This window comes from Silurus aristotelis (assembly GCF_946808225.1).
Source record: "Silurus aristotelis genome assembly, chromosome: 29".
Taxonomy (NCBI): Eukaryota; Metazoa; Chordata; class Actinopteri; order Siluriformes; family Siluridae; genus Silurus; species Silurus aristotelis.
In genome coordinates, this window is record NC_139602.1 from 9558542 (window position 1) to 9627757 (window position 69216).

General features: G+C 39.1%; 2 protein-coding genes and 3 long non-coding RNA genes across 8 annotated transcripts; 3 read left to right on the forward strand and 2 right to left on the reverse strand.

Annotated features, from left to right (window-relative positions):
* The first annotated feature begins 316 nt into the window (after positions 1-316).
* LOC310722689 (EF-hand and coiled-coil domain-containing protein 1) lies at positions 317-14625 on the forward strand. 3 transcript variants are annotated; one of them, XM_083535304.1, is made up of 8 exons: positions 317-334; positions 4439-5048; positions 5597-6149; positions 11238-11362; positions 11596-11731; positions 11941-12088; positions 13950-14019; positions 14297-14625. In XM_083535304.1, the coding sequence occupies exons 2-8, from the start codon at positions 4505-4507 to the stop codon at positions 14488-14490; spliced, it is 1770 nt and encodes a 589-aa protein (XP_083391430.1). In that variant the 5' UTR covers positions 317-334; positions 4439-4504; the 3' UTR covers positions 14491-14625. The 3 variants fall into 3 exon arrangements, with proteins under 3 accessions (XP_083391430.1, XP_083391431.1, XP_083391429.1); XM_083535305.1 differs by lacking the exon at positions 317-334 and having other exon boundaries at positions 3704-5048; positions 14277-14625; XM_083535303.1 differs by lacking the exon at positions 317-334 and having other exon boundaries at positions 4238-5048.
* Positions 6000-9467, reverse strand: LOC310722760. The gene is made up of 3 exons (XR_014532479.1): positions 9408-9467; positions 7000-7106; positions 6000-6135 (listed from the first exon to the last, which is right to left on the reverse strand). It is a non-coding gene; the product is annotated as an uncharacterized lncRNA (long non-coding RNA).
* Positions 14626-15002: 377 nt separating the features above from the next.
* Positions 15003-19591, forward strand: LOC310722769. Its single transcript, XR_014532488.1, has 4 exons — positions 15003-15543; positions 16406-17165; positions 17525-17795; positions 17917-19591. It is a non-coding gene; the product is annotated as an uncharacterized lncRNA (long non-coding RNA).
* On the reverse strand, positions 18052-49887 carry slc41a1 (solute carrier family 41 member 1). 2 transcript variants are annotated; one of them, XM_083535322.1, is made up of 12 exons: positions 49432-49842; positions 48368-48501; positions 47446-48049; positions 40913-41020; positions 30391-30462; positions 29947-30091; positions 29004-29150; positions 27380-27527; positions 27214-27293; positions 26271-26405; positions 25739-25887; positions 18052-21162 (listed from the first exon to the last, which is right to left on the reverse strand). In XM_083535322.1, the coding sequence occupies exons 3-12, from the start codon at positions 47893-47895 to the stop codon at positions 20977-20979; spliced, it is 1620 nt and encodes a 539-aa protein (XP_083391448.1). In that variant the 5' UTR covers positions 47896-48049; positions 48368-48501; positions 49432-49842; the 3' UTR covers positions 18052-20976. The 2 variants fall into 2 exon arrangements, with proteins under 2 accessions (XP_083391448.1, XP_083391447.1); XM_083535321.1 differs by having other exon boundaries at positions 47446-48501; positions 49432-49887.
* LOC310722761 lies at positions 30961-39907 on the forward strand. The gene is made up of 3 exons (XR_014532480.1): positions 30961-33393; positions 36560-37089; positions 37329-39907. It is a non-coding gene; the product is annotated as an uncharacterized lncRNA (long non-coding RNA).
* Positions 49888-69216: the final 19329 nt, after the last annotated feature.

Consider the following 69216-nt stretch of genomic DNA (forward strand, 5'->3'; position numbering starts at 1 on the left):
CTGTTTACTTCTGTGACACGCTGCCATAAAGTCTAATAACCACAGCACAAAACATGTATGCATTGAAGGGCTTAGCTTCTTATTGACCACAGTGTTAGAGATAAGTTCAGATAAGAAAGTGGTCAAATAATCATTAGATGTTGTACAACACCAAATAAATCAATGCACACGAAATGTAGAGAATGAAAAACTCTGGCATGTTTCAGACCTTGACCTTGTTTTCGCGCTGCTGAAAAAAAGACCAGAGATTAGCGATGAACAGGATACATCGCTTTGGACTAGCTCCATGTCTGGGAGTGTATGAGATTGTAATGATTGTAGGTAACCTGTAAAGGTATGTGCTGTTTGTGTATGAGATGTGTGTGTGTGTGTGTGTGTGTGTGTGTGTGTGTGTGTGTGTGTGTGTGTGTGTTTACAGGTGGAATACTTTATCTTCATGTGGACTGCTTTTATGCTTAGCTTTTTCTGTTGATATGATAAAAGTGGCTCACGCAATGTGCATACTGTAACAATAACAATCCCTCCATCCTAGCTAGTAGCTATCAGCTAACTAGCCTAGCATGCTCTCTAGATGAATTATTATCAATAATACAGATGAATTGAGGATGTCGCTTAATGAGAAGGTTGTTTTTCTTCGCTTTTCTTATGAGTCTTGACACGTTTTTTACCACACGTTTCTCCTTTGTGCCACTTTTTTTTCCTTTCCAGCCAAATTGCAATCTGAGAGAATTGATTGAGAGAAAACAACAAATGTTTTATACTAAAATGGTGGACCCTTTTTTCCATTCTTGAAGCTGTTCTGTGTAAAAAATCTGAATTTAATAAGTAATTAATTAAGTAAATACATAAACAGCTCGTTTGTGTGTGTTTTGTTATGCAAAGCGTGATTCAAAAACTTGATTGAAAATCTGGAATGCTTTTTAAACATCCCATTCCCCGTTTGCTGTTTTAAGAGCCTCCACTCTTCTGGGAAGATGTTCTGCTAGATTTTTGGAGTGTGTTTTTGGAGCTTCATGGAGATGCCAGGTATTGATGCAGGTGAGGTGAGGAGGCCTGACGTAAAAAATTTATATCAAAGGTGATCAATAGGGTTGATGTCAGGGCTTTATAGCAGGAGATCTTCCACTCCAACCCATGTAAAGCAAATCTTCATGTAGCTGGTTTTTTAATTGTCTGTCCCTAATTTGGTGTGAAAAGTCGAGTGTCAAAATACTTTTGTTCTTATAGCGTATAATTAATTGACTTAATAACTAGGACGTGATATTGGCCTGAATATTCAATAAAGTATTTTAGTTGCTGTATCTTATGTTCGGATTCTAGCGAACCCGTGTTGATTTATTCATTGATAGAGGCTCAAAGCACTTTTGTAAATCGCTCTGGATGAGGGCGTCTGCTAAATATCGTAAATGTAAATGTAAAGTGGTGTATATTGTGTATTCAGTATTACTGCTACATTTTATATGCGGTTTCATGTGTGTGTGTGTGTGTGTGTGTGTGTGTGTGTGTGTGTGTGTGTGTGTGTGTGTGTGTGTAAAATATATACTAAGACATATGGCACAGACAAAGGCTCATGTTGCAAACCAGGGTCAATACTGTAGGCTGTGTCCCCCATTGTGGACAAAAAAACCCTAGTGTTTGCCCTCTTCTTGTTCAATCATGACCCCCGATTCCACTTCCTTTTATTATAGAGTGCTGTTTCTCCACAGGCCCATTCAGTTTCAAATAAGATCCATTCAGCCAAAATAAACAGGCTTTGAAGAAGCAGCTGCTGGCTGTGGACACACAGATGAGGTCATGTGTCCCATCGTCTCAGTGTTGTAATAAAAATTCATTTATCTTACAACTCATTATTTAGCACTGTGAGAGGCTCAAAAAGTCATATGTTTTATTTAGGGGGTCATTAGAAGATTCGTAGTAGAATTTAGAATCGTAGTAGAATGATGATTAAATTAGGAAGCTTGAGACACAGTCTGTACCTCCGGTGTTAATAAATAAAAAATAAATAAATAAATAATAATAATAATAATAATAATAATAAAAAAAAAAAAAAAAAAAAATATATATATATATATATATATATATATATATATATATATATATATATATATATATATATATATATAAAATGTATCAGCTTATTATGCAACAAAGAAACAAAAAAACCTATAGATTGGATGAAAGGATGAAAGCATCAAGCAACTCAAATAATCACTCTTTACAACCGTGGTGAACAGAAATTTAATCTCAGGAATTAGTAAACCACTTCTTCTTTTCCTTCTTTCGGCTTCTCCCTTTAGGGGCGCCACACTGGATTATCCGTCTCCATACCCCTCTACATCTGCCTCTTTCAAATACCTGCATGTCTTCCTTCACCACATCCATAAACCTCCTCCTCAGTTTTCCTCTTTTCCTTCTTCCTGGTGGCTCCATCCTCAGCATTCTCCTACTGATGTACCCCATGTTCCACCTCTGCACATGTCCAAACCATCTTAATCTCACCTCCCTCACCTTGTCTCCAAAACATCCTACATTCACTGTCCCTCTAATGAACTCATTTCTAAACCTGTCCACGAAAATCTCAACATCTTCCGCTTTGCTACCTCCAGCTCCATGAGGATATCTTAACGTGGGTTGAAATTATGTGGAAGATCTTAGGTGGCCTGCTATAGAGCTATAGAACCCTACATCACCTGACTTTGCGGTTGAATGAGAACAAATCTCCTTAAGCACGTTTTAATATCTAGTGGAACATCTTCCCAGAAGAGTGAAGGTTATATGCACACTTCAGGATATACTGTTACAGGAAAACCCCTCGCATTCATCACACCACTCGGTGATTCTTTATTAACTTCATACATCAGCACAGAAGAACTGGTCTGGAGAACATATGTTCATCTTAACCCTTTCATAAAATCTACAAAAAGACTTGGATTTCTAGTCTGAGCTTGTCGTTTCGAAACGATCCAGACTCAATGTGATAAAGACGGCCCTGATAACAAAAACTGGAGGAGATCTGGCGTGATCTCGCCATGCAGATATATCACACGATTCAGACGAAAAACAACAAAAGCGTGACCGGCGGCAGAAGTGACTCACTTTCCTACAGCCAGAAACGAAACCTCGAAGTTATAGCTATCGCTTTCCTTTGTGTCCAGGTGTGATGTTTTAACAACGGCACCCTTTCGGTTTGAGTCATGGAGAAAATAAAAGAGGACCTTCGAGGTGGAAGTGTTTTAGATGACCTGTTTTTTACACAAAAATGAGACACGCCCGGTTTCTAAAACATCTCCTTTTGAAAATATATTGGTTTGTTTTTCTCTCACCGGAAAGCGGCGAGGTTTTATCGTGAGGCAGGTGTGTAATGATGTTTGGCTTCTGGAGCTGTAGGACTGATCTCTGTTTGCGTTGTACCTTCTGCAAACAGTGTTGCGGAACCGCAGATGTTTGATCTCCACACACAGGAATGAAGCCTTGCAGCAAAAGGAAGCCATACCTCAGTACCTGTGGAAGAATGAGCACAAGATCTAAAGGGAGACTAAAGGGACTCAAACGTTTGTCCATATAGTGTAGAAGGTCAGAAGGCTCTAGCAGCTCTGGTTCACAGATATATATGAATGTTTTTATGAGTCACGTTCCAGGTTAGCAATCAGATTTTAGATATTCTATGTGAAAAAGAATGATGTCCTCAGGAGCCACTATGGAATTTTTCGGGACCTACAGCTACAGCTAGACCACGGTGATGTTCCTTTCTCAGAAGAACCAATGCTGATCCTGTGTACCACCAACAACACATACAATGTGAGCAATTAACATGTGAACATCAGAACTGGATCATGGAGCAAAAAAAGGGGATTTTTATGGGGATTGGCATTTTCTTTCACATCTGGACAGCCAGATGTGCACGTGTGTGTGTTTATTGCTTACCTGGGGATAAAATACCCCTGGATGCACTTTGAAAATTAGGAAAGATGTCCCACTAGATGTTTGGGTGTATTTGGGGAGATTTGTTCTCACTAGGTTTAGATGTTATGACTAATTGGTGTACAGGGGTGTATAGAATGAAATCTACAGAATTTACAATGCACAAAAATGTCCTTGCTCAGTGTTCTTCAAAACACCGTATCTGGCAACCCCGTGGTCTGGTCTGACAGATTGCTGTGCCTGCAGGCGTCAGTGTTTTAATCCTTCAAAACACTTTATCTGGCAACCCCCTGGTCTGGTCTGACAGATTGCTGTGCCTGCAGGCGTCAGTGTTTTGATCGAGGTTCTAACCTGAGCACTCAGGGTTTGGGCGAGGCTGAGAGCTTCCAAGTCCAGAACGTCATCTCATCTGTCAGTTCTGCGGGTGAAGGAGAAAATCTGGAATTCTTAGTATATTCATATCTGATGCCCCAGCCCCCCCCCCCCCCCCCCCCCCTTATCCATTCCGTCCACCTAGACCTGGAGCGCCACTGGTTTCTCGGTAAACTTTGCGCGTGTCTTTCATAAGGCGCACGCAGCGCAAATGTACCGTGTGTGTGCGCCACCGCGGCCGTTTCGCGCCGCGCGCAAAACCGAGTGGCTCTGCGGCGCCCTGGCGCACCACTTCGGCCGCGATACGGGAGCCGAGAACGAGATCGTGGTGCTGGCCACGGGCATCGACCAGTACCTCCAAGAGATCTTCCACCACCTCGCCTACGCCAGCAGCGGCGACCTGGTGTCCGGACAGGACTTCAGGCTCCTCTGCGCGGTTCTCGGTGTGAGCGCGGGGGAGGATGGAGCGGAGCGGGACCTGTGCGCCTCGCTCCCACCAAGTCTCGGTTTTAGGGAGTTCCACTCGCGCCTTTGCGGCTTCTTCGCCGCCCGAGCCTGCGATGCGCCGTCCTCTGTGCGCCTTCTGATCAGCGAGGAAACGGAGCACGTGGAGCGCGATATCAGGGTGAAGTGGCCGCGGGTGCGGCGCAGAAAGTGCGTCAGCTTCGACCTGACCCGAGACCGGAGTGCAGACAGAACAGCGCGCGGCAGGATGGACACCGGGAACGTGTGCGCACCAGATCCATGTGAACCAGGTGAGGATCCAGGGCGCACGGATTTTTTATTTATTGTCGGATTATTTTTTATTATATTGGTCGTTGGTCGTGTTGCATGCTTATATCCACAAAAATATTCCTAAAATAAAAACAAATGCATATGCAGGGGGTTCAAAACATCACACAGTGCACCTTTTTTTTTTGAGGGAAACATGTGAAGCTCCACAAATATGTTCAGTTTAGGATTTTGATCCTGGAGATATCAGCATGCAAGTTAAAGGTGCAGTTTTTCATTTTCTGTTTAATTGCCCTGGGCTTTTTCTTGTCATAGAAATGAAATTTATGAGTGAAGATATTGGTGTTGTAGGTTATTAAAATCCTTGTTAGAGCAACATCAATCAAATGCTAGAAGAAACTCAATTCTCAAATAGGCAACTTTTGCAAATCATTTGCAAAAAGGAAGTTTTTATTGATACAAAAGAGAAGAAATAAACTACAAAGCATTTTCCTAAAACACAATAAATGTGGACACTGAATAAAAAATAAAATTATTTTTGATGCATGAACATTTACTCCATTGACTGCAGGACGAAAAGGTCAGCAGAGATCGTGGCAGGAGCAGGTGGAGATGGAGAACGCCGGTCTAAGAGAGCTTGTGGAAGACCTGCGCTCAGCTCTTCAAAGCAGCGATGCTCGGTGCATGTGCCTCGAGGTGGCTTTGAGAAAGGAACGTCTGCACGCACCTGACAAAAGCTCTCCACAAACCACCGAAAGGCAAATCAGCTTGGCTGGCTGCGAGCCCAAACTGGGACAAAGTAACCAAAACAGGCGCACAAAGGACCTTATCAGAGAGCTGGAGCTGATCCGTGCTTCACGTGACGGCCAGCTGGAGGAGGCCATGAGGTTCAACCGAAGGCTGGAGGAGGAGCTTATAACGGCGTATGTAGAGGTCAGCAGGCTGGAGGAATTGGTCTCAAAGCTGAGAAGAGAGAGCGCTGAGATCAAGAGGAGAGCCGAGGAGGCTAGAGCAGCTCTCGCTGCAGGCCTTGCAAGGGTCAAAGACATCCAGGACTGGGCGCAGAAGGTCAAGCCACTGCAGGAGAAAGTCCAAAACCTGGAGACGGAACTGGAAAGATTTAGGTAACGATAATCTCAAACTGTGCTTTTCTGGTATTGCCTTTATCCAGAGCTTTTAATTGTTTCATGTATACAGCTTGCGCAGTTGAGGGTTAACCTGTTAGCCTTCGCCACAGCTTTTGGGAATCTGAAAATGTCCTACCTAACTTTAAATGTTAACAGTTCCTGATAAGAATGTGCTACATACACAATTTAAATACCTTTAAAAAGAAGACACTTTGAGCTTCACTGTTTAAAGTTGATATTGCACAAAAAGATAAGAAGTTATAGAAAGTTATATATGATGAAGTACCGTGAATTTTTTTTTTCCTAAATTGAAATTTTTTACTTCTTCATATATAAATACATGAAATCAGTCTTGGAGCAATCCAGAAAAGTACTGGTTTAAAAGCCACATGTCTCATGAGTTTATATTTAAAATTGAATGTCCTTTTTGTTTAATCTATTGCTAAACATTAACACCTGAGAACAATGGGATATCGGTTGTGCTGGCGCAACCCTGACGACTAACGATCTGACGATCCAGCTTGGTGGTGCTGGGATTTGAAATCACTACCTTCTGATTAAAAGTTCAACACTGAGCGACCACTTCCACTTATATTTATTACCAACAATATGGACAAAGTATTGGGACATCTAACCTTTCCAGCCATGTGTTTTTTCACCAAACTGTTACCACGAAGATGGAGGCATGCGGTTATTTAGAATGTCTTCAGATGCAGCATTACATTTTCCCTTCACTTGAACTAGGGAGATCTAAACTTTTTTTTTCAGCATGACAGTTGGAAGTAGAAGGTTATTATTATAGCAAATAGACACTAAATGTGGAATGTTATATACAAAAAGCACATACCAGTCTTATGTTCAGGTGTCCACACATTTTTGTCCATATAATGTACATTAGAACAGATATAAATGTAAATTTTTACCAGCTTCGGCTCCTGTCTGTCTGGATAATTTCTAAAAACTTACACAAAAATTACAGTTATACATCTGAGTGTTACAAAGTACTGGCACTGGAGACTTTTTCTACAAGGTCCTGAAAGGTTTTGGTAATGTTAGTAAGTGTGTCCATGTAGTAGGTTAACCAAGTAGAACAAAACCATAACATTGAGTCAAGAGATCACATTTAGTCCATATTAGTCCAATGTCCATATCATGGAGATTTTCTGAATGTGAAGTTCAACAGACATTATTATCAGTATTTTATCAGCATATTTTAACGGTGAGGTGCCAATACTTTTGACTGATCCCTAAAATCATCAATAGGTAGATACGTGGCAGGACAAACAACCCAAATCTCTCTCCATTTTATGTCATTGTGTTTAGTTCAGCTTGACTAGTGTACCAAGGAACCATTGGGATTGATGGCTGTCAATCAAACATGCTCATTAGAGTATTAGGCCACGCCCACACTTAATTGCTTCGATCAGTGAGTTCTCGAATTGTTCTCAATGTTTACTATTATGCACTTGGTGACATTTTGTTTTTTTAATTTACATAGTATTATTAATTGTAGCAAATCAGCATGTCCACCCAATCACCCACCTCTCATTCTATTAAACCCCAAACATGTAGTAATGTGGAAATTCTGACAATCCTTTATTTCTGAAAATCTGAAGATCATCAAATTTCCCCCTGTTTTTGCCATAATCCTTAATAAAGAATCTCAGTTTTCCTTTATGGGCACAGGAGATCTCTCTCACATCTCACACATGTTCAGAAGATTTCCCTCTGACTGGTATAAATTTAAGCCCTGAGGATAAGGAGGATCAGAGATGAGTCATGCAGAGGGCATGGTCTGGAAGCAAAAATGAGTAAGATCTTGGGCGCTCGTTTTTCCTAAGAAACGTCCCGAGCTTCATCACAATCACAACACTGGTCATGACTAAAGTGGTCAGTCACTGTAGGCGTGTCATTATAGCATTTTAGTATATCCTTTGTCAGGTTTTCTCTCGAGACTGGCAGTGAATCGTCTGCTCACACATCCCATCAAAGCTTCACAAGCTGTGTGGTTTAGTCTCCTCCTTTTTCACTCACTCGTTCCGTTTGAAACACCAAAAACAGCCGGAGGGGACGATGGCAGTGACTTCAATTCAGGATGATATATTGTATCATCTTACATGCATACGGAGGGTAAGATATCCAGGACAGCAGTGTGACACTTGGTACAAAGAAGTGTTTCGGGGAAACGCCACCAACGATACAGGGGGCTGAATTTAATTACGGAATAAAACAAGCGAGGGTGGGATGTTCCAGGAAAATACTCGGTTGCTGTTACAACCCTGAAGGTATTCATTTACAATCACGCCACATCCTGAAGTGTTTTATTCCGCCTATAAAACCAGAAATAACACTAACTGGGCCGTGTTTACGTGTAGTTACCTTTAATGTTCAGGGAAAGTCAAGTTAAAAATAAAAGCTAGTTATCAAATAGCATTTTTTTCTCTTTTAATAACAAAACAAAATAAAAAAAGTAATGACATACGTAACCATACACAGTACAACGTGCAGTTAAATGCCATTTTATGACCGTTTTTACTGCATAAAATAGTCACATTCATCCCAATAGTGTTGAGATCAGAACTCTATAGCAGGCCACTCAAGACCTTCCCAAAGGTGTCCAATAGGGTTTGGAGATCTATAGCAGATCTTCCACTCCAACCCATGTAAAGCATATCTTCTTGGAGCTGGTTTTGGGCACTTTCATGCTGGAACATGTTTGGGTTTTCAAGTTCAAGTGAAGGGAAAATTCTATGCTACCAATTACAAAGACATCCATTACAGTTGAATGCCTCCAACTGGGAAGAACCACATATGGCTGGAAAAGTCAGATGTCCCAATACTTTTGTCCATATTGTGTGTGTTTATGTGGTAGTGTGTGAGTCCAGGCTCCTTGTGTTTCCCTAGTCCAGGGACTAAATTGCCTGTAGGAAGAGGTTTTCTGGTCAATTTATCTGTATTGCCCTTTAGGAAGCAGACTGTGACAATGAAAATAGTCCATTGTTCGGATGGCTGAGGTCCTTCATTATCTTCCTGGCTTTGTTCCAGCACCACTAGATGGAATTCAAGCCAGGAAGCTCAGTGCAGATGGTACTGTATGCTCAGCAGATTGCACCATTCTCAGACCAGCTCACTTGTCCTGCTTGTTGCTCTTCTCAAACCAGGATGCAGCATTTTCCATCAGGATGCTCTAAATGGTGCAGGTGTAAATGTTACTGAGCAACTTAAATGGCAAAGTATCTAAGGCATCTTTCTCACCTGGGTGTTGATGTGACAGGTCCATATCAGGCTCTGACACTGGAGACTCCTTCTGTAGATATAGATATGACAACATATTAAAAATGATGAATTTGAAATACAAGTAACTGTCCGATTGAGCTCGACAAGTACAGTATGCGCTACAGCTTGAGGTGAGGTTGAAAGGAATTCCAGGAAACATATTTGATGTCTTTTTTTAAACTTCTCCTTTATCACTAGAACTGGTCCACCCATATGCCCATGGCTGTGATTAATTGAAATCATCAGAGTAACTCAGGGATGGTGTAATGCTCATTCCTTTCCTAAACAGACAAGTTTCAGCCTGCAGGTTCACATCCTGTGTACACTGACAACACACAGCGCCGTATCTACACTTCCACACATGCATGCTATTCACTATACTGTCTCATTCTCTCAACTCTGGAGCAAATACCACCCTATGATGGTCTTTATTTTGCACGAAAAAATAGCTTTTAGCGTATGAACATCTTTCTTTAACGCCTTACTATACTATCCAAACCTAGCCATAATGGTTGCACAAGTCAGTGCACTCTTAGTGCCGGTCCTAAGCCCGGATAAATGTGGAGGGTTGTGTTATGAAGGACATCCAGCGTAAAACATGTGCCAAATCAAATATGCGAATCACAAATGAGAATTTCATACTGGATCGGTCGAGGCCCGGGTTACCAACGACCGCCACGGGTATCGTTAGCCGACAGGGTACCGGTGGAAATTGGGCCACTGTTGGCCGAAGGAGGAGAAGGAGAGGAGGAAGACGTCTACAGAGACAGCAGGGAAAAGAGAAGTGTAGGAGAGTGGAGGTTCGGGTTGGTACTTTAAGACATGCAGGCAGTTGGTGTGACAGAGGAAGATGTAGAGGACAGGGGGTTGTGGAGACGGATGATCCGCTGTGGCAACCTCTAATGGGAGAATCCGAAAGAAGAAAGAAAAAAGAAAGAAAAGTCTATCCAGCTTTCTGACCTCCTCATTTAGACTCTCTGCTCAAACAAAAAAAGCTGTGGAGCATGCCGGTGGAGATTCATTCAGCCACATTCTCATTCATCTCAAAGGATATGTTTATATAATATGGTTATATGTTTGGAGCTCTAGAGCAGGAGATCTTCTACTTAAACTCACGTATAGCACACCGTCACGAGTTTTGCTTTGTGCACAGGGGAATATTATGCTCAAACGGATTTGGGTCTCCTGGATCAAGTGAAGGGAAAATGTCATGCTACTACATTCAAAGACGTCATGTGCAATTGTGCGTGTCCAGCTTTCAGGTAACAGTTTGGGGAAGAACCACATATGGCTGGAGAAGTCAAATGTCCCACAACTTATAACAATGGACATCGTCTTCAAACAGTCAAAAAATATTTTTAAAAAAGTCAAAAATAGCGCATTAGTATAAGTTTGTTCATTATAATTGTAGGTTTGTCCATAATAAGTGAGCCAATGGCGACCGTGACAAGGAAACCTCCCTGAGATAGCATAAGGAAGAAACCTTGAGAGGAACCAGACTCAAAAGGGAACCTCATCCTCATCTGGGTGGCACCCATTCATTACATTTCCATCATTATTGAGGTGTATTGTTCAGCGATGGGCGCTTAAATGCAGAACTGCACATGCAAACTGCGCCACTGTTGATATTTATTACAGTCTAAATCCATCCTCATAGTTCTTGAGATGTTCATTGATCTTTAGGCTGTTCATTTGGAACCATCCCCAGGTGCACAGAGTCTCCAACCGAAGAGAAGAACGAGACAGGAACACTGGTTACTGGTTCCCCCAGGAGCGTGTTAAACTCACACACATTTGATTTGTTTGCAGATCGAAGTGCACCTGCATGGCTCAACATCAGAAAGGACCTGGTCCTCCAGTCGAGTCCTTAGAACCTACAGCACGTGTGATTCCCACTGGCCGAGACTCTCAAGATGAGACCCTCATCAGAGGAGGTATCGATTTCACTTCATTTTCTTCTTTGTTACTTTTTACCTGGCACCCATGATTTATTAATTTATTCAGTAGTTTATTAACAGCAGGTCTTTGTATAATTAAATCAGATTAAAATTACATTTTATTTTCATCTACTTTTTTTTTCCACACTAACTTTAGTACTGTTTTATAAAACATTTAGCTATTGATTGTAATGTAAATCAATGAAAATGACGACTTGTGGTGATGGCAGAGGAAGCCCTGCAGAGGGCGGTAGAGGGCCGAGCATCTTCAGACGAGGAGGAGGAGGTGAGGGTGAAGGACGAAGGCCAATGCTGTCTGCTGGAGGTCAAGAGACTTCTGAACAAACTTCACAACTGTGCAAAAGGGTGAGGAGAGTCGTAAACACACTTATTTAAACCTGACCTTGCGGTTTAGTTTAGAAAATGACTACAGTTTATTCTCACTGAGTAGCAAGAGCATGACGATGCAACGCTGAAGACTAGAGACGTGGGAATACTGGTGTTGTGTGATTTCTACATCACAATATCCATCGTTTGGATCGAATTGTACGTGCTGAACACGTGTCTTTTTCTAGATGCCAGAAGATGGCTTTGTGTCATCTGCTCCTGTCACAGAACTCTCCAGGACTTTATAACAATCAGATCGGCTTCACTGGACCTTCAGAGGCGAAGGCGAGAGGACTGAGAAACCACATGCTACTGGATGGAAATAAAACAGATAGAGTAAGAATACAGATGGGAAAAACAGTGTGACCTTTACAGGTGTTTCAATTGTGCAAGGGTTCAATAACAGCGCCCTATCGCCATCTACTGGTTAAAACATTTCACTGCATCGCACCGTTTTTTTTAATGGCGAAAATCTTAATGATGATTAGAAGAAAAAATATGCGTTTGATTGACATGTAAAAAACTTATACTATAAACTTCAACTCTCCATATAAATTACATTCATGTATATTTAAAAAATACATATGTATAGATAATAAAATGCATGTTTCTTTTTAAAATGTGGACCCACACTACAGTCCCCCAGACAATACAATTCCTTAAACACTTCAGTACATTAAACACTTCAGTATTCCAAACAGGGCATTATTCTTAATGCGTCCGTATCCCAAACACTACAGTATATCGTACACTTCAGTATCCCAAACACTACAGTATATCGTACACTTCAGTATCCCAAACACTACAGTATATCGTACACTTCAGTATCCCAAACACTACAGTATATCGTACACTTCAGTATCCCAAACACTACAGTATATCGTACACTTCAGTATCCCAAACACTACAGTGTATCGTACACTTTAGTATCCCAAACACTACAGTGTATCGTACACTTCAGTATCACAAACACTACAGTATATCGTACACTTCAGTATCCCAAACACTAAAATATATTGTACACTTCAGTATCCCAAACACTACAATATATCGTACACTTCAGTATCCCAAACACTACAATATATCGTACACTTCAGTATCCCAAACACGACAATATATCGTACACCAGTATCCCAAACACTACAGTATATCGTACACTTCAGTATCCCAAACACTACAGTGTATCGTACACTTCAGTATCCCAAACACTACAGTATATCGTACACTTCAGTATCCCAAACACTACAGTGTATCGTACACTTTAGTATCCCAAACACTACAGTGTATCGTACACTTCAGTATCACAAACACTACAGTATATCGTACACTTCAGTATCCCAAACACTAAAATATATTGTACACTTCAGTATCCCAAACACTACAATATATCGTACACTTCAGTATCCCAAACACTACAATATATCGTACACTTCAGTATCCCAAACACGACAATATATCGTACACCAGTATCCCAAACACTACAGTATATCGTACACTTCAGTATCCCAAACACTACAATATATCGTACACTTCAGTTTCCCAAACACTACAGTGTATCGTACACTTCAGTATCCCAAACACTACAGTATATCGTAGACTTCAGTATCCCAAACACTACAATATATCGTACACTTCAGTATCCCAAACACGACAATATATCGTACACCAGTATCCCAAACACTACAGTGTATCGTACACTTTAGTATCCCAAACACTACAGTATATTGAACACTTCAGTATCCCAAACACGACAGTATATCGTACACTTCAGTATCCCAAACACTACAGTATATCGTACACTTCAGTATCCCAAACACTACAGTATATCGTACACTTAAGTATCCCAAACACTACAGTATATCGTACACTTCAGTATCCCAAACACGACAGTATATCGTACACTTCAGTATCCCAAACACTACAGTATATCGTACACTTAAGTATCCCAAACACTACAGTATATCGTACACTTCAGTATCCCAAACACGACAGTATATCGTACACTTCAGTATCCCAAACACTACAGTATATCGTACACTTCAGTATCCCAAACACTACAGTATATCGTACACTTCAGTATCCCAAACACTACAGTATATCGTACACTTCAGTTTTCCTTTCAAATCAGTTTTAGGTAAATTTTTGTCAGTAACAAAAAACCCTGACACGGCATAATCTTTTTTGTATATTTTGACAGAGAATCTCACGGAAGACGCTGAGTAAAATCCTGTTGAAAACACTCGATCTGTGCAACGTGACAGGTCAAGGTAGCGAACACAGCGTTTTTTGAAAATCATTTTATTTTTAATTATCAAAACGTTAATTTAATATGATAATTTATTTTTCTAGATTTATATCGAATTCACAGAATTCAACTTTGTGTTTGACATTTTGGTTCGTGGTTTTTGGGGTTAATGAAGAGAAAAAGTCAATTAATTTTATTTATTGGAAAATTCAATTTTCACCAGTTTGCTTGTATTTACATTGAAGTGCATAAATAAACCAACGTCTCTTTTGGCTACAGAATCCATTCCCATCTTCCAGGTCATGGATGCTCTTTGTCAGCAGCTCATCTCCAGCGATCTGGTGTGTGTAGACGGAGATGTCACAACATGGCGAGGTGTAAACCCACATCACCAAAACACCACAAATCCTATCCTCATCTTCTACTGAAAGACTCGTCTAGTTCATCCAGGTTGCCAAGACTTATTCACAAGCTCAAATCCTTGCATCTTTGAGAACATTTGTGAGTTTGTTTGGACAAAAGCAGCAGCCATATGAGTAAATCGAAGTCTATTTGTATAATTTGTATCTTCTCAGTGTATAAAAATAATATGTAAAATTAAAAACAATTGTTTCACTTCCAAATGAAATCGTTTTGGTTGCCTTTAAATTATTTTCCCCTCAGGATCGAATGAGTTTTTTTCCAGGATTCAGTTATTGATCCGGATCCTATTATGGTATCGTTTTACCTACAAATGACCGCTGATCCCTCAGGAAACAGAAAAAGCAAAACCGGCGTGAATGTTTTCCCATCAGGATCGGATTATTTAACAAAAGTTTGTTATTCGTTTGCACTTGCAGGAATGTTAAGGGAGTATTTTGTAATTAAAAGCAATAATTTTTCAATTAATTGCACAAAAGATCGCAGGTCCGGTGTCCATGGTGGTTTGTTCGAGAAAAAAAGACCAGTAAGTGGATTAACTTGTGAACCATGAATTGTGATGGTGTTGAGGAAAAACTCCCTGAGATTACATAGGGAAGAAACTTTGAGAGGAACCAGACTCTAAAGAAAACCCTTCCTCATCTGGTGGACTCATCTAGACTGCATTGTTCCCTCATGTGTTTTCTGAAATATACTCCAGGACAAAACAATCACCATTAGACACTAGTGATGTGCATCCCTATAACTCAGGTCGATACGATTAGCATTTTGATGCGTAGCCAAAGATACGATCCATTAAATGTGCATATGGAGAAGCTACCAATGTGATGCGAGACGATTCACTCCCTATTACGATGCAGTCGGAACCGATTTAGATTCGATTCAACACAATGTGATTCAATGCTGTACGATGCAACGAACCAGACGTCTTTTCCTGTTCTTAAGGAAGATGCAGTTCTACCTCTGCCATGTTAATCCATGATCTATGTGACTCTCAGGACACGCCTCTTTCTCCGTAGTGTTGTGATACAGTACGTCAAAGCACCACTGCTGCTACGTGAATGAGAAAACGCGCTTGAGAAACAGTTTAGCGAGGAGAAATCAATCCACATATAAAACATTGGTCGCTTTGGAAGTAATCGAAGTGTAACTAATAATTACATACAAATCGTTTTTACGATATTTGTATCGCGTCACGATACAAATGCCAACTAGTATCCGATGCACACGTTTAAATCGATGAGTCACATTGTTAATTTTACAATCCCTGTTGGGTTCCTATAGGATGTGACTGGATTCCATTAGAAAACCATTAAACGTATCGAGAATGTGTCACCTTTAAGTTTTTCCATTATGTTACACCAAATGACCAAATTACTTGATTAACCGAATACCACTGGAATCTAATTCATTAGTCAAGTCAAGTTTATTTCTATAGCGCTTTTCACAACAGACATTGTCTCAAAGCAGCTTTACAGAAATCAACAGTGAAGGTGAAGGTGTGTGTTTATCCCTGATGAGCAGCCATGGCGATTGTGGCAAGGAAAAACTCCCTTAGATGTTATGAGAAAGAAACATTGAGAGGAACCAGACTCAAAAGTGGAACCCATCCTCATTTGGGTGACATCAAAAGTTTGATCATAAATCTTTCAACAATACAGAACACTGGAGAGTGAGAACTAACATGAGCACTGGAGTGTAAGATTATAAGTAATGTTCTTTCTACAGTCTTCTACAGTCTTTATTGGTATAAAACTAGGAGCTACTGAGCTCAACATTTGTGATCATCACAGATCCAGCACCAGCTTCTCCATGCCAGAGCCTTTAAACACTCCAGGAGGTCCAATGTCAAAACTCCACACATGTAGTGCACTATTCAGTCTAAATAAACATTAAACCAGACACCATTAGGGCTGATAGAACTTCCATGAAACTACCATGACCACTAGGAACCACTACAAATCCCTGAAGCTTTTAAGCTTTTTCAGCATGACGTCGCTCCCATGTATAACTTCTTCCATTATATTTATAATCAGAGGTATTTTGTATTATAATGAGTGACTTATGTATGCTTCAGTCTGCAACTGTAGATGTCACATGTTCTCCTGAGGTTAATCCACACGCCTGGTATGCAGGTTATTCCAAGTCACAGAATGGAAAGTGTGTGTTTCAGAATGCAATCCTGGAAATCTACATATGCAAAATGCACATTTGTTCCTTATTGACAAAAGTTTAAAAGCACATAAGATTGCTTCTTTTTGAACTTCCTATTCCACAGTAAGTCCCTATTAGCTGTTATAATAACCTCCAGTCCTCTGAGAAGATGTTGTGGAGATTTGTGGAGATTCGTTCCACCACCATGGCTTAACCAAAGTCTGATGCGTAAAGCATATCTTAACATCATGCTGGAACAGGTTTGGGTCTCTAAAATCCTATGATTTCATATGAATTAGACAATCATCTCCCTTTTAAAAAGTGCCAGTAGTTCTGGAGTGGAGTGTATGTTCTGCCCTTGTTTTGCGCACCGATGAAGGATGTTTCGACACATCTGTGTGAGAACAATGACGGTCTGTCATCCCTCCCCTTCAAACCCCTCACTCGAGCCTGCCTCTGTCTCTCTCTCATAAGAACGTTTTGTTCATGACCCTACAGGACACTCGGGACAAAACATTTATAAACAAATAGTTTTTTTTAGTGTAGAAATTATTCCCATCGACTCCCATTTAAAGATTCTTTGAGCTTCAGACAGTGATTCATCCTCTGGCCAGGGTCACCTTGGATCCCATGGACACCAGGGTTGATGTGGGAAAAAGCACTGGATTGGATGCCAGTGTGTCGTAGAGCATCACACACACACACACATTTCAAAATTATTACGTCCTAAATAAAACTTAAACCGAACGTGTGCTTAAAGATTTGAAATCCTCAGCCATCTTTATGAGGCTCAAATAAATAAGCGTTATTGTTTTCAAGGCATAGTGTCGGAAAATCACATCAAACAGTATTCATTGGTTTGACTTGCCATTTTCATTTAAACTTGAATTGAAACTCATAAAAACATTAAAATTGAATATATGGGCACACATTTGGAGAAATCTGACCGTGAGATCATGTGCTTTTTGAACATCCCATTCTGCATTTAGTGCCCATTTGCTGTTATAATGACCTCCACTCTTCTGGGAAGATGTTCCACTAGATGTTGTTAAGATTTGTGAGATTTCACTCAGCCACAAATCAGGTACTCATGTAAGAAGGTCCTCAGCATTCACATTTTTTCCAAAAGTGTTCAATAGATTAGGAGCTCTATAGCAGGAGATCTTCAACTCCAACCCATGTAAACCATATGCTCATGAAGCTGGCTTTGTGCACAGGGGAACTGTCTAAAACAGGTTTGGGTCTCGCAGTTCAATGAAAGGCAAGATTTCATGCCACAGTATCCAAAAAACAAACTGTATTGAAAGGTGTCCGAATACTTTTGTCCATATTGTTTTAGCAGGAGTTTGAGAAGCCCTGCACCAGATCATGTGTTTATCTAACTACTACTTCTACAAATGAACTGCTTAGTAATGGGGGCTCATGTGTAAAAATCATCAAACAAGCTTCCGAGTCACCACAAAGGAAAGACAGACACATAGACGGAATAATATATTCCTTTATTTCCAGCAATTTACAAGTACCGCTGTTGAGTCCCATCTGGAGCAGCAGAGTGCAGGGTAGGAGAAAGCAAGAAGACAGACTGGATTACTCACGTGTAACGTCTCAGAGACACAATAGAACACGTCTGCTTTCTCAGTCTCTCCGGCAGCACAAAGTAGCCGTTACACAGTTTGCAGGTATAAACTGAACATACGACTGAGCTCATAAAGATTTGACGTTGGCGTGATTCTTTATTTTTTTTCTTCTTCTACCTACGACCGTACACGGATCTTCTGCTGGCGGAGAAACAGCTCAAATCTTAAACAAAAAAACTTTGCAATTTTACTATTTACGATGCATTAAAATCATACAAAAAAAGAGGACAAACAAAAGGGAACAAAGAAAACCAGCTAGTTGGTGTTGAGCCGTGCTGCAGTTAAGGCCTACGACGTTCAGTGTGCTACTGAACCAGCTTGAGTGTGAGGTTTCAGAAGTATTAGGCACCGACATCTGAATTGTTAAAAAAAAGAAATTACAGTAAATTACATCTCTTCTTGCCCAAAATTGCAAAAAAAAAAAAAACATTGAATAAAATAAACACCTTATTTATAGAATAAATATATTATATACACATTTTTTGCTTTGTATGCATCTCTAAAAAATAAATAAACAGAGCAATCCCATACCCTGAAAGAGTATTCACAACCGGAAGGGCTGTAATGGGAACGGCGGTAGCGTGAGCCGCGTGGTGAGACGACTTCAGGACGGCTGGACGCAGCGTCGACTTTTACAGCGTGTCGTTTTTTTTTTGCGTACGTTTCGTGCGAGACGTTCGGGAGTCTTGTGAATTGCGCGGGATCCCTGGATTACGGTACGCGTTGCACAGCGAACCGTTCTGATGTCGCGCGACGGCTTTACAGTATGAAGGGAATCCGTGCCGATTTATACGCACAGTGATATATATATATATATATATTTATTTATATATATATATATATTGTAATTTAATTTCTTCTAATGTTCTGTGCTCAGCACAATCCATTCTGCTGGCCCCGTTGTAGCATAAAGCAAAACATAAAGCAAAGACAGACCCTCACTAACATTAAACTCTGAGTGGGATTTACAAATGAGTGTGTTTTTACACAGAGGTACCAACAACGCAGCATCTCAGGCACTCGGATACAAATTGTGAAGGTCCTATTACATAAAACAGCCGAGCAACGGCAACATCTGTTATGTTTAAATGAATGATTTTTAAACATAAACGCTGTTTAAATAGTGCCATTAATAGGGTTAAAAAAAAGTCAAGATAAAAGCGAGACAAGTTCTAGAAAGAAAAGCATCAACTTTTACTTCAGCTAGTTGGCGTCATTGGTGCACCGTGAAAAGGGATTAGGCCATTTTTTCAAAAGAGGTATCTCATCTCTCACGCCAGCCAATCGCGAGCGTCTGCCGTGACCAAGTCAATGTATAATTGATATTAAGTCCAGGAAGAAAAAAAAAAATCGCTAAAAACAATTTTAGCTAAAATTCAAAAATTTTGACATTTTTTTGTATTTTTAAAGGAAATCATACACCTGATTAACAGCACATTTTATGCCATGCTTTAAACGACTGAAAACAACAGCCCCGCCTTCAAAACCCAAACGAAAGTTTTGCAAATCGGCACAAAGATTTTTAGGAAAAAAAAACCAAAACCTGACATTTTCTTGATTGATTTCTTTTTCTGGCTAAGAAAAAAGTTCCTGCTTTTAATGTATAGCGTGCATATAGTGTGTATGGCGTAAGTGTTGGCACCTCTGTGTACATGGATTAACTTGCGATTAAAAAAATAATTAAAGGGCTCCCTTTTCTAAAGCCTAGTACCGAAGATATATGCTCTTATAAGACAAACTATTAGCAAGTTCAAGTTTTCATAGGGTGGTATTCACCTAAAAAATAATAACAAACAAAAAAAAAAAAACCCCGTTCATCTTCATTCAGGCCTTGTAGTCATGAATGCAATGACTTTAAGTCAAATGTGTGCGTGAACCGTTTTGGCTCATCTCTGAGAAAAAGCCAGCGTGTATTTATAGCCCTCTCAAGCTTCGTAGCACGCTAATTAAGAAGGCAGTTTAGAAAAATGTTACATGCTCGCAAAGAATTGGATACAAGCATATTGATGCGTGACTGAAAGTGAAGTGGATACCTGTGGAGTGCCGCATTTATTTCTCTAATTGTACAGTAGAGGGCGATGGCGCGGGCGCGTACGTCTGGGCGTCTCGGCACACCCGAGCTCCGTCTGATATTAGATGAACCTGCCACGCTTGTAGCGTGTGTAGGTGTGTTAATCAAGACTTCTCGCTTTGTCGCACTGCACAATTTTAGGTCTTAAAAGATGAGATGAAAAAAAAATTTTGTTTCAGTAGAATGGAAAAAATTAAAAGACTCGGAACCCGAAGGCTGATTTGCTCGTTGCACGGAGATTTCCAACTTTTCAAAGATTAATGAGGAACTTAAGAGGTAATCGACACGCACTCAAGGTCACTTCGCTGTGGTCTGGAAACTTCCAATAATTGCTTCATTAATATCACTTACACATCGAGCACTTGGTGTCTGAGCATCCTAATTCTCCGTGAAACTTCAAGTTTAAGTCGACCTTTTCCCTTCTCCGAACCCCACCGTGTTACTGCCGACACCTCTGAGCATAATAAAGTGGCTGAACATCCCCATTGAAAAATAATGAGGATTCCTGTTCTCCCATGAGAAGATAAGCCATAATGTATTCATCATAACATACCACTACTACAGCAATAGTATTACGAGTTATTATAAAATTCATAGTGGCTATTGTAGCCATAATATCGCAAGTCGCATATTGTTTTTTTTTTGTTTTTGTGATAAAAAAGACTCGTGAGGTTTCCGTAGACGTTCGGCAGAGCGTTCAGTCACCCACGTCTGTGTCCCTATCGCCGACCATCCACAAGATATGGAAGCACAGAGCCAGGAAGCCCGTACCCAGCAAATCTCCAAGGGCTGTCAGGTAGGGAATGGAAAAGTTATCTGGATCCATCCCTCTCTTCCACATCCACTGCACCATCCAGTCAGCCAGATACAGCAGGAGCATCACCTGCAGGGAACACCAAATGGGGGGGGGGGTTGTACGCTTTAGTTTTAGTACGCGTCTGTACTAATTCCTCATTGGTTTCATAGCAGCAAATCAGGAGAGAATGTAGTGAAAGTTTCTCTGAAATGACATTTATGAAATTATCCAGTTTTGGCACATTTAAAGCTGGAACTTTGAGTTCTACTGACAGCTTCAGGACAGAACAGTTTTTTTCTGGAGAGGATACAGTCAATGGGAATATCAAAAATGTTAATGGTGTTACATTTCATGTGGATAAAATGTACAACGTGGCCTTTTTGTTATAAGGAATAAATACTGTAGAAATATATATCAGTTTTATATTATAATTCCGGGTATAAAAGTAGTTGTAATACAATAATATGGTATTTTAGTGTAGTAGAAATAGGAAGAATTGTTGTGCAGTAAAAAAGTTTAGTATTGTAGTATAGCATTGTATTATAGTGTACAACACGTTGTACATATATTTACATATTAATCTGCACTTACAATTTGAACAATTGCTACTATTTGCATTTCTTGTAGATGTGAAGCTGCACTGTACTAAGCAATGACAATACAGATCTATCTATCTATCTATCTATCTATCTATCTATCTATCTATCTATCTATCTATCTATCTATCTATCTATCATGGTATAATAGTATTGTATTTAATAGTGTTGTATAGGAGTACAATTATGCTGTAGTATATACTTGTGTAGTAGAATTGTGTAGTATTGTATTGTTGTATTACAATGTAGTATAGTACTGTTGTATTATAGTGTAGTAGAATTGTCTAGTATTGTATTGTGGTATTACAGTCTAGTATACTACTGTTGTAGTCTTGTGTACTAAAAAAGTGTAATATTCTAGTATTGTTTTATTATAGTGTAGTAGTTTAGTGTAGTATATTACTGTAGTATAGTATTGTATTATAGTGTAGTATAGTAGTATTGTATTGTTGTGTGTAGTGTAGTTGTTTGGTGTAGTATATTACTGTATTATAGTATTGTATTATAGTGTAGTATAGTAGTATTGTATTGTTGTGTTTAGTGTAGTTGTTTGGTGTAGTATATTACTGTATTATAGTATTGTATTATAGTGTAGTATAGTAGTATTGTATTGTTGTGTTTAGTGTAGTTGTTTGGTGTAGTATATTACTGTATTATAGTATTGTATTATAGTGTAGTATAGTAGTATTGTATTGTTGTATTATAGTGTAGTAGTTTGGTGTAGTATATTACTGTATTATAGTATTGTATTATAGTGTAGTATAGTAGTATTGTATTGTTGTGTTTAGTGTAGTTGTTTGGTGTAGTATATTACTGTATTATAGTATTGTATAATAGTGTAGTATAGTAGTATTGTATTGTTGTATTATAGTGTAGTAGTTTGGTGTAGTATATTACTGTATTATAGTATTGTATTATAGTGTAGTATAGTAGTATTGTATTGTTGTGTTTAGTGTAGTTGTTTGGTGTAGTATATTACTGTATTATAGTATTGTATTATAGTGTAGTATAGTAGTATTGTATTGTTGTGTTTAGTGTAGTTGTTTGGTGTAGTATATTACTGTATTATAGTATTGTATTATAGTGTAGTATAGTAGTATTGTATTGTTGTATTATAGTGTAGTAGTTTGGTGTAGTATATTACTGTATTATAGTATTGTATTATAGTGTAGTATAGTAGTATTTTATTGTATTATAGTGTAGTTGTTTGGTGTAGTATATTACTGTAGTATAGTATTGTATTATAGTGTAGTATAGTAGTATTTTATTGTATTATAGTGTAGTTGTTTGGTGTAGTATATTACTGTAGTATAGTATTGTATTATAGTGTAGTATAGTAGTATTTTATTGTATTATAGTGTAGTTGTTTGGTGTAGTATATTACTGTATTATAGTATTGTATTATAGTGTAGTATAGTAGTATTTTATTGTATTATAGTGTAGTAGTTTGGTGTAGTATATTACTGTAGTATAGTATTGTATTATAGTGTAGTATAGTAGTATTGTATTGTTGTATTATAGTGTAGTAGTTTGGTGTAGTATATTACTGTAGTATAGTATTGTATTATAGTGTAGTATAGTAGTATTGTATTGTATTATAGTGTAGTTGTTTGGTGTAGTATATTACTGTAGTATAGTATTGTATTATAGTGTAGTATAGTAGTATTGTATTGTATTATAGTGTAGTAGTTTGGTGTAGTATATTACTGTATTATAGTATTGTATTATAGTGTAGTATAGTAGTATTGTATTGTATTATAGTGCAGTATAGTAGTATTGTATTGTTGTGTTTAGTGTAGTAGTTTGGTGTAGTATATTACTGTAGTATAGTATTGTATTATAGTGTAGTATAGTAGTATTGTATTGTTGTATTATAGTGTAGTAGTTTGGTGTAGTATATTACTGTATTATAGTATTGTATTATAGTGTAGTATAGTAGTATTGTATTGTATTATAGTGTAGTAGTTTGGTGTAGTATATTACTGCAGAATAGTATTGTATTATAGTGTAGTATAGTAGTATTGTATTGTTGTATTATAGTGTAGTAGTTTGGTGTAGTATATTACTGTAGTATAGTATTGTATTATAGTGTAGTATAGTAGTATTGTATTGTATTATAGTGTAGTTGTTTGGTGTAGTATATTACTGTAGTATAGTATTGTATTATAGTGTAGTATAGTAGTATTGTATTGTTGTATTATAGTGTAGTAGTTTGGTGTAGTATATTACTGTAGTATAGTATTGTATTATAGTGTAGTATAGTAGTATTGTATTGTTGTATTATAGTGTAGTAGTTTGGTGTAGTATATTACTGTAGTATAGTATTGTATTATAGTGTAGTATAGTAGTATTGTATTGTTGTATTATAGTGTAGTAGTTTGGTGTAGTATATTACTGTAGTATAGTATTGTATTATAGTGTAGTATAGTAGTATTGTATTGTTGTATTATAGTGTAGTAGTTTGGTGTAGTATATTACTGTAGTATAGTATTGTATTATAGTGTAGTATAGTAGTATTGTATTGTATTATAGTGTAGTAGTTTGGTGTAGTATATTACTGCAGTATAGTATTGTATTATAGTGTAGTATAGTAGTATTGTATTGTTGTATTATAGTGTAGTAGTTTGGTGTAGTATATTACTGTAGTATAGTATTGTATTATAGTGTAGTATAGTAGTATTGTATTGTATTATAGTGTAGTTGTTTGGTGTAGTATATTACTGTAGTATAGTATTGTATTATAGTGTAGTATAGTAGTATTGTATTGTTGTATTATAGTGTAGTAGTTTGGTGTAGTATATTACTGTAGTATAGTATTGTATTATAGTGTAGTATAGTAGTATTGTATTGTTGTATTATAGTGTAGTAGTTTGGTGTAGTATATTACTGTAGTATAGTATTGTATTATAGTGTAGTATAGTAGTATTGTATTGTTGTATTATAGTGTAGTAGTTTGGTGTAGTATATTACTGTAGTATAGTATTGTATTATAGTGTAGTATAGTAGTATTGTATTGTATTATAGTGTAGTAGTTTGGTGTAGTATATTACTGTAGTATAGTATTGTATTATAGTGTAGTATAGTAGTATTGTATTGTTGTATTATAGTGTAGTAGTTTGGTGTAGTATATTACTGTAGTATAGTATTGTATTATAGTGTAGTATAGTAGTATTGTATTGTTGTATTATAGTGTAGTAGTTTGGTGTAGTATATTACTGTAGTATAGTATTGTATTATAGTGTAGTATAGTAGTATTGTATTGTATTATAGTGTAGTTGTTTGGTGTAGTATATTACTGTAGTATAGTATTGTATTATAGTGTAGTATAGTAGTATTGTATTGTTGTATTATAGTGTAGTAGTTTGGTGTAGTATATTACTGTAGTATAGTATTGTATTATAGTGTAGTATAGTAGTATTGTATTGTATTATAGTGTAGTTGTTTGGTGTAGTATATTACTGTAGTATAGTATTGTATTATAGTGTAGTATAGTAGTATTGTATTGTATTATAGTGTAGTTGTTTGGTGTAGTATATTACTGTAGTATAGTATTGTATTATAGTGTAGTATAGTAGTATTGTATTGTTGTATTATAGTGTAGTAGTTTGGTGTAGTATATTACTGTAGTATAGTATTGTATTATAGTGTAGTATAGTAGTATTGTATTGTATTATAGTGTAGTTGTTTGGTGTAGTATATTACTGTAGTATAGTATTGTATTATAGTGTAGTATAGTAGTATTGTATTGTATTATAGTGTAGTTGTTTGGTGTAGTATATTACTGTAGTATAGTATTGTATTATAGTGTAGTATAGTAGTATTGTATTGTTGTATTATAGTGTAGTAGTTTGGTGTAGTATATTACTGTAGTATAGTATTGCTGTATTATAGTTTAATAGGAAAGTGTTTTGTAGTATAATATTGTAGTATTATAGTTTAGTTGTACAGTATTGTAGTATAATGTGTAGTACTATAATATTCTTGTGTAGTAGTATTGTGTAATATTGTAGTAGTTTGGTGTAGTATAGTAGAATAGTATTGAATTTTAGTGTAATTTAGTAGATTACCTGGAGTAAGGCAGCGGTCAGGTAGACAGCGATGAAGACATAGGTGAGGGTGGTGTGTCCAGCCCGCATTAAGTTAATGGTGTACAGGAAAACAAGGTGACCAGGAGCCACCAGGAGGAAGAGCACTCGAGCAGAGCGAGAATTCACACCTGTGAAGCAACGGAGGAGGAAACCCTGTCCATCATGTGTGGTTGAATTTCAGGTCATTTTTAAAGAGCCAGTAATGAACCTAAATAGTTATGCATCTAATGTAAGGCTCTGATTAACTTAGATTGGATTAGATGAGATTTTTTTTTTTTTGACAGATCAAGTTTCCCAGATCTGTGTTTACATTATTTAAATTCAGTTTTCTTTTTCCAGTTAAAGCAAATACTTTGAAACTAATACACCAATATAAAAACACTATTCCACTGTTACTTCTCCAAACACCTCAATTCATTGACATTTCTAGACATTCCAATCCATTCTAAGCTTCCTACACAGATTTACAGTGTACTCAAACTGGTTGGAGTGGACAATCATGTTTTGTTACCTGAGCCTAAGAACGTGGTGCAGGGTGTGGGGCATTTCTGTGGGGGTTGATTTGCGTCAGCGATGGGGAGGCCGTTCATGTGCAGGTATGTAGAGATGCGACTTGCCTGCACTGCCACCAGATTACCTGCCACACCTACAACAGGGCATCATAAACAACATTAAAGCTAATTTATGAACTCATGTTCAGGACTGAATCGCTCGAACTTTATTGCAACAGAGAAACAAAACACAAAAAGTCAAATCAATTACTGTGGTAAACATCAACACTATGAAAAGATTTTTACAGAGCAAAATATAGCAAATTTATTGAGCATTAAAATAGCCATCAACTCAAAAACATTTCCTGAATCGCTACAAAAATAAATGTTACAATATATAAAAAATGTAATGTAATATGTAAACTTATCACAAAAAGCTAAACAATCGTAAACATATTTTTTGCATGACGTGTCTATATTTCCAGCATTCTGGTTAATGGCAGTATATTCAGATTTTTATCAGGTATTATTCACATTGTCTCGTTTATGTTTAATTTGTGACTAATATTCGTTCCCATGGCAATGAAGAAAGTTCTAACTGCTAGTCCTGGTCCTACTAAGTGTCAGGCTGGTCAGTTTGAACATGTGATGCCTCTAATAAATTGCCATGAAAAGGGTAAAAAAGGTGAGCTTTTGGGTTAAAGCGTGTAGTAAAATAGTGTAATATTCTAGTATTGTTCTATTATAGTGTAGTAGAATTATAGTATAGTAGGATAGTGTAGTTCTGTAGTATTATTTTCTTTACATCAATTAGCACCAATCAAATTGTATTTGGAAATACAGTACAAATGTTGAACTTGTATTAGGGGGTCTGGGGGTCTAGATCTTTTCTAAAAGGGTTCATTCAAAGAAAGGTCATGTGTTAGAGTTGGAGGTGTTTCTGTATACTCAATCAATGCTCACCGTTGATAACTGGAGTGAACACTGCCATTCCAGCGTAGTTGGGATTGGACACGGTTTTGTCCAGGATTAGGCCTCCGACACTGAAAAATGATTTCAGCGAATATTAAGAATCATCAGTATGTTTGGAATGAAGGAGGTCAGGTGTGTGAATATCTTATTATTGCACCTGCTGATGGCCATGGCGATAATCACAGGCTCCCACCCGGAGTACAGCACCTCTCGAGTGGAGGGAATTTTCCGGGCGATCAGGATCCAGATAGGCGTCAGGGCAATGAAAAACACGCAGACTAGCGGATTGGCGTAATCGTTATAATCTGTTAGAAAGAAAACAGAGAAGTTTAATTCGGGTTTTTTGGACGGAGCATGAAAAAAAAAGTAGCGTCTTACAAGAGATAATGTGTACACAAACATGACACAACACTAACCCCGAATCAGACACCTGGCGAGACTGAACACAAACAGCGCTCTGGTGGAAATTCTTTCGGGCGTAATTTAGCACCCACACTCTGCGATGTAGACACTGGGTAAGTGTCGGTTCACCTTTTATGAGATGTTTACATCTGGACACTTTTGGCACTGGATCAAAATTTGGGCAATTTTTTTAAGAAAACATGCAATTAGTCTCAACATAGTGTTTCCATGCTTCAGGACTGCATTTTAAAACCAAAAGTGTGGCCACGGACACTGCTGCAAGACAGACAATTGGATTTCAGCAGCTGTATTTCTGTTTCTATTTTGATAGATGTTCTCCCAGTTCAGGTTTAACCTTTTCCTGAATATTCTCCATTAGAAGATGATATGACAACGATCCCTCACATATCTGAAGGCATTTTTACGATACACAATATGTATAAAAAATATTAATCTTTTGCTAACAAACAGCCAGTAAAACAGTAGTGCTACATGAAAAAAAAACTGCTAAAGGTTGTGATCAACGATATTTCTGAAATTAAGCAGAAACATCTAAAAGGAGAACATTCTGAAAACTGAAAATCTTGTGCAGCGTGTAAACTTTTAATGATCTGCTTCCAGTTAGAAGATGTAATTATTACTTGATTCCTTCACTGCAAAATTCAGCCAACGTCCTAAAGTGAAGTGATTTAACGATTAGGATAAATGTGTCCAGATGGAGGTTCATGGAAGGAACTCTTTCCAAAGATGATCTGTAGGTTTTCTCTAGAAACCCTTTTGAATTCCAAGCCTTGGATGGTCAGTACTTTATCTCTTCATGACAGAAAAATATACCATAACTTGTGAATACAGGGTTAGCTTTCTTAAATGACAAGTAGAGCATGATACACAGAGCATGGTGAATAAACTTAAAATTGAACAGGTTGCCAGGTGAAGTAAATACAGATCACATTTACAGCATTTGACAAATGTCCAGAGTAACTAACAATTGTCTCCTTTATACAAGTGAGTAGTTGAGGGGTTAAGGGCCTTGCTCAAGGGCCCATCAGCAGGCTCTTGGTGGTACGAAGATTTAAAGTTGTGACCTTCCGTACCACAGTCCAAAGTCTTATAATTGAGCTACAACTCCAAGTGAATACATAGAACCTCACTGTAAAGTTAATTTGCTTTTCCAGTTAAAAGCTGGAAAAACTATCCCTAATCTGGGCGGTTATTTATTCATTTCTTTTTAGGAATCTTTAACTTGCAAGGAGACACAAATTGAAACTTTCTACCCACCTGTGCAAAAAAGTTCCTTTCACACCATGAGCACGTGCTGCCACTAGATGCCACCTATAAACTGCAGAAGCATTAGATTACCCAGATTATCGTTCACTCACCCAGCTCCTGGTAGAGTCCTGTGCTGATGCCAGACAGTAGAGCCAGAGTAATCAAGTCTCCAAGGCTCGCAGCGATGGGCGTGGCCACGTTGTCCGGGTTAATGCCAACCTTCCTGGAGCCGATGATTACACCGATCATGATAAGGCCTGTTTTGGAGGAAACATTGGCTGTGATGATGTTCTTGCAAACACAGGAAAGGCTCTTATCTGTACACAATGAGAGGCAGGAGCTGTTTGGGGCTTTTGGTGTCTCCTGATGCACTCTAGTGAAGAGACGTTTCTTAGGCATCTTATCTTCAGAATGAAATTCCTCTGAAGCTCCAAACAATTGTTACTACCAAATATGACTAGGTAGCTAACACACCTGAGATTTTCTGCGAATGAGATTTTGCAGTTTTGTTTTTGGACAAATATTTTCCTTGGTCAAGGCTGCGACTGAACCTACGGGTGTTAATAGGGAGGTTTCAAATCTACTATATGTGTAGAAATAGGATTATCTACAGTAATCCACATGTAGCTGATCCACAATGAACTGTATTCATACTGTATTAAATGAACAGCTTCTCACTGTAACAATCGATATGATAAAATCCAGTTACAATAAGCACAATATGTATCATGTGTACATGTATTAATATTCGTTATACGCAATTCTTCCAACACCAAACGTTGCCTGGTTGCTAAGCGACATTAGAGACAATATAATATGCTAGTATGGTATTTGCTGGCTTAATGCACAAAGTGCGCTTATACAGAATTTAGTAACATGGCTCAGCCAATCAGATCTTAGAATCATTTTTAATAATGACTTGTGTAACATTGTAACATTGTCTCAAAAGTGTCTCTTCGGATCATTTCACTGCTGTCATATTAAACATCTGGTGCCAATCAAAAGTTTCACTATTGGTATCGGATTGAACAGAAAGACATCAGTGTCCTTTACCTAGCAGCAGGGAAGCGATGAAGGCTGTAGCTACGCTGCTTGCACAGAGCAGAACAGCATGACCTATCTTGAATTGGCCCTCTGGGATCCAGCCAAAAATGACTGCCGCGATGGAGGCTAGGAACCCGACCACGGTGGCCTGAACCTGTGAACATCATGAACAACGGTGTCATGCTTACTTACTTACTTATCAAGATTTCTCACAAACGCCTAACAAAAATTTTTTTTTTTATTTTTATTTGTCACATTATTATCACATATTATCACAAATGTAACATTGGTAGGAAAGAACATCTGCATTAAAAACGTGGATCGTTTCCAGAATAAAAAAAAAAAAAAGTTTAAACAAACGATAATCTCAAATCCACTCTGTAGCTGCAGACGTCTGTACTGTACATCGAGACGATTCGTAAACAGGATTTCTATTTTTAAAGGGTCTGGTACCTGAATTAGTGCGAGGTTTCCTATGATCATTTTCCACATCTCCTTGGCTGTGTCCATCTGTCCAATATTAGCCTAGAGGGAGAGAACATGGGAAGCGTATTTACAGCTGCTCCTGTTATTGCGCGACCACAGAAAGCTTTCGTCTGGAGAAGCCGAGGTGTTTAGGAAGCTTGCTGGTACTAATGTCGAAAGTTTCAACAATTTCCTTTTAACAGTTAGCATCAGCCAATGAAACAGAAAATTTGTTTAAAAAGTGAGATATTGACTACTCAATAAAATGCAACAAATGTAAACAATCGGCTCAAATGATTCTTGGGACCGATCCTATAGTGTTTGTGTGTGTTCATGTGGTCTGACATTTCTTCAGTTCCCCAGTCACACCTATAGATATCAACATTCATTTATTGACACATAAATACTGCTTTCATTCATTGTGAGTCTGACTGTAAAAAATGACTGCTTTATATATTTCATCCCTTGGCAGTGGTTTTAACGTTGTAACCAGACCTCCTCACCTCACCTACATCGCTACCTGACTTTACTAACACCGAATCTCAAAAATCTCCACAAAATCGAATGGAACGTCTTTTCAGAAGAGTGAATATAATTATAACAGCAATTGAGGACTGACAGCTGCTAATATTACCAATATTACAATTTCAATCCCGGTAGATGTTGCTACACATCCACAAGAGACAGATGACACGTAAACAAACTGTAACATAGTCTGTATTTTCCAACCATAACAATGATGTATGATTTTTTTGTGTTCTGTGTTGTTGCTCTGTGTTGTTGTATGTAGCACCATGGTTCTGGAGGAACGCTGCGTCAGATATATGTGGTTGAAATTACAATAAAAGCTTCTTGACATGACTTGCAGGAATAAAGTATTAGTACCATCGGACTAACCAGAATTAGAACTAGAATTCTACATTGCTGTGGTATAAGTTGTGTGCTCGAGTACACGGCTGCGAGCTGAACATCTACCTTCATGTTCAGACAATGAGAATATCCAGTGTTCTGTACAGCATCGTGCTTGAAGCCTGGTTAGAACAAACAGCGGTCAGTTCTCAGGGACAAAAGGGGGTTTTGAGGCGCTGACACGCATCTCATCTTCCTCCTGCTGACTGACCCCACTTATCTCATCCTTCTGTCTAGCGACACGAATGTCAAGTGGCTCAGACCCTGGGGTACGGCGTGAAGGGATGGTGTGAGGCCTTGTCTTGGTTCGCTGAGCTTTTCTGCATTTCAGAGACCTTTAATCGTCACCCAATACAATGATCACAATGCTAAACTGGCGCCTTTAAGTTTTCAGACAGGATGAAAGTGAGCTGCATGCTGCGTTGGAGGGTGCGGTTAAACGCTCGTAAACCTAAACACGGTTTCTGCTGACCGGTGGCCTCGCGCTGAAGTATACTGGAAGCGCAGCTTTGGCCAAAGCGACGAGGCAGGACAATAGTGTGAGGACGAGGGAGGAATACATTTCCCCAGAGAGGAGCGGCCTCTCGCTGCCATTGAGCCCGGCTCGCTGTGCGCTCTTTCATGATCTTTCAAAGGAGTAGTAGTATTCGTGCACTTCCTGTGCACTTTATCTCTCTATATTCTTGTTTTGTGCGAGAACATCAGCACTGACTGATCTGTTAAACCCGCTCTTAGCATACAGAGTCACCTCCAACTCATTTAGGACATCGGGCTCTGCTCGTTTCTCCTGATTGGTCACACCGAGATGTCAATGAAACGGCCAGCACTCTTTTTTACCAGCGCTGCTAAGGGAATATTAGCTTCACTGCTATGTAACAAATGTCCCTGGCAGCAGGACAAAGGTGGTAGAGGCCATTCAGAGGGGGAAGTACCATATGTGGATGTATGAGGATCTGTGTATGTGTGTGTGTGAACGAGCTTGAAACTGGAGGAAACGGGACTCGGGCCAAGAGTTTACAGCGCCTCTTCCGCAGTGTGAGATCTTACGTGGCACAAACAGAGGTGGGGGGAAACCCGGCGAGTCTGGCACCGCTGCTAGATCTCACACTAACTCGGCCCTGATATCAGGCAGTGCGATAAGCTGTGTGTGAACTCAGACAGCCACAAAACTCTAATGAAAACTAGATCTACAGTGCCATGTCGCCTCTAGCGCTAGTTCACTCTTTAGGTGTATACAGGGTCAGCACTATATTATCCTGGTTAGATCTTTAAGCAGACCAGGAATAAGAGGTTATCAAGATAGCTGAGTCATGAGCATCAAATGAGATTCAGGATATTCTGGACCATACTGCATGGAAAAAACTTATTTTTCCTTCACATAAACTAAGAGACCGAAACCTGTTCCAGCATGACAAGGCACCTGTGCACAAAACCAGCTCCATGAAGATCATCTTTATAAGAGTCGGAGTGGAAGATCTCCTGCTAGAGAGTTCTGATCTCAGATTTGTTTGACTTTATTAAATTCCTTGTGGCTGAATCTAGTGGAACATCTTCCCAGAAGAGATCAATCCATCCATCCATCCATCCATCCATCCAAAACCAATTTCTATATTTTAATAACATTTTTTGAGTACTATTACAAATCTCTGTGTAGTGTTTGTATTTCAATAGTATTTAGATATAAAATGAGCCTGAATCTGTTACGACCTTCAGCAAACATTTGCGTTTATAATGGAAAGAAGCATGGCTGTTTATACAATGCATGGGAAGCGAGGGAGCCGGATGCCAGTGCGGGAAAATTTGATTGTGATGCAAATCTACGCACAGGGAAAAAAAAAAAAATCGATCCTTAACCTGACCGTGACCGACATCAAACATGAGAGGACAAGCGAGAAGACAGAGCCCAGTGAGCGCTGAGGTAAATCTACAACTGCTAGTTATCAGAACACGTGAATCAGGTGCAAAAACAAACAAACAGACGTGACTCGGTGCAGTGGCTGGAGTTGGTCTCTTGCTGTAATCCTGACACAGTACAAACGAACGTCATTGCCATAACATTTATGACGTCATTTATGAGCGGTAGTGTTGAGGAAGTTATTAACCCAGCCATTAGGGGGGCACAAGCCAGTGTACTCTTAGTGCCGGTCCCAAGCCCGGGTAAATGGGGAGGGTTGCGTTAGGAAGGGCATCCAGCGTAAAACATGTGCCAAATCAAATATGCGGATCACAAATGAGAATTTCATACCGGATCGGTCGAGGCCCGGGTTAACAACGACCGCCACAGGTATCGTTAGCCGACAGGGTACCGGTGGAAATTGGGCTACTGTTGGCCGAAGGAGGAGAAGGAGAGGAGGAAGGCGTCTACAGAGACGGCAGGAAAAGGAGCAGTGTAGGAGAGTAGAGGTTCGGGTTGGTACTTTAAATGTTGGTACTATGACGGGTAAAGGGAGAGAGATAGCTGATATGATGGAGAGGAGAAAGGTAGATGTGTTGTGTGTTCAAGAGACCAAGTGGAAAGGGAGTAAGGCCAGGAACATTGGAGGTGGGTTTAAACTGTTTTATCATGGTGTGGATGGGAAGAGAAATGGTGTAGGGGTGATTCTGAAGGAAGAGTACAGTAAGAGTGTAGTGGAGGTGAAGAGAGTTTCTGATAGGGTGATGATCGTGAAGGTGGAAGTTGAAGGGATGATGATAAATGTCATCAGTGCCTATGCTCCACAAGTTGGCTGTGAGATGGAGGAGAAGGAAAGATTCTGGAGTGAATTAGATGAAGTGGTAGATGGTGTACCTAGGAAAGAACGATTGGTGATTGGGGCAGACTTTAATGGGCATGTAGGTGAAGGGAACAGAGGTGATGAGGAGGTGATGGGTAGGTATGGTTTTAAGGAGAGGAATGTGGAAGGGCAGATGGTGGTAGATTTTGCTAAAAGGATGGAAATGGCAGTGGTGAACACGTATTTTAAGAAGAAGGAGGATCATAGGGTGACATATAAGAGTGGAGGAAGGTGCACACAGGTGGATTATCTTCTGTGTAGGAGATGCAACCTGAAGGAGATTGGAGACTGTAAGGTGTTGGCGGGGGACAGTGTAGCTAGACAGCATCGAATGGTGGTCTGTAGGATGGTTTTGGAGGCGAAGAAGAAGAGGAGGAAAGTAAGGTTTGAAAGAAGAATAAGATGGTGGAAATTGAAGGAGGAAGAGTGTAGTGTGAGGTTCAGGGAAGAGGTCAGACAGGGGCTTGGTGGTGGTGAAGAGGTGCCGGATGATTGGGCAACTACCGCAGGAGTGATGAGGGAGGCAGCTAGAAAAGTACTTGGTGTGACATCTGGAAATAGAAAGCAAGACAAGGAGACGTGGTGGTGGAATGAGGAAGTGCAGGAGAGCATTAGGGGAAAGAGATTGGCAAAACAGAAGTGGGATCGACAGAGTGATGAGAAAAGTAGGCAGGAGTACAAGGAGATGCGGCAGCAGGTTAAAAGGGATGTGGCGAAAGCCAAGGAAAAGGCATATGAGGAACTGTATAAGAGGTTGGACACTAAAGAAGGAGAAAAGGATTTATACCGATTGGCCAAGCAGAGGGACCGAGCTGGGAAGGATGTACTGCAAGTTAGAGCAATAAAGGATGGAGAGGGAAATGTGTTGACTAGTGAGGAGAGTGTGTTGAGAAGATGGAGGGAGTATTTTGAGCAGCTGATGAATGAGGAAAATCAGAGAGAGAGAAGGTTGGAGGATGTGGAGTTGGTGAAGCAGGATGTAGATAGGATTAGTAAGGAGGAAGTGAGAGCAGCGATTAAGAGGATGAAGAATGGAAAGTCGGTTGGACCAGATGACATACCGGTAGAAGCGTGGAGATGTTTAGGAGAGATGGCAGTGGAGTTTTTAACCAGATTGTTTAACAGGATTCTGGAAGGGGAGAGGATGCCTGAGGAATGGAGAAGGAGTGTGCTGGTACCGATCTTTAAGCATAAGGGAGATGTGCAAACCTGCAGTAACTACAGGGGAATTAAGTTGATCAGTCACACCATGAAGTTATGGGAAAGAGTAGTGGAAGCCAGGCTGAGAGAAGAGGTGACCATCTGTGAGCAACAGTATGGTTTCATGCCGAGGAAGAGCACCACAGATGCCTTATTTGCTTTGAGGATGTTGATGGAGAAGTATAGAGAAGGACAGAAGGAGCTGCATTGTGTATTTGTGGATTTAGAGAAAGCGTACGACAGGGTGCCGAGAGAGGAGTTGTGGTATTGTATGAGGAAGTCAGGTGTGTCAGAGAAGTATTTGAGGGTGGTGCAGGACATGTATGAGGACAGTGTGACGGCAGTAAAGTGTGCAGTAGGTACGACAGACTGGTTCAGGGTGAAGGTTGGACTACATCAAGGATCGGCCCTGAGCCCTTTCCTGTTTGCAGTGGTGATGGACAGGTTGACGGACGAGGTCAGACAGGAGTCTCCCTGGACTATGATGTTTGCAGATGATATTGTGATTTGTGGTGAGAGTAGAGAGCAGGTTGAGAAGAGCCTGGAGAGGTGGAGATATGCGCTTGAGAGAAGGGGAATGAAAGTCAGTAGGAGTAAGACAGAGTACATGTGTGTGAATGAGAGGGAGGGCAGTGGAGTGATGCGGTTGCAGGGTGAAAAGGTGAAGAAGGTGGAGGAGTTCAGGTACCTGGGGTCAACAGTGCAAAGTAATGGAGAGTGTGTTAGGGAAGTAAAGAAAAGAGTGCAGGCAGGGTGGAGTGGGTGGAGAAGAGTGACAGGAGTGATTTGTGATAGAAGAGTATCTGCAAGAATGAAAGGGAAAGTTTATAGGACTGTGGTGAGACCTGCGATGTTGTATGGATTAGAGACAGTGGCATTGAGTAAAAGACAGGAGGTGGAGCTGGAGGTAGCAGAGCTGAAGATGTTGAGGTTTTCGTTGGGAGTGACGAGGATGGACAAGATTAGAAATGAGTTTATTAGAGGGACAGCACATGTAGGATGTTGTGGTGACAAGGTGAGGGAGGCGAGATTGAGATGGTTTGGACATGTGCAGAGAAGGGACATGAATTATATTGGTAGAAAAATGCTGAAGATGGAGCCACCAGGTAGGAGGAAAAGAGGAAGGCCAAGGAGGAGGTTCATGGATGTGGTGAGGGAAGACATGCAGGTAGTTGGTGTAAAAGAGGCAGATATAGAGGACAGGGTGGTATGGAGACGGATGATCCGCTGTGGCGACCCCTAATGGGAGCAGCCGAAAGAAAAAGAAGAAGAAGTGTTGAGGAAGTTATTGCGGCAATATTTTGCGGATTTATTCATTTACTGTCTGTAGTGTTAAGTTCAGGGCCAGTATACCGGTGGTGTTTGTTCTGTTACTAATCGTCATCTTCATGGGTCAAACCAGATGTTTGGCAAACACATTTCTGTCTACTGGTCTGCTACTGAGAAATCATAAGCCACTGGATCATAAACGTTCAAATGATATGCACTGAATATGATTTTTGAATATTAGTTAGTTACAAAAATATTAAATAAAAATTTGCAATTAAAATGCAATTAAGCGTACACAAACTACATACAATACAAATGTAATGTATAATATTAATATGAACAACTGAGCTAAAGGGCTGCGAAATACGATACGATACGTGGCGTCACTGTTCACATTTCTGATATTTGAAAGGAAAAAAATTGACATTCAACATAAAACTTACAATTATGTAAAATTTCACTAATCACTGCTGTCTTGCTGGGATTTTTTTTTTTTTTTTTTTGCCCAAATGGTTTTGTTTTGCATTAAGATTAAGTAGTATTGGGACACCTGAGTCCCCTGGTGGTCTAGTGGTTAAGATGCAGCGCTCCCACCGCTGCGACCCGGGTTCGATTCCCGGTCAGGGAACCATCCCCAGCCACTCTTAGTGCCGGTCCCAAGCCCGGATAAATTGGGGAGGGTTGCGTTAGGAAGGGCATCCAGCGTAAAACATGTGCCAAATCAAACGTGCGGAGGATCCGCTGTGGCGACCCCTAACGGGAGAAGCCGAAAAGAAAGTATTGGGACACCTGACTTTTTCCAGTCATATGTACTTCTTCCTCAACTGTTACCACAAATTCCAGCTCATGCTAAATATGCTTCACATGTTTAGGGGTGGAAGATCTCCTGCTATAGAAATGACCACTATTTAAATGAATGTAAATGCAGACTGCACTCCAGGCCTCCTCACCTCACCCACATCAGTACCTGACTTCTCCATAAAATCTAGAGGAACACCTTCTCAGAAGAGTGGAGGTTATTCCTACAGTAAAACAGGGACTGAATGTTAAATAGCACAATAAATTGCACGCCCAGAAACCTCCATATACAGTGCATTCCAAAAGCATTCATACCCATTAAATATTTCCACATTTTGTCACGTTATAACCACAAATTTAAGCATATTTTATTGGGAATTTTTGTGATGGACCAACACAAAGTATCGCATAATTGTAAAGTGGAAGGAAAATGATAAACACAGTGTTAAAGATACAGCACCGCCTTTCGCTGCAGTTACAGCTGCAAGTCTTTTAGGGTATCTCTACCAGCTTTGCACATCTACAGACTGTAATTTTTGCCCATTCTTCTTTGCAAAACGGAGTTGAATCAGATTGGATGGACGTTTGTTAACAGCAATTTTCAAGTCTTGCTCAAGATTCTCAATAGGATTAAGTCTGGACTTTGCCTGGGACATTCTAACACATGAATATGCTTTGATCTCAACCATTCCATTGTACCTCCAGCTGTATGCTTAGGGTCGTTGTCCTGCTGGAAGGTGAACCTCCGCCCTGATCTCATGTCTTTTGTAGCCTCTAATAGGTTAACTTCTAAGATTGCCCTGCATTAAGCTCCATCCATCATCAACTCTGACCAGCTTCTCTGTCCCTGCTAAAGAAAAGCATCCCCACAACATGATGCTGCCACCACCATGTTTCACGGCGGAGATGGTGTGTTCGGGCTGATGTGCAGTGTCAGGTTTCCGCCACATTTAGCGTTTTGCATGTAGGCCAAAAAGTTCCATTTTCAAAACAAAAGTTTTCCAAAAAGTTCAAACTGCCGGCATACTAATAGTGCTGTGAGTAAGTAAATATGTAAATGAACGAATAAACAAATACACATGGGAGAAACAAAAACCTGAATCTTTTTTTAAAAACAGTATTACTATAAAAATATTTGATGGAAATGTATCATAATATCGATATTTAACATCATTCCATGTAGACCTACGCTATAGGAGCAAAAGTATTGGGACACCCGACTTTTCCAGCCATACACGTGATCCTGGACCAGGTGCTCAAACAAACACATGACACAATTCATAGAGGTGCATTGGATTTATGGGAAAGTCCTTGTCCATAATCCTGATCGAAACATGACCGATTTTCATCCACATATCAGGAATCTGGAGAGCTTTTGCATTGATTGTTGATCAAAATGAGTAAGACGCCAGAGAAGTTTTTCACAGAAAGATTAATGGATGATTCGTCGTCAAATGGGCGGTTTAAAAAAATGATTTGTCGCTAGGTGTGGAGGTGTACACTACCTGTTTAAAACCTCCCTAATCCTGCTAAGCACATGAGTACATGCGTCGCCCCAAAGCAGCTTTTACACTCTCCTTGATTTGTCCCAAAACAGCTGGAGCTGAATTGTGTGCAGGAGGACTGCTGCTGGTGCAGACATTCCTGAGGCTTCTCGAACACCACGAGAGCCTCGGCGAGTAAATTTAACACGTCTTTTATAGCGGGGGATTTAGTTTTTTTTAAAACTCGCTCACTGTGTGATGTTGGTGTGCGAAAGCAAGTGGCGTGTTTTCCGTACACACTTCATGAGTAAAAACACTCTAAAAACTGATTAATGTCTAAAAAATGTCTGTAGCAGAAAAACAAAGTTTATACAAGATATTTTTAAATTTGGCTCGGACAAAGAGTGTGTGTGTGTGTGTGTGTGTGTGTGTGTGTGTGTGTGTGTGTGTGTGTGTGGGTGGAGAAACAAGAATTTCTTTCTTTTTTTTGCTTATTTTTAAATGTTATACTACAAAGTATAAATAAGTTACATTGATAAAATATAATATTTACATATCATGTGCTTTCTGAACATCCCATTCCACATTTAGTCCCCATTTAGTGTTATAAATGAGGGTGAGATTTAAATACATGCATTAAATTATAGGTGACGAGAAACAGGTGTAAGGGGTCAGTCTCCTGTGACAAAGTCATGTGACTAATCAGGGACTGATGGTTGATTTGGCTCTTGGGATAATCCTGACGTATGGGAATGTAGTGTTACATAACAAAGCTGCCATTTATATATATTTATTTATATTTATATATAGTTATATTGTGCCCTATATGTATATCAGAAGCTGGGGTCAGAGCGCAGGGTCAGCCATGGTAGAGCACCCCTGGAGCACGAAGGGTTAAGGGCCTTGCTCAAGGGCCCCAAGAGTGGCAGCTTGGCAATCCTGGGGGCGATCCTGGGGCCGATCAGAAACCCCAAGCTTTAACCACTGAGCTACCACTCACCCCGTATGTATATAAGTATCTATAACTACAAATATATAAATATACATACAACGATTTTTCGACCTTATGATAAAAAAAAATTTATACATTTGTGATACGTTGGGACGCTGCCAGGAGGTACACATCTCCTGCCTTACTCTCACCAGCAGTTGACAGAGTTCAGTTGTCTCAGTGTTGGAGATTGTACTTTTTTTCTGTGTTTTTGGTGTATCAGTGCGTAATTTTAGCTCCGCCCTTCACAACGGTGTATATATATATATATATATATGGAAATGTATATGTATACGTATATGTACATGTACACCATTTTTCAGAACAAACAACTGACAACCATCATGTTTTCTCTGTGTTTTCACTAATCATCAACTGGACTTACATTTTAGTCTTTTAGTCAGCAAAATAAACCGGTCGTCTTCAACCGCAAATAAGGGAGCGTTCAGCGTAAACACGCTCTCGTAAAGGTCACACGACCTGAAGACCCAAGCACACCTTCAAGTAGCACATCAGCCGAGTGTTCAAAGGTCAGGTCATAAAACTGGGAGCGAGAGCACGCATTGAATGATTATCAGAAAATCTACTTGTGTATTCGCCTTAAGATAAAAGTAATATAGAGAGATTTAGCAGTAAATTGAGCTACTTTGCTTTAAAGTGCTAAAAGTTGCTTGAAGCATTACTGATAATGCGGGACGCCTAGATTATCTTACTAGCTAAGATAAAGCCACTCAGTGAGATTGTTTAGGTTCGAGTCAGATGATGATGTTAAAGAAAATCTTTAGTTGAAGTATTTGAAAAGAATTTGCTGTGATGGCTTTCAAGGTGCTCCACCATCCAACCCTAATCTGTCTTGCCCTAAAAAGCAAATATGACATTACATGTAACTATTAATGGATAAAAAAATCAGACTGTATTTAATTAATAAATAAAATGCTGACAGATTTCAATAAAATGCACTTATGTGACAGCTCTTGGATGCTCCATGACACCACACCACCATTGATTATTTCCTTCACCAAAACCTGTGGTGGTTTATTAAGCACTGGTTAACTCTGGTGAGTAGGTTAGTTAGAAAAACTCACTGCTGTGGACAGTCTGGAGGCCAGTGTCATCTCCAGGTTCCCCTTTAGGCCCAGAAGAGCAGGCACCAGGATAAAGACCTCGTTCACCTCAGAGAACACCTTCCAATGCTGCAAAGGAGAGACAAGGAGAACAACACAGGTCTTTATCAGAGCTCAGCAGGATGGGTTCCTCAAGCATGTGAGATTCTGTGTGACCTTCTTTGACCAGGGTATTGATTTAATGCTGTAACTTGATACAACCCTCTCTTTGTGAGAGGATACTGTGCTGGGTAAAGCTGCTACACACATTACACCACACTATTCAACCAAGAGATCAGCTCCAGGATTATTGGTAATCAGTGAAAAACATAGTTGTAGCACTTCATCTTCCAACTAACTGTAACCTCTTGGCAGAGGCAGATCACTAATATGCAAAAATATTGACATTTTAATGATCACTGTTTAAGGCACGTCAGTAGATTAGACATTCTAATTATACACAATTCATACAAAGGTATGAGATATTTATATTGAACAGTATGGTTGAGTGCAAAAGTTTGTGCGCCCTTTGAGACATCACTTTTTGATTGTTATGTAGTTATGAGAAAGGTTATTTCCTTTAAATTTACGACTCTTTTTTTTTTGCTGATGTGGATTTTAATAACATCATCAGCCAAAGGTAGGCACAGAGTCATCGCTGATTGCATCCATTTGAACCTCATCCAACTTTAATCCTTGAGAAACACTTGATGAGTGGCGTAATTGGCAGCCGGTAGCCCTTTTTTTTTTCCCAAGCAGATGCAATGCAGCAAGAATCCGTGTGGATCGATAAGTGGAGAAAGTGCTTATCTTTAGAGCCCATCCCAGTGGCGCATTGCAATTACAGCCCTGAAGTTCGGCAAATAAATCGATAGAGAGGATTTACCCGAGCTCTAGGTTGAAATGCTGCACTCGAGAATGAACGAGAGAAATAAAAAGATACACCAAAATTTGTAATCAAGGGTTTTCTGCTTGGTTGGCTACATCCAACAGGCATTTTGCTCTGATTCTTTGGCAGTACAGGGGCCACTTCGGAGAAAAAGTTCTACATCAATTGGAACCTGGCCATCTGCCACATAGGCTTTGATTTCCTTGCTACTGAGAGCCCTCTCCGTTCCTCTCTTCTCTCCTCTCCTCTTCTCCCGAGCTTACTCGTTTGCCTTCTGAGATATACGATGTCTCCGGGGAACAGCAAGGCCTCGGGCAACGCCTCCTCGAAGCCTGTGAACTTGCAGGTTTAGCCGGGCTCAGATTGCACGCTCACACCAGCTCAAGGATATATGGTCACGCAGGAATTCAGTGACGCATCACTAGCGGAGAAAGGCACTAGCGTCATGGAGTCAGTGCTGATTCCCGTGACCCGTCAAGCCGTAGCGATAAAAACTCACTCATTATAAACTCTTCTGGGTTTTGTCGATGCATTAATAATTAATTAAAACATGCCGGTATTATATTTGTAATGTTGCGTTTTCCAAAACCTATTTTTTTTACGTTACAGATAAACATTAGAAAATAGTTTTAGATAAACAATTTTTACATTGGAAAAAATATTCAAATTAGATTTTTAAATATCTTTGGAATTGATCATGCTTACATCTAAAGAGATTTGAATTTTTTATTTATGTATTTTTAGTTTTTGATTGATTTTTTTTAGATATATTTATATTTGGAGTGTCAGCATAAGACATGGTTTACATTTATTTATTAATTTTTTTAGTGTTTAAATAAAAAAATACAAAGAAAATATTTTAAAGCTGAGTCGTTTATAAAGAAATAAATTTAGATTGCTTCCAATATTTGCCAGTACTCAAAATTCCAGTATTGGAATCGGATATTCATGGTTCATGTTAATGGTAATTGTTTTAAAAAAATTATATTTCTTTTCTTTTCTGTTACTGCATTTATTCTTTTTTTTTTTTTCAAAAAAATAAATATTTTTTGTTTATTCACAATTTATTTTTTTGCTTCACACACACTTACATATATTTTGCTGCATTAATAAAAAACTGGGAAAATTGTGCTAAATAAATTCGATATAATAATAAAGGTGAATGTCTGTCTAGCAGCTGAACTTTAGTTTACAGCACTGTAAAGTCAGTAACTTTCACGGACTCAAAGGTGGAAAACTTCACTTCCTGAATACCGTCTACACTTTTATTTACCCCCACAGGAAGTCAGAAACACAACTTATGTTTAGACTGCAAAACAACATTCGTGTTAAAAACAGACCTGAACAATAATTAAAAAAATTCCCATAATGAGGAAAATTCTGAGGAAAAGCTGGGTGACATTGTGTGTCCACGAGAACACAGACCCTCCCACGCTTGTTTGTCTGCACTGATTCCTGTAAGAACAGGGTAACAGTCTGGATGTGGTAGACCCAAAATGGCTTCCTGTGGGAGTGCTGAGACACCAGCTGGTGTAAGGGCTTGTGATGTTGAGTCTGTTTTCCTCTTGGTAAAAATATCCTGACTGACTGACTGTCTGGACCGAACACTTCTCGCCTGGTGTTTGAGTTTTTCTTTTGGTTGTTGTTGTCTGGACCAAACCACCAGCCACTTTCCATAATCAACGACAGGCCATTCTTACGACAGTCCGTTTAAGAAGAAATACCTCAAGTTCTTTAGAGAGGATGCAAATTTATACAATTAACCTCTGGAAAGAAATTCAGGAAACCAGAAGCCCCACACTTTAACGTTCGCGCCCTGAAAAAATCCCACAATGCACCTCAGAAACTGGGGCTTTGACGTTCCATTGGTAGAAACGCCATTGTATTGTGTGGGGGGGAAAAAAAATGGATGACAAACTAAACTATGTGTATAAATGAAAGTAAATTTTTTGTTGCTGTTGTAACTTTCAAACAATTGTGTTAATGTATTTTAATGGTTAAAGTATTGGGACATCAGACTTTTCCTTGCATAAGTGGTTCTCCCCTAAACCACAAAGTTGGAGGCAGACAATTGATGCCTCTTGCCTCATGCTGTAGAATGAAAATTTCCCTTTACTTCAACTAGGAAACCCAAAACCTGTTCCGGCATGACGATGCCCCTGTGCACAAAGCCAGCTGAAGATATTATTTACATTTGGAGTGGAAGATCTCCAGCTCTAAAGCTTTAAACTTTATTAAACACCACAGTGGGATGAATGTAAACGCTGACATGCCTCCTCACCTTACCTTCATCAGTACCTGACTTTACTAACATTCTTGTATCTAAATGAGCACAAATCTCCACAAAATCTAGAGGAACATCTCAGGTGTCCACAAACTTTAGTCCATGTAGTGTATGATTGGTTAATGACTTTAAACGCTTGACTGTTTAATCGTATTAAATGTAAAAGTGAAGAATTTCATATGTTGATGCTAAATCATAAAAGAAATCTGACTAGTAGTATTACTGAATGGTCGAGTGAGCGTTATAACCTACTCTTTCTCGCTTACATATCTCAATTCTGATATGATTGCTGATTTTGACCATCATATGCAGTCATTAGTCATTGAGAATGAACCAGAATTCACTTATGACTCACTTTTGACTCACCATGCATTTATGACTCGATTCGCCTTTACAGCTGGTAGAATGCAATAAATGACGCAGATGCGTACAAATATTTGTATCGGATACCAACATTTTATGAATTAGACCTCCTGATCCAGTTACCGTAGAGTTCCAGTGTAGACCCTAATCAAGCTGCGGTTTCACAACAACCGCCCACTCGTGACCAATACAAAGCAGTTTTTCAGTGCCACAGGAGGTAAATTTGCCCTCGTTTCCCTTCTGAGTAACATCATATAGCAGGCTTCTCAACATCATCGTAGGATTTCGCAGTAAATGCTTCACCACTAATTCCAAACGAACACCTCTGGGGGGTTTTTACATTCATTTCTTGCCTTTGTGTTTCGGTGTGTAACTCATTTAGTTGGTTTTTCTCCTTTGCTTATAGACAGTTAATGGACGCTGCTTTTAAAAGATGCAAATCATATGCTTGTTTCATCGTATACAGCGTTTTATTTAACAGTATACTTCTTTGTGGTACTCAAACATGGCTGACACTGAAACGTGTACGGTGAATTCATGTTAACTTTCTACACATCAAATATTTCATTAAATAATAAAAATAATTTGCTTTGGTTTTGGTTGAAATCAGGCATTTGTTTACTTTTGAACTCGATAATTGCTCTATGGGTTATAAATCTGCTTTTAAATTCAGGAGGATGTTTAAAAATAGTATAAAATGTGTTTAAAATTTTATGGTTCACACAAGAAACAAAATTTTGTTGTAAGTAAATAAAACGTGTTTTTTTTTTTTCCAATTTAAAGGCAATTAATAGCTAAAAAGAAATGGATATAATGTATTGTATCGCATTGTATTATATTATAATTAATCCAGGAAAAGTATAATATCATTATATTTCTATATTTATATTTCAATCAAAATTTACAGATACATTTATATTTTTAACAATCTATAATTAGAGTCACTAAAACTGGGAAACATGCCACACAATTTATTTTAGATTTAATATATATATAAATCTGATAATCTGATTCTCGATTTTTTTTCTCATAGAATTTTAAAAATTGTAGAATATATCTAATTTGATCCATTTATTGTATTATTTATACCAGTGTCTTTAAATCAAATTATAATCGACCTTCTAAGCTAATAAATTGTATCGTAGACACAGTACATACCGCGCGTGAAGTATTGTGATATCATATCACCCACTGATAGGTCAAAGTTGACGGTATTTATAACATCAGCTTGTTTTTCCATAAGGACTGAACCTATTGAATTGTAAAGCTCGATTCAATAAGCTATGAAATATGATCATTATAATCATTATTAGTATCATTATAATAATAAGGCAGTAGTAAAGAAAGAAAAAAAGAAATAAAGAACTTTCTTTTGGTTTTAAAAGTTTGCTGGATGTCATTTGAAGAACCAGCGAGCATTTTATAGTTTATTAAAAAAAATCGCAAAACTGTAAAAAACAACAACAACAAAAGCATAGAAATTCAACAGGGTGAAGACCCGAGCGAGTGATTACAGCTCTCTTTCTCTCTCTCACCATGTGACTATTAACATCCCAAGTCACTTTGCTTTGCACGAGTCCCCTGGATAGCTGACTTGCTGCACAAACAGCACAAAGGAACAAGTACACACATTATGTAAACTGTATTTTTAGCGAATGGCTCAAAACATCTACATGCACAAGAGCTGAACTCAAATTAACTTCGGTGTGGATTAAAACACAATAGAAGTGAATATAGATATTGTCTCTGGTGCAGTGGAAATCCTGATGGCTGTTGGAACAGCGATACCTCAGAAAAGTGTCATATCGGTAAAATATCCACATATAATATTGATTTATTATTATATAAAAATTTAACTATTATAATAAAATACCAAGCTGTTAAAAAAAAAAAAAACTGAAGTCGTTCTTCACCTTCATAATTTCTGTATAATATTTATTTATCATTACTATTTAAAATTTATTTTTTTCTAAAAGTAAGACATGACAGGTTTTTGTACCTACTGAACAAAATCACATTGTTTATCGCAAAAAAAAGATCATGATTTTATCAATCACACTGTCACATCGCCCAGCCCTAGCAGGTAATGATATAATATAATATAATATAATATAATATAATATTAAAAAAAAAATTTATATATATATATATATATATATATATATATATATATATATATATATATAATATATATATATATATATATATATATATATATATATATATATATATATATATATATTTTTTACAAATTCTTAGTAAACCTCAACGAATGTTTGATCGGAAAATCCTAATAAGACAATAATATCGCTAATATCATTTGTTTGTTTTATTGGTACTTTTCTATCCTGGAGTTGTATACGTTCAGGGAACAGTCAATTCTTCTTATAGTAGCGCTTGAAAGTGTTGGAAATTATTGTTTTGGTCATTTTTCAACTCTAATATCTATCAGGAGTGATATCCAGGGTATTGTGGAAACTAGGTATCATGATTCTTTTTTCACGATATATCGTCCTCCTCTTCAATGCGTCTTCAATGGAATTGACCAATACGGAGACTTGTGCAGTATATACCGTTTTTTTCTCCCTGTTCAATTTCTCATATTTAGTCTATAAGGGAAAAAGTCCAGCTGAGGAACCTATTGATTTAGAAGAGGAAAAACAGGAAAGGACTGACTCAAGAGAGTAATAATATTAGCATCAGATCATACTGAGATAATGTTCCACAAATGTTTTGTTGTGCAGATTTACAGTAATGCAGTGTGTTAAAGTCTTAGGGGGGACGAATGGCGCAGCAACATGCTTGAATCAGCAAATTTTAATGGGATGTAATATTAACACCTTGACTTCTTGAATCTTGTGTGTTTTACAAGAAAGCCGAATGGTCACTGAATGGAAATAGAGCAAACGAGTTTAAAAAAAGTAGGACGTGCCTGTTAGAGTTTGGATTTATTTTCCAGTTGATTTGAGACACACTTACTTGAACGATGTCGAGGACCATACCGGCGGCGACCGTCCCAAACCCGGCCAGCAGGAAAGGGAACACGACCTGCAGTCCTATGGAAAAAGACGTCTCCTTCAGAGGAACTGGTGGCACCGGGCTTTGGTCCGCGCTCGTGTCATCGCTCTCGTTGCTTTGGCTGCCGTTCTCCAGCAGGGCGTCCTCCTCCCTCTGACCCTTGGCGTTGGCGCGACAGTCGATCACGACTATTTCCGTCCGCTCGTTTTCCGCCTCGGGCCGCTCGGGCAGAGACGTCACCTCGGTCAGCTCGTACTCGCCGCCGCTCGGCTGCCTCTCCTCAGCCCCTGCGGCCAGGATGACCGGATGGACCGAGCCGTTTGAAGAGATGAAGTCCTTCTTCACCTCTATGATTTCCGTCCCCGCGGACATGTCGGGCAGTTTGTCTTGCTCTTTCGACCAGAGGACCATGCGGAAGCCTTGAAGTCGTGAGTCGTAGCAGAAGAAACGATGGACGCTTGAAGTCGGTGCCCAAGTGTGGATCGGTGCTTCACCTGATCTACGGCGTAGCTTTATCCCATCCAAGACGTGGCTCCTCAGCTCCTCTCCTTTTATAATTCGCGCTCTACAGGTTGAGTAAAAGAGGCAGGTGCTTTAGCCCTCTCCAGGCTTTGCATAAGATCCTGCCTGAACTTCGGTAGCATACAAATTACGTTCCCCATTCAACGCAGCCGTCTTCGTCTTCTTCGTCTTCTTCTTTTAAGGCCAAACGATAAGAGGAGGGTACATTTCACAATCCGGTCGGCGCAACCCTACAACCTTGATGGCCAATATTTAAATGGTGGGTAAAAGATCTGAAGCGTCCCAAAAGTCTCTGCGCTCGTTCTGAGTCCCTCTTCTCTTTTTCGGGTGTGAAATGGAAAAAAGAAAGAGGGGCACTTACTTTGGCAGGACTGTCCCGAGCAACTCTGGACAGTTGTACTGGCTCACTTTACACCACGTGGACCCTCGAATATATTTAAAGGTCTCCGGATCGTGTTACAAGGCTCAGAAAAATGTGCGTCGTACACTGATCACCTGCCAGACGAGAAGAAACGGAAAAAAAGAAACACACACACACACACACACACACACACACCAATCAGACCCTGGCGTGACAAGTGCATCATGGAAATTATGCACAAAAAAAAGAAAAACAAATAGTCACTTAAACTTGTGCATTATATGTGTGTCATGTTACTTCCTGGAAGATCTTATTTGAGGCTTCTGATATAAAAAAAATGGATCTGACCAGCTTCCAGACTCAGTTCATGAGATGAGATGGTCCAAGATGGATTTTATTCATATATATATATATATATATATATATTTGTTGTTTTTCAGCCATCTTCCTTCCTGTCTCAAGTTAATTGTAAGGTTGTTTATTCGAGTTTTAAACAAAGTTCTAAAGTCCTGCTCTCATTTCTACAGTGTCCACAGCAATGGAATCAAGCCAGGTTCCTCAATTACCTCATTACCTCCAACACCGAAACAAACTCCCCTACTTAGTAGTCTGATCAAATACACTCCAACACCGAGCGGTGTAAATTAAAACCTCCCGGTTTCAGTCTCAGCTCCACATTCTCCTCCTTTCACAGGTTTCTCAACCCCATCACATCTTCATGTCCATTCCAATCCCATCATTTAATATATATAAATATTCATATTTAATACACACACACACACACACGCATATATATATATATATATATATATATATATATATATATATATATATATATATATATATATATATATATATATATATGCGTGTGTGTGTGTGTGCATATAATTGTAATACACAGGTTGATGATGCGCTCATCACGTGCTTCATTTAATTATCATCATCATCATCATCATCATCATCATAAAATCTATACGCTCCCCGCGCGCGCGCGTGTTGACCCGCGCCGGAGCGGATATATTCATCCACCGCACACACTCAGTCCTTGTTTCTTTTCTTTTTACCTTTTTTCCTCCACTCTCTGCCTCCTGTGCGGACGTTCCCCGATATCCTCCGGCCTCCACGCCGCTTCGCATGCCGGTAAACGCCGGGCACACCGGGCTTAATGCGTAACCGAGCCGTTAGTTACTTTAGTGAGTTGGTTGGTTTGCAATGGGATCCATAAGACGCTGCCCGAGTGCGCGCTCACTCACTCACACTCACACATTCGCGCGCGCACACTCTCTCCCTCTCTCTTTCTGTGCGCATGTGTGTGTATGCGCGTGTCTCTCTCTCTCTCTCTCTCTCTCTCTCTCTCTTTATGATTCGCGCGAAAGCAGGAAGCGCCGCGTTAAGAGCGAGCGCGAGCTGGATCGATACCGATAATAAAGCAACACCACACCACACCACACCACCCCAACCAAACCCAGGCTCGAGCGTGCAACGCTCCAATCGGACCAATCACGGCGCGTCTTCGGCTCGACTCGGGTCACCTCGGCTCGGCTCGAGACAATTCGGCTCGTGTCAACTCGACTCGGCTCGGCTCCGTGTTTGTATTGTGTGTGCGAGTTGTCGTATGTCTGATGTGATGTGATGTAAATTCTATTCAGCTCGGCTTAGCTTGGCTTGGCTAGACTCGACTCGACTTGATTAAATTCGGCTCAGCTTAGACTTGACTAGACTTGACTCAACTCAAATCAACTGAGTTTGGCTGGGTTAGATTCGACTTGACTTGACTTGGCTCGGGTAGACTCAACTCGATTCCACTCGGGTAGACTTAATCCAACTCAATTCAGTTTGCTAGACTAAACTCGATTTGACTTGACTCAGCTCAACTCGACGCGACTCTACTCGCCTTGGATAGACTTGGCTCAGCTCAGCTAGACTCGACTCGGGTCAACTCTGCTTGGCTCAACTCGACTCAACTCGACTCAACCACGTGACCTTGCAGTGTCAGCGATGTAGTGTAGTCTACTGTGAAGTCCATTCTGCTTTTTAATATCATTATATACTCAAAAACACTAAAAAAGTATACTTAATGGCGATAAAAAAGAACATTTAAAAGACCGATTTGACCCTAAAAGCGAAAAACAAAGCGACAGGCGGCCATTTTGTGTCCTGCCTTTTCAAGATTTTCTCCATTTGTCACACCAAGTGACACATCTGAACATCTGACTCGAGTGATTCCTCAGACCTTCCCTTTCAAGAGGCTAACAGAGATCGTTGCTGTTTCTGCTAAATGGATGTAGCGAGGACGGATCGCTTGCTTTGCTAATATGCCAGTAAAACCAGTACAAACTGTAGCATAAATGTAAAATAACAACCAGTTTATTTTAATGATGTGTGTGTGTATATATGTTCAGATATGGAAGCATGAATAAAAACAAAGCAGGTAGGACAAGCAGCAGTGGTTGAAGGGAAGTGGTGGCTCGTGGTTAAGGCTCTGGGTTACTGATGGGAAGGTTGGGGGATATGCGAAGAAAGAATTTCACTGTGCGGTAATGTGTATTCACAATCACAAGCACCTTTATTGCCTTCTATTTTAGGTTGCATGTACAAGGAATTTGTTGTGGTGTGCTGATGCTCTAAAAATATGAAAAACTATTAAAAAAATCTGGTAAATAAAACAAAAAATGAAGCGAATAATTATGTAAATTATGCAGCACAATGACCATTTTCCCCGAACAAGTCCAAGGTGCAGGTCGCAATAGAGTAGCTCATGTTCTTGTGGGTTTTTACGACAAAATAAAAGCTTTTTTTTTTTTTTTTTTACATATTTTACAGTAGCGACGGGACGATCGGATCATTTTAGTGACTCGGTTCTTTGAATCTGGTTCATTCAAATGAACAAATCTTTTTATTTTATTTTTTTTATTTTTTATCATTTACTTATTTTCTTCCTTTAATCCTTTTATTACCTTCATAGCGTTTATGGGAGTCACGTGATAAAAGAACGAACGACTCAAAATAGAAGAGTTGAGAGATTTGCTTTTGCGCAGTCCAGTGGAAAAACTACGAATCACTATTTGAGACGACTCGTTCATCTGATTCGCATTAAAGAATCGTTCAAAGTGACTCATCATTATTTTATAGGTGTTTGAATCAAGATTATGTGAGAAGCCTTATTCTATAACATCTATAATATCATTGACACTAAAGCATCCTGGTATGGAAACAACTGTATATCTGGAGCCTCTGACTGGAGAGAAAGAAATGAATGTGATTGGAGCCATAAAATACCATTTGATTAGACTATTTCAATAATTTGATATGCAGATATTCAATATGAAGGCCCTAGGCTCTATATTTTCTGGCAGTGTTTCAGAAAGATATTCAATAGTTCCTGTCTGAGATGTTCTCCACATGTTCCTGTGGGTTTGTGACGTGATGCCTTGCAGCATAGTGGTAAAACATTGCAAACTCACCGAAAAAAATAAAATTTATGTGTAAATGCACAACACACAGCGAGTTGAGAAAGTTCACCATGAAACCCTTCATCACTAGTGGAACCTTCTGAATGTCCTCCAACCCCGAACTCTGACAAAAACACGACAAACATATACTCAAAGAGCAATATGAGAGGCATCCTGAGCATTTTTTTTTAACTACAACATTCTATCATGGAAACCGCAGACTGGTTTTCTGTTTTTCAGTAAACCAGGTTCTAAAGCACACCTTCACACCTTTTGGGTTTTGTTTTGCAAATGAGCAGTTTCGCTAAATGGCTACTTTCAGTCCGTGTCCCAGGACGACTCCACGGATTTCATCTGCGGACTCCAGAAATTTTCCATTTCGAGGTGCACTTTTAAAACACTGACGCTCTTAAATCTCTTACTGTAACAGAAAAGAGGTTTCTGATTTTCTTTGCAGCATGTGACTCGAATCTGTTTACCCAAACAGTAAAATGCAAATTTCCCAGAATTCCTGCCAACTGCACGTTGGTTATAAGAAAACGACCCACTTCTCTGTTATCCAGAAGGAAGTACTTGAGGGTGCCAATGTCAACATGTCGAATTTGAATCTGTATCCTTAGAAACAATACGAACGTTTCTTTGTGTTTTGATGATACGCAGACAACAAGCTGCTCAAGAAATGTCTGAATCGAAAAGGCACAATGTGTTCTCAGACAGGATGTGATCATGGAGAGAGAGAGAGAGAGAGAGAGAGAGAGAGAGAGAGAGAGAGAGAGAGAGAGAGAGAGGATGGACCTGCACTCATGGGGCCACCATGTAGACTTTCTTCCTCCCTTAGGAATGAACATAAAGCACCAGGTACTGGCCCTAACAAGATCCCTTGGTACACTTGTGGTGTTTTCTTGAAGCTTAAGGAGGATTACGCAGGTTACTCTGTGTCACTAGCCGCTAGCAACCAAACAAAACTTTGCATCCATGTTTGTCTGCGGTTTGTCTGCAGTTTTTCTCAGTTGCTTTGGCGCATTTCTCAAGTCAGAAATCAAATACTCATGAAATCGATTTCTCGCTGCTTTTTTGCGAATGCTTTGGAACATCCATTGAATTAATTATCATTGATCATCATTATCAATTGTTTGTCATGTCGATCAAAATATATTATAACGTTATACACTAACATTCTGAGCGGTGAAGTGAAGAACACTGATGATCTCTTCATCATGGCACCTGTGAGTGTGTGGATTTATTTATTAGGCGGCAAGTGAACATTTTATGCTCAAAGTTGACGTGTTAGAACATGGGTGCTTTAATCTTTTCCAGAAAGCGCCAGTGTGGGTGCAGGTTTTCATTCCAACCAATCAATGGACACACCTGATAGTCATTGAAAATGAAGATTATTAGATTTGAACAGGTAGAATTTGGTGTGGACTTGCACGTGGGGAGCGAAGGCTGGTCCATGTGGTCCGATCCAACAGACGAGCCTCTGTAGCTCAAACTGCTGAAGAAGTTCATGAGAGCAAAAAGCAGACCAACACAACATTAGGTAAATGGTTAATATAAAATTTTTTTTTTTTTGTAAATGTGTTGAATTGATGAATTGTTCAAATCTTGAAAGTCACTAGTGAAGGCGAGTGAATGGCATCAGATCAACCAAAGATCAACACGGTTCTCTAAAACAGGTCAAACGTAAATCTCAAGAACCTTCAATTTGGCCGCAAAACACCGAATTACAATTTCTGAAAAAGAAACAAAAGAACACTAGTAAAGTACAGTAAAAGTTTGAATCCTGTTCGGTCACACATACAGTGATGCGTACATTTGTGCTGTTGAAATTCATAGATATGAAGAAATTCAGCCGTGTGCATTTTCAATCATTGTGATCCAAACCGTCGCTTAACATCAGGAAACGCTAAAACCGTGCGCCGTCATACTGACAACACGACTGAACATTTTCTTGTTTGTGAACAATGACAAAGGGTCTTCTGATGCTAATGAGATGTTCATTGACACAAATAGATACTTAGAAAGATTTAGGATTTAGAGAAAAGTAGCGTATTTTTTGGACTATAAGCCGCTACTTTTTTTTCCCACGTTTTGAACACCGCAGCTTAAACAACGAAGCGGCTAATTTATAAATTTTTCCTGGGTTTTTCCCGGTTTCACAAACTTCAAGCCAAAAAACTGAACCCCATAACATTAGACCAATTAAATTTCTGAACGGAAACGAAAAAAACGCACCTCACCTGTGTTCTGAGCTGCACGGCTTCAGGAGAAAAAAGGTTTTTTTTTAAACGCACGACGATGCCAAAAGATAAACTCCCGAGAGAAATAGTTGTGAAAGGAAGGAGGAAGACAGTAAACAATGACTTTCTTGGTAGGCTACTGTTTAGATACAAGCCGTTGTAGCGCGTTGAGTCTGGGTGAAGGGAGAGCTCGCTAACTCCAGTTACAACAGAAATCATATAAGCACAGACAGGTTTCCAAAACTCGTGCTTTTTTATTTTTCTTGGCAACAGTGTTAAGGGTTAGTCAAAGAAACTTAGAACTGAGCATCAGAAAATAATAAGGACATATTCCTCGGCCTTGCACACATGCAGTAATAGTGGAAAAATGCGGCGCCAGGCTATTCCCAAAATGCCGCTCTGCTCTTAAAGGAGCCACAACATATTTCACCCGTTACACCGTGTAACAGGCAGTCTTTCGTTAAAGCCTGTGTAAAGTTCATTAGTTTCAGTGCGGCTTATAGACAGGTGCAGCGTATTTTTGTTTAAAATAAAAATATTTGTCAAATTCATTCGGTGCGGCTTATATATGGGTGCGTTTAATAGTCTGGAAATTACGGTACAGGCTTTTGCAGGTAATTCATTATGTTTTGCTGTTTATACAAATAGGTTGAGAAATGCATTTACTGGTTTCCAAATATTAAGAAGAATTTAAGAAAATTTCTTATGCAACTGAGAAAAATTGTAACTATTAAAAAATATATTATAATATTTTCTATACATCAATTTTATATCACATTTCTTCATAGTTGCACAAACTAGACCATTATTTCATTACACTTCATGGTATATTACATACATCAGTCCAGGCCAGATCTGGTCACTGATGGAATGGCTGGATTTTTTTGTTTTTGTTTTTGTTGGAACGTAAAATGTTCACAAATTGATAGATTGGCGTAATGTGCGGAGGAATGTCACCCAAAACAAGACCCATGACATTCCAAAAACAACTCTCTCGTCTTCCAAATACACTGCTGGAGGTGCGATTTGGGTGACAGAAGAACTATTTTTAGTAGGTTTATCCAGATGACAGGTGACCTTTTTTACAACCTTTTCGAAACGTCATATAACTACTTCTAGCATTGGAGGGCCTGCAGCAAGCTGTTACCAGAAAGATAAAAGCACACAGTTATATAGAATAGAATGTCTTTGTTTGTTGTCGCTGTACAATTTCCCTTTCGGATGAACTACAAGGCCCAAACCTGTTCCAGTATGACAATCGACTGTACACAAAGCCAGCGTCATGAACACACCCTGTGTTACAGTTTTTCTCAGTTGCTTTGGAGCGTTTCTCTAATAATTTTTAACATTTGCAAACCAGTATAAACAACATGTACATGTGTGTTCTCTAAATCCTTAGGTTATTTTTCAAAAGTATTTGTGTCAATGAACATCTCATAAGTCCTTTTGTCATCGTGTTGTCAGTATGACGCTGCACGGTTTCAGTATTCAGTTGATGGAACTACGGTTTGGATCACAACGACTGAAAATGTTACATTTCTTCATATTTATGAATAAAATGTACACATTACTGTATGTGTGATTTTGACTGCAAGGAGACCAGATGGGATTCACACACTGGTTGTTCATCCGTATTCAAAAATTGTAATTCTGTGTTTTGTGGCAAAATTGAAGGTTCATGAGATTCACCTTTGACCTGTTTTAAAGAACTGGTTGATCATTGGTTGATCTGATGCCGTTCATTCGCCTTCATTAGTGACGTTCAAGATTCATCTGCACAATTCATTAATTCAACACATTTACAAAAGAAAAAATTGAATAGAGATTTTAGAGGACAGATTCTGACGACTGGTTTAATCATTTTGCATTTAATGACGTATACAATGAACTCATGCTGAGATGTTTTGGGGGTTAAAACTATTCAGGTGAAACCAGTAGAATAATATATTTTGATCATCATGAACATAAACAACTGATAATGTAAGAAACACTTGTACACGATCAGGTAAACAAATGTACAAAAGCTTTCGCAATTTGATCAAAGCAACAGGAAATGTTCCCATGATGAGCACAAGTGACTAAATGATGTGGAGGCTGAACAAGTAGTTTTGAGAATTTCATTTCTAAGCTGAGAAACGCTCCAAAGCGACTGAGAAAAACTGTAATACTGTCATTTCTAATTGTGTTAATTATGTCCTAATGAATGTATTCAGGCTGAAGATCCACCATAAAGAACACAAGCAGAAAAAAGATGATGATGATCATGTGATCAGGAATGTGTCTGTTTTCAGTCATGTTTTCATCACTGACTCCCTCTGTCTCATCCACGTTAACCCCAGACTTCTTACTGCCTCCTTCTTGCTCATTGTGAGCTTCATAAACTAGTCTACGTCTGTGGTGTGAGAGAGACAGGAAATGATACACCAGCGGTAGATTTAAAAAGCCACACAATGACAAGAAACAGGTTGATGAGCTGAAAACGGCAAAACAATGTAATGCGTTAAAGTTTCCAATAAATAAATAGTGAAGTGAAGAAACTGATACCTGAAATCTACTTAAGTACAGTAACAAAGTATACAAATATGGCTGAAAAAGTCAAATGAACCTGAAACACCAAGAGGGTTTTGGGAGATAAAGGCATGATAAAGGTTTCACTCCATTCAGTCCAACACATATCACACACACACTTCACACACGTTCATGTACTGTACATAATAGATATACCATGGAGCAAATATAGCAAGTATCAGATGCAGCTTTTTAATATAATCTGCATTCTGTACAAATACATTTATTGTTATTTTCACTGCACTGTATTGTCCTTCTCAGTTGTGCACGTGAACTCTAACGTGTATTATGTCCTTGTGCGTCTTTTCCTTTGGTTTGTAAGAGAAAAAATGACTGTTCGTATCCGTTGTTATATGTCCTATGTTAGCTTACACATTGTAAACCTTGTCAGTTTGGTTTCTGGGCATGTCCAAGTTTGACATGTTTCATGGCCTTGGTTGGGATTCTATGATCCGTCCCCTATAGAACAAACAAAGGACACATGGCAATATGTGTTCTACCCTGAGGCCCATACATGCTGGGGAAATGTCTCTTCTATGACCCCTAATGACCTGCATTAAATAAATGACACGCCTTTCATGATTATAAAAAATTTTTATTCGGGAGATTTATAACATTCGCACTTTGGCTGCCGTTGTGTAAATATTTTTCTTCCTCTAAAAGCTCTGACTTTCATCCTACAATATTTTTCCATGCTTGTTTTTCTGTTTACTGATGCCAGACCCTGAAGGGCCCATGGAAAATGTCTTATCCAATACCTGAGTTTCCTTCATTTACAAACAACGATGCGTGAGAACATGGCGTAAATAAACAACTGTAGGTGAGAATATGGAGTGGACAGACAGACAGACAGACAGACAGACAGACAGACAGACAGACAGACAGACAGACCATTTTAGTGATACCAAACTCAACATGGAGCATGAAGACAAAATATTCTTGTAAACGTTTTAAAGTAATTACGGTGTAAAATGACGTAAATCATCAGGACACCAAACGGAACCGTTGCTATGTTTCCACACGGACAGTTAATGAGGTGATACCTTTCATAACTTTCATACCGGTTACATAATCAGAGAATATTTGTTTTATTTTCTTATTTAAAAGTAGAAATTTCAACCTTCCAATAGATATATTTATTATGTCTGTGAGGCAAATATTCTCTAAGATTCAGGGTGTTTTATTTGTATGTCTGTAAAGAGAGATGGCAGAGAGCGCCCCCTATCTGTCTTCTTTATTTACAAAAGCACAGCATTTTATCGTTATTATGAGTGTATACAAATAAAAGTAGACCCTTTACATATTCGAATGATGTATTGTTCTTATTTGTACGATAAAAAAAAAATCAGAGTAATATAATTTATGAGTAAAAAATTAAACAAAACTTGAATATGACGTATCGTAACACTACGGAGGCCAAGGCGTGTCCTGAGAGTCACATAGAATACAGATTAACATGGCAGAGGTAGAGCTGTAACTTCCTGCACACACAACAGGAATAGAACATCTGTTTTTATTTCATGATTTTTCTTCATTTTTTGTAACTACAAAGACGTGTGTGTGTGTGTGTGTGTGTGTGTGTGTGTGTGTGTGTGTGTGTGTGTGTGTGTGTGTGTGTGTGTGTGGAAAGGAGTCAAGGGTAAGAAGTCGGAAGAACCAAAAAAATAAAAGCTAATTATCTGCACTATGAGCATCATGTTTTTTTTTTTATTGCATCACTTTGTGTTAAATCAAATCGAAATCGGATCATAACAGGGGCGAATCGTATCGCATCGATAGCTGCTTCACATGTCTGCTGGAGCAGAACTACATGATGATTACTACAGTAGAATCAGTAAAAGCATCAGTGAGCCTTCAGGGTTGTAAACACACACACACACACACACACACACACACACACACACACACACACACACACACACACAAAAGTGTGGTGTTCGGTTTAATAATGTATGTAATGATTATATCTAATATATATAACAAAGCAGTGACACATACAGAATGTATTATGTAAGTATCTTTCATGTTTTTACACACCGCAGATAAAATAGGTGTCTGGAAATAAGAAGGAGGGAGCAGAGAAAGAAAGAGAGAGAAAGATTATAAAAAGTCTGCAAAGCTATACTGAGACTAGCGACATTCCAAAAAGCGACTCTGCTGCTAGTTTCATGCAGGACTCGCTGCAGCGCACCACATAAGTAATTAAACAGTGAAGGAATGTAGGGTTAGGAGTTAGGATCATGCACGTGATGACACGGGGTCGGCCAGTGAAAACTGTCCGAGGCCTACATCAAGGCAAAAGACCGCCGAAAAACAGGGCATGTTTATGTGTGTGTGTGGCGTGTGTGTGTGTGTGTGTGTGTGTGTGCAGAGATATATGTTGAAAACAAAGACACCGGTGAGCGATTGCAGTTTAGGGCTGTCTGAAAAGTCACTGAAATACTAAACGTGAGCATGAAGCTCCTCAAAAACCGTATTAAACCTCATCTAAATGACTTTAAATCCTATTGTTAGGACGGGCTGGAAAAATGCTGAGGTGTGAAGAGTACCTAAAAAACATACTCCTGACTCTAACAACACCTGAGGCCGCATTTGAGTCACATTCAAGTCTTTTTCACACAAACTGAGTTGATTAAACAAAGAGTCTTATATTATAATAAATCTACAAGTGCTTGGTTTGTGCACTTCTTCTACAGCTAACATGCTAACAGCATGTGTTTGATGCCTCATACACCAAACTCTGATACTTTGCCAACCATTCCAGGGCCTGTTCTCCTTTAGGTTAAAGCTGCTAGAAGCATTTTTTATCCTTGGCCAGTCTTTCTTTTTCTAAAACAAGAAGTCATGCAGCTTATCATGCTGCTGCTGCTACAGAAACTTGCACTGGAGACTCCTTCCATCAGTGTCAAATCTCATGGACTACATCAAGAACAATGCAGGTCTCTGTGAAGGAGTCTCTGGATATAATGTATATAACGAAGGCATTCATACTTATCTACAAACGATAATCCAAAGTCGGGGTCTTGCCTCAAACCGTCTACTTTCCTTTCAAGTTTGAGAAGTTGAAACCATGGACACCTGCTCAAATCGGTCATTTGGACCGTGCTGAGGCTTGATTTTCTCAAGCACTGTTTTTTCCAAGCAGGAAGTTATGTGGCGAGAGGAGAGACAAAACAAACGGCTTCATAGCGCCAATTTCGGTACAAGCCCTCTCTCCCTGGCAACCTTCAGGAGACTTCTGCCAGCTCTGTCCTCTGTACTTGTTTTTCTTTGTGTGTGTGTGTGTGTGTGTGTGTGTGTGTTCCCCCTCTGAGGAGAATGTTTGGTTGGACGTGGACAGTGCTGAATAGCTTAATGCCACCCTGAGCAGCCCCTTTAGACCGAGCGAGGCTGACAGGAACAAACATGGCTGTCACAGTACTATGGGTCTTTTTTGTCCGATCACCTCCTTGCCCCGTTTCTCAGCCTGATGATAAGTGTTAGCTTTTCAAAACACCAAGTAAATGATACGATTTTGTAATTCTTGAGGTTTCTGTGGGTTAGATTATTGTAACACCCATTACTACCCTACTGTTATTATAACCTCCTATTACACCCTACTGTTATTATAACCTCCACTCTTCTAGTATCTGTGAGAGTGAAAGGGAACGTTGGTGAGACCTGAGATGTTGTACGGTTTAGAGACAGTGGCATTGATTAAAAGACAGGAGGTGGAGCTGGAGGTAGCAGAGCTGAAGATGTTGAGATTTTCGTTGGGAGTGACGACGATGGACAGGATTAGAAATGAATTCATTAGTGGGACAGCGCATGTAGGACGTTTTGGAGACAAGGTGAGGGAGGCAAGATAAAATTGGTTTGGACATGTGCAGAGGAGGGATATGGGGTATATCGGTAGGAGAATGCTGAGGATGGAGCCACCAGGAAGGAGGAAAAGAGGAACACCAAAGAGGAGTTTTATGGATGTGGTGAGGGAAGACATGCAGGTAGTTGGTTTGAAAGAGGCAGATGTAAGCGGATTATCTGCTGTGGTGACCCCTAATGGGAGAAGCCGAAAGAAGAAGATAACATCCACTCCTCTGGGAAGATGCTCCACTAGATATTGTAGAGATTTGTGACTGATGTAGGTGAGGTGAGGTGAGGTGAGGAGGCCGGGGGGGTGCAGTCAACATTTCAATTTATCTCAAAGGTGTTTAATAGGGTTTAGAGCTCTAGAGCAGGAGATCTTCCACTCCAACCCAAAGTTGGTTTGTGCACAGGGTCCTTGTCATGTAGGAACAGGTTTGATCTCCAAGTTCAAGTAAAGTTCGATTGCGTGCGTTCAAATTTGTGGTAACAGTTTGAAGAAGATCCGCATGATTGGAGAAGGTGTGTGTCTCAATACATTGCCTGTACGTTATACTTCATTAACATGGCGGAAATGTTTAATGACGGAATCTCCGATCTATGATTTTAACATTTTGAGGAAAAATATTAATTTGTTTTTAATTTCGGTTCCTTGACGACTAAATGTATTTAAACCGTACAGTATATATAACTGATTTATTCCCTTGTTTATATGCTTATGTGCTTGAAACCTTTTTAAGAAGATGAAATACGGCGAGGTTAGAAGCGGCTTAGACGTTGTTCCTCGTCATAAATCTTATGACTTCATTAGAATTCACTGGACTTTTTGTTCTTTAGATCGTGTTCGAAACAGATGGATTCCCTCGACGCTGATTACATAATACGGAGTGACCCCTGTATTTACACTGTCCTCTGGTACCCTCATGGTCTTGCACTATTTATTTACACACTTTGTGACATTGATACTGGAAAGACAAGAGGACACACTGCACACTGACAAAGGACACGGCTCACATTTAGAAGCAGGTTGTATGTACAGTATAGCCGTCCTTTAGTTACATGTGACCCCGGTGTGTGTGTGTGTGTGTGTGTGTGTGTGTGTCATCTTTTTCTGTGGCCAAACAATGTGAAAATACGTCATAAATTTTTTTACCGATTTTCAGTGGATAAACAGTACATACAAAAGTCTGAGTGTTTAAATGTAATATTTTACATGTTGTTTATTTGATCTATAATGCAATGCATGTACACCTACCAGACACAACATTCTGAGTGGTGAAGTGAAGAACACTGTTTATCTCTTCATCATGGCACCTCAAAGTTGATGTTAGAAGCAGGAAAAATGGGCGTAAGGATTCGAGAGTTTGACAAATTGTGACGTCTAGACGTCTGGGTCGGAGCGTCTCCCGAAACTGCAGCTCTTGTGGGATGTTCCTTGTCTGCAATGGTCAGTATGTATCAAAAGTGCTCCAAGGAAGGAACAGAGGTGAACCGGCGACAGGGTCGTGGGCGGACGAGTCTCATGTGGGGAGCGAAGGCTGGTCCGTGTGGTCCGATCCAACAGACGAGCTCCTGTACCTCAAACTGCTGAAGAAGCTCATGCTGTTAATGTTAGACGAGTCAGAACACGATATTAAGCAGGTGATCATAATATTATGTCAGATCTGAGTAGGTATGTATGTACTGTATTTGCACATCTCTTGACTTTCTTAAATGCACCATTCACTTGCTATAAAATACTCAGCTTTTTAAGACCGTTTGATTCCACTCTCCTGTGCAGAAATGACTGATTGAGAGCAGAGGTGGCAAATGTACACACATCCTTCACTGAAGTGTTGAAGTTCTGACTGCACTTTTTCACAAGTTAAAGTGAAGAAGCTTGGGCTCCGACATGTACTTCAGTAAAAAGTAATCATTATTACAACCTGTTTTAGTGTCACGCTGGTAACTGAACCTCACATCATATTAATATATAAATACAAACTAATTTAAAATGTTGTTCCCTAATGAATGTATTCAGGCTGAAGATCCACCATATAGAACACAAGCAGAGAAAAGACGATGATGATCATGTGTCGTTTCCATCACAGACTCCCTCTGTCTCATCCACGTTAACCCCAGACTTCTTACTGCCTTCTGCGTGTTCATTGTTGGCTTCGTAAACGAGTCTACGTCTGTGGTGTGTGAGAGAAAGACAGGAAATGATACACTGGTGGTACATTGAAAGAGCTGCGCAATGACAGGAAACAGGTTGACGGGCTGAAAACGGCGCAGTGAGAAGAAAGAAAGTCTGCTTTGAAAATAGTAGAAAGTACAGATATTTGTTTCAAAAAATTTTGTGAAAATAAAACGTCTATAAATAAATAGTGAAGTAGAAATCTACTTAGGTACAAAAACCAAGTATTTCTACTTTATAACTTCCTTCCTCTGATTGAGAGTTTGACAGGTTTGGACAGGATTTAAGCTCTTTAGCTCTCTAAGGTCCTTCAGGGTTTGTTCCAGAATAGGACCCAACTCAAGAGAAGCAGCTCATATGATGTATCCTAAAAAAAATTTGCAAATGTTCTACCACATTTTGCCTTTTTTTCCTGTGAGAAAGGGCTTTTGTGTGACAGTTATCTCTCAACAGAGTGAAGGATACAAGAGACTGTTGTCACATGGACAGGGTGATTGGTACTTGTTACGGTGGATGTTCCTGCAGCTCCTTTAATGATTCTGTAGGTTTCTCTGAAGCCTCCCTAATAATTCATGCATCGGTTTCTCCATGTCTTGATGATGTCCTTCATGGTGTTCCAAAGAACCCCCAAACTGGATACATTTCAACCATGAGAGCGTGTATATGCTTTGAAAGCTCTTTGCAGACCAGGGCTTCAGCAGTCCGAAACCAAGAAGGATTGGTTGATGCCCCAGGTTGATGCTCTATGCCTTTTAAAAAAGGGTGTATAAATACAAATGCTATAAAAATATATTATTGATATGAATTCTTTTCTTTACTTGAACAAGAAGACACAAAGCTGTTGCAGGATGACAATGCCTCCGTGCACAAAGCCAGCTCAATGAAGATCTGCTTTCCATAGGTTGGAGTAGAAGATCTCCTGTAGAGCTTTGACTTTAACCCTGCAGTAGCACACATGAATGTGAACGCTGACTGCACCCCAGGCTTCTTCAACCTCACCTACATCACTACCTGACTTTAATAACACCCTTGTGGCTAAATGAAATCTCACACAAATCTCCACAAAATCTGGTGGAACATCTTTCCAGAAGAGTGGAGCTTATTATAAGGGCAAACGGACGCTAAATATGGAATGGGATGTTTATAAAGAATCGTATGGTCATGCTGAAGACAGGTTTTGTTTCAGGATGCATCAAAACCACTAAAAGGTGTTTAGATGGAAGTTAGTGGATCGTTTAACCTGGAATTAAAGCTGGACACAAAACACATTGTGTTTAAAGCAATCGTGTTGTATTGTTGCTCAAACCGGCATGACACAAGCAACTATATTTATCAGGGTTGTTGTTGTGAACCTGTTTCTCAAGCAAGGTTTTCTCATTCTTTTCTAAACAAAAGGATGACATGCTAAAGACCAGTGTCCACAAAGCTTTCTGCATATCACTTGTTTTCATTCCTATTGTATTCATGAATTCCAGTACGCACCCACTGGCCGCTTCTCGACCGGTTTGCAAGATCGAAGAGATAATGAGAACATGCTTAGAGCATGACACAGTGTGTCGAAATATTTACCTGTAAAACCTGTGTGCTAAGCCGAATAGTTCACCTGATTGTAACGATGTTGTAGTAGATCCACATCACGCCATTGTTTAATTGTCTTTAATTTATTTGTATAGAAGTTGTTGATAAATGATTCATATCATCATATCATCAGCAACTCTGACAATAGATTAGATTAGATTAGATTAGATTAAAGTATTTGCCCCTTCCTGATTTTTTTTTGCATGTTTGTATACACACTTAAATTATTCTGATTATCAAGCAAATTTTAATATCACACCAAGATAACCTGAATAAATACAAAATGCAATATTTAAATGATTTTATTAATTAAGGGGAAAAAAAAAAATCTCTGAACCCGCCTGCCCCTATGTGAAAAAGTTATTGCCCCCCGAACACCAGGCATAAATTAGGAATGAAATGTAATTAACCACAGCTAAGTTAAGTTCACTTGCCACACACACAGGCCTGATTACTGACAGGCAAGAAATGATTTAAATAGAACCTGTGTGACAAAGTGAAGTACACTAAATGATTTTAAAAAAGCAACACGTCATGCCTTAATCTCAACAAATTCAAGAGTAAGTAAGAAAAGAAATCAGTCTGGAAAGGGATACAAAGCCATCCAAGAAAATGTACAGTGGTGAACCTTCCCAATGACGACTCATCGAGGAGCTCATAAAATAACCCAGAACAACATCTAAAGATCTGCACGCCTCACTCAGTTAAGGTCATTGTTCGCGATTAAACAATAAGAACGAGACTGGGCCAAAAAAAGAACACAAAGGCTCGCCTCATATTTGCCAAAAAAAAAAAAGCTTTTGATTATCGGCAAGACAGACAAATATTCTGTGGATTGATGAGACAAAAGTTGTACTTTTTTGGAAGGTTTGTCCTGTTCCATCTGGCATAAAACACACACAGCATTTCACTAAAAGAACATACCAATAGTCAAACATGGTGGTGGCAGTGTGATGGTCTGGGGCTACTTTGGACCTTCAGGACCTGGACAACTTGCAATAATTGATGAAACCATGAAGAAAAAAATCCTGAAGGAGAAAATTCATCAACCGCACTTGGGTTATGCCTTAAACAGTTCGTTTATGCTTAAAAACCCTCCACTGTAACTGAATTAAAATCATTCTAAAAAGAAGATTGAACGAAAATTCCTTCATAGTGATGTGAAAGACTCCAAGGGTCGGGGGGTGCAGTAAAAAAAAGTGCAATACCACTTACAAATTTTACACTTTTTTTGTAGCTGATTCTATTTGAATTCTTTTTATTTATCTTTTATAAAAATGTGCAACTGGAAGTTTCTGTCACCAAAACAAATGGCTTGTAGAACTCAAACTCTCAGATGTTTCTACACATTAGATGAAACGACATTAATGAGCATTGGGGACATTGTGAACTATGAACATGTGTTCGTTTGAAAGCTTGAAGAACATTAGAGTCTTTCCATCAAGCAGATTTTTGGATCCTGGAGTGTCCATGAAAAAAAGCTAAATCATTTTTGTATTTTCTTTATAGATTTTAATACACTTAAACATTAGATCTGCTACATTCTGAATTCAAGCTGTATTTTTGGCCTCCTAATGCTCTTGAATGTTATGGAGATTCCTCGCTTACTTGTTTCTTTGTAACAAAAAAAAAAAAACAACAAAAAAAAAAAGGTTAAAAAAAGACCTTGTTTTTTTTTAAGTCTGCTATTTTGGTGTGCTGAGCTGCCATTACCCTGCCACCCCCCATCATTGTTAAGCGTTCATACCCTGTGTCGAAAGCCACTTGAGATTACATTCCGAGCAGCACTGCACACTACTTAGTCTGCTTAATGTGGAAAATTCTCCAACGGGGCTCGGCATACAGTACGGGCGCCATCCCCAATGGCAGACTACCAGAGGGAAACGACCCACTTTGCATAGGAGGTTAACGGACATCCAAGGATTAGGGACGTCACATGATGGTTTAAGTGCCTGAGTGGAAGGAGCCAGGAGGCACCGTGCACAGGAAGGCCTGGTTATAGAATAGCTTGACTACATGACGGCTAGCATTAACCGTGTCTTTAAAAAGGTACTTCAGTCACAGTGTGTCGCCTTGAATGCCCCCAGGATTTCCAGATTTCGAGGCTTAGTTTAAGAAGCACAAGATTTACAAATGTGTATTAGCAAATAAATATTTTTCATGATTTATTAATTATATTACAGTCTAGTTGTTACGAAGGCAAACATGGGTAAACATTGCTTAATTATAGGACATTTTTTCTAGTAATCTGTTTATATAATATATAAGTGTATATAAAGTATATAAGTGTCCTCACTTCACTTTTGTTAAGGAAAGTTTTCTGCTAGGGAATAACCTCAGGACAGCCTCAGGGCAGCTTCCGCTTTCTGGGTAACAAGAAAAACTGCATTTTTTTCAGAGAGGCTGCTGTGGGACGAATATGCAAATATTTAAGTACGTATATTATATATATATATATATAAGGAAGTTGTATATAAAATATGCTTATACACTATATGAAAAAAGGTTTGTGGACACCTGACTATACGATTTTTATCCACATGGAACAGACCTCCACTCTTCTGCAGAAGATGTTCCACTAGATTTTGTGAAGTTTTGTGCTCATTCAGCTACAAGGGTGTACATCCAGATACTGATGTAAGTGAGGTGAGAAAATGCTCAAAAGGGTTGAGGTCAGAGCTCTATAGCAGGAGATCCTCCACTCCAAGACATGTAAAGCAGATCTTTAATGAGATCCTCCATAGTTCTCGTAGTTCAAATGAAAAAAAAAAGAAAAAGTTTCATGCAACTGCATCCAAAAATGTCATATATGGTTGTGTGTCATTGAGTTTGGAGAAGAACCACATATGTTTTGAAAAGTCAGGTGTCCCAAAACTTTTGCCTAAATAAGTGCTAATTTAAGTGCTCTTCATTAATTTAAAATGGGAAATGTTAGCATATTTCTATGGTTTAAAAAAAAAAAAAAAAAAAAAAAAAGTAACAAAGGAATCATCTTCACAATGTCTCTTATACCGGCAATCGCATCTCACGTATAATCAAACAAATCAACTAAAACCCAATGCTGCTCTGATAACAGTGTTTATCTTAACCTCATTATACAAACTCCTTCACATCGAAACAGAGCAACCAGACTCAGACTCGCTCAGCCTGTAAATCATTATAGTCGAATTAAAAACATACATTGCTGAGAAGTTTCATAAATCTGTAAGACTTACTGGCAAACTACTTGGTCTTGAGCTTCACGCGTAAGCCGTATGATTAACAATGTGTGAGTAAAATGAAGCTCGGTAATTATAATTATATTCTTTGCAAGTGTCCTACTTGACTTAATGAACAAAAGCTGGTACAATCCGTCACACTGAGATAAACGTTCATTCTGGGTTTTTTTTTTAGGTCCGTTGAACCTGAAATCTTTTCTGTTTCGGACACAAAACTAAGTCATACCTCTTAATGACAATAATTCAGGATATTAATATTACAAAACATGACAAATGGGATGTTTTTTTTTTCCTTCTTTCTTATGGTTCATACTAATGGAATTAAGCTTTACAGATATACATTCAGTGCTTGGAGGCACACAATTGTAAAAGACGTCTTTCCCTGGTTTGAGTCGAAGATCTCCTGCTATAGAGCTCTGACTACTAAACACCTTTGGGATGAATGTGAATGCTGACTGCACCCCAGGTCTCCTCATCTACATCAGTATCTGACTTTAATAACACTCTTGTGCCTGAATAAAATCTCACAAGTCTCCACAAGGACACTTCAAAATCTGGTAGAACACCTTCCTAGTAGATATATACACTGTATATAGTGTCGCTATGGAGTGTTTAAAGTTCATATCAGTCAGTGTTATAAGGACCACAAAGAATTGAAAATATCAGACAAACTGTTTCCAGCTGTTCAGATACATCAGCCACGAGACCTGTTATCTCCACACTAAACCAGGATTTTGAAGGTTCATGAGCAAATTCCACAAACATTTTTAACTACATTGTATTTAAGTCCAATATTTAGCTCGCAATATTTAAATCTTATTTATACATTTTTGATTTAATACTATATTTTGTTTATTTTGATATGTTCTATAAAATGTATTTAAATTTTACAGCTCCAGGGTCTCCAGTTTGGTCCTAAATGCTGGTACAGTGGAAGCCTGTTACTGTAGAGTAATGAAGTCATGAACAAAATACACAGTGTATAAAAAGTATATGATCATCTGACCAGGTTTTACCACACATCTAGAAGGTCACAATAGTATAGAAGGTCTTTGTAGGTGAAAACCCCTTTGAGGTTCCAAAACCCCTGTTTAACAAGTGCGTTCCATGAAGAAGTTGCAGGAGAAGAACTCCTGCACAAAACCCTGACCTTAACCCACATACACACCTTTGGGATCAACTGAAATGCTGACTGCATACATAAAACTTCCAAAAACTTTCCCTGGGAACTTCATCTGGGGAATTTGGGAAATATTCCAAGTTGAAAACTTACCAGGAATTAATGTGAATTCATAAAATATTTGGGCAAATGTATATAAACTGTATTATATATAAACATAAATATTTACTTTGGTCATAAGGTGACGCATCCAAACTAATACAGATTTTTTTTTTTATTTAATTTTTGGCTTTTGATTTGATTGTTTGTTTGTAAAAATTTTTCGCACAAAAGCACATTTATGTCATTTATGTGAAAATTTGGCAGAATGGACATTTGTGATTTGCAGGATTTAAGAAATGAGGTGTGTTTACAGTATGTTATGAAGGAATGCACAGTGCATGTGGGTTTACGTGATTGATGAATGTTCAGGGTAGAAATTCGATTTGGTTGTTTTAACCAAAATGATTCTGCACGCTGTTTTTAACTACATTTAAGCTCCCCGTTATAGACCAACCTGCATTTTTTTAAATAAAATTCCCAGTTTATTCCCATTGAAATCTACTGCATACTAGGTGTCCTTGCTTACAGCAGTGCCTGACCTTACTAATGATC

What these genes read in the sequence shown, in the direction of transcription:
- LOC310722689 (XM_083535304.1), top strand. Translation starts at nt 4,505, where the DNA reads ATGTACCGTGTGTGTGCGCCACCGCGGCCGTTTCGCGCCGCGCGCAAA. An exon ending in ACCAGATCCATGTGAACCAG is followed by an intron (nt 5,049 to 5,596) that starts GTGAGGATCCAG and finishes CATTGACTGCAG; the next exon opens with GACGAAAAGGTCAGCAGAGA. An exon ending in CTTCACAACTGTGCAAAAGG is followed by an intron (nt 11,732 to 11,940) that starts GTGAGGAGAGTC and finishes GTCTTTTTCTAG; the next exon opens with ATGCCAGAAGATGGCTTTGT.
- slc41a1 (XM_083535321.1), bottom strand. Translation starts at nt 47,895, where the DNA reads ATGGTCCTCTGGTCGAAAGAGCAAGACAAACTGCCCGACATGTCCGCG. An exon ending in ATCGCCATGGCCATCAGCAG is followed by an intron (nt 27,294 to 27,379) that starts GTGCAATAATAA and finishes ATCATTTTTCAG; the next exon opens with TGTCGGAGGCCTAATCCTGG. An exon ending in GTTCACTCCAGTTATCAACG is followed by an intron (nt 26,406 to 27,213) that starts GTGAGCATTGAT and finishes GCCCTGTTGTAG; the next exon opens with GTGTGGCAGGTAATCTGGTG.